General features: G+C 36.0%; 4 protein-coding genes across 16 annotated transcripts; all 4 read left to right on the top strand.

Moving 5' to 3' along the window:
• The first annotated feature begins 14,235 nt into the window (after positions 1–14,235).
• Positions 14,236–18,609, top strand: LOC142520974 (cyclin-T1-4-like). Of its 6 annotated transcripts, none has more exons than XM_075624140.1 (7): positions 14,236–14,539; positions 15,457–15,803; positions 16,475–16,556; positions 16,892–17,026; positions 17,150–17,325; positions 17,478–17,629; positions 17,779–18,609. In XM_075624140.1, the coding sequence occupies exons 2-7, from the start codon at positions 15,574–15,576 to the stop codon at positions 18,456–18,458; spliced, it is 1,455 nt and encodes a 484-aa protein (XP_075480255.1). In that variant the 5' UTR covers positions 14,236–14,539; positions 15,457–15,573; the 3' UTR covers positions 18,459–18,609. The 6 variants fall into 6 exon arrangements, with proteins under 6 accessions (XP_075480255.1, XP_075480254.1, XP_075480257.1 ...); XM_075624139.1 differs by having other exon boundaries at positions 14,236–14,461; XM_075624142.1 differs by lacking the exon at positions 14,236–14,539 and adding an exon at positions 14,595–15,142.
• Positions 18,610–19,197: 588 nt separating this feature from the next.
• LOC142520993 (bifunctional dihydrofolate reductase-thymidylate synthase 1) lies at positions 19,198–24,467 on the top strand. 5 transcript variants are annotated; one of them, XM_075624169.1, is made up of 12 exons: positions 19,212–19,351; positions 19,801–19,939; positions 20,084–20,626; positions 20,721–21,123; positions 21,224–21,268; positions 21,548–21,613; positions 22,680–22,741; positions 22,825–22,899; positions 22,984–23,149; positions 23,386–23,509; positions 23,852–23,958; positions 24,168–24,467. In XM_075624169.1, exons 2-12 carry the CDS (start codon positions 19,860–19,862, stop codon positions 24,276–24,278), a joined length of 1,782 nt encoding a protein of 593 aa, XP_075480284.1. In that variant the 5' UTR covers positions 19,212–19,351; positions 19,801–19,859; the 3' UTR covers positions 24,279–24,467. The 5 variants fall into 5 exon arrangements, with proteins under 5 accessions (XP_075480286.1, XP_075480284.1, XP_075480285.1 ...); XM_075624170.1 differs by having other exon boundaries at positions 20,159–20,626; XM_075624173.1 differs by having other exon boundaries at positions 20,079–20,626; positions 24,168–24,466.
• Positions 24,468–26,962: 2,495 nt separating this feature from the next.
• On the top strand, positions 26,963–29,473 carry LOC142521253 (uncharacterized). Of its 2 annotated transcripts, none has more exons than XM_075624483.1 (4): positions 26,963–28,471; positions 28,556–28,727; positions 28,841–29,016; positions 29,156–29,473. In XM_075624483.1, the coding sequence occupies exons 1-4, from the start codon at positions 27,445–27,447 to the stop codon at positions 29,299–29,301; spliced, it is 1,521 nt and encodes a 506-aa protein (XP_075480598.1). In that variant the 5' UTR covers positions 26,963–27,444; the 3' UTR covers positions 29,302–29,473. The 2 variants fall into 2 exon arrangements, with proteins under 2 accessions (XP_075480598.1, XP_075480597.1); XM_075624482.1 differs by having other exon boundaries at positions 26,967–28,471; positions 28,556–28,760.
• Positions 29,474–35,162: 5,689 nt separating this feature from the next.
• Positions 35,163–39,098, top strand: LOC142521251 (glucose-1-phosphate adenylyltransferase large subunit 2, chloroplastic/amyloplastic-like). 3 transcript variants are annotated; one of them, XM_075624480.1, is made up of 15 exons: positions 35,163–35,794; positions 35,976–36,104; positions 36,313–36,486; positions 36,639–36,731; positions 36,817–36,900; positions 36,988–37,043; positions 37,138–37,231; positions 37,354–37,542; positions 37,656–37,736; positions 37,847–37,933; positions 38,007–38,111; positions 38,280–38,386; positions 38,486–38,546; positions 38,673–38,789; positions 38,893–39,098. In XM_075624480.1, exons 1-14 carry the CDS (start codon positions 35,564–35,566, stop codon positions 38,772–38,774), a joined length of 1,593 nt encoding a protein of 530 aa, XP_075480595.1. In that variant the 5' UTR covers positions 35,163–35,563; the 3' UTR covers positions 38,775–38,789; positions 38,893–39,098. The 3 variants fall into 3 exon arrangements, with proteins under 3 accessions (XP_075480595.1, XP_075480594.1, XP_075480596.1); XM_075624479.1 differs by having other exon boundaries at positions 38,673–39,022; XM_075624481.1 differs by having other exon boundaries at positions 37,357–37,542; positions 38,673–39,022.
• The last annotated feature ends 32,991 nt before the right edge of the window (positions 39,099–72,089 follow it).

Raw genomic sequence — 72,089 nt, forward strand, 5'->3', positions numbered from 1 at the left:
TTAATCTGACTTCGATTCTACGCTGTCTAACATGTCAAGAATAACATATATGACGTGTATTCAATTCCAACAACATCATAAATTCAAAACATGTCAAAACGTAATAAAACTTACGTCCTGTAGTAGCCTGCGTTGATATGAACACAGTACCGAAGTCGGATTTAAAATCTAACGGACGGATTTCTCACGAATCGAATTCTAAAATCAAGAATCGACTTTTTCCCTTAAGTTTCGATTTTTGCTCTGATTCCTCGATTTTCTTTCATATGTATATATATATATATACCGTGCATGTTTTCCCAAAACGTGGCTCATGTCTTTGTGCTGCACGTCTCGGCGCGTGTCTACACGGTGGCTCGCGCATATGCGCGAGGAATTCTTCACAACTCTCGGGTACCCTCGCGCATGTGCGCGAATCCAAGTCGCGCATGTGCGCCAACCTCTCTGGACCTCTCGCGCATGTGCGCCTAGTGTTCTGTTCCGCACCATGGGCTTCTGCCCTACTCGCGCATATGCGCGCCTACTCTTCGCTCATATGCGCGAGACCTTCGGCCCTCGCACCAACAACTTCACATACAAACTTTTAATTCGTGTCTCGATTAGCCCTTTCATAATTATCTCGATTAAAAATCAATAATCGTAATTTAACACGGTATAAAATCTCGGGCATTACAGAAGGAAAGAAATACTAATTTTTTTTATTTAAAAAAAAAACTAACTTTGTCAATCATAATTTAACATATTTTATGTTATATAATAATTTTACATTTACTTTTATTGCATACCAAATTATCGGGACACCAATTAAATATAAAATAAATATGAAAATATAAAAAATCAAACGATTGAAATTTATAAATGGACAGTAAATTATAAAACCTTTTATTAGATGCATAAAAATACTAAACTAAACTGAAACTAATTTGAAAAGGAATGTACTCTTCAAATTGTATTTTCGTACTCTTTGTAAATAATTTGGCATATTGTGATCCAAGGGGAGAGATAAAACAAGTATTTTAAAAAATATAAAAACTCCTATGAGACCGTCTCATATGTCAATTTTGTCCGACCCGATCTTACCAATGAAAATATATTATTTTTTATGTCAAAAATATTACTTTTCACGATAGATATGAATTGGTTCGATCTATCTCACGAAAAAACTACTCAACTTTTTTTTTATAAAAAAAATGGCATAATTAAGAAATATGAAGACTATTTTTGTACTATATATTATTTTTATGGCGATATAGGACACATCTACTACTCTTTGGTATGCACTAGGTAAATTTTCGGGCTAACGCAATAGTCTACAAACTATGCAAGTCAAGTAATCTGCATTGAACAAACCCTATGCGTCATGCCCACCGGAAAAGCTCTTGTTAAGGAGAATTGAACTCGAAACCATTGACCAAGTGTTTCACATATTTCATAAACTCGAAACACCCCTTGGGGATACTATCTATTAGGCAGAGATAGCTTTTGTTGTATTCCCTACGAACAATCAATCCGTTCTTCAATCGCCCAATAAAGTCGATGATTGAAATCAATTCTCCTTGTCTAGATTTCACTAGTAATCAAGACAAAATTATTCGTTGAAATCTTCAGGAATACGGGAGGAATTCCGACAGTACACGACGATCGTCCGGTGGAGGAGCGCTCGACTGGGTATGAAGGTGGAAGAGGAGGCTCGGCCGTAGGGAAGGGAATCCTCAAGGTGGTCGAGATTTCGTATTTGATAGAGAGATAATATAAGACTACATTTTTTTTATTGTATTGTATGTTATCAACTTTCGATTACACAGATTTATTATCCCTCAATAAGTGAATCATGATCCTACCAAACTCTCAAAGACCATGTGTTTCTCCCTGTAAAATTTCATATGTCTAGTTTTCAACATTTGAATATACATGAAATAATTAAATAACTTTTTCTAATTAATTGATTATAAATTCCCTTTCAATATTTCTAGGGTATTTTGACTTGGTGGAAAACCTATCCATATTTGCCAATTTAAAAAGTTAAGATCGTGGATCAATCATAATCTCGACTGACGATCAAATATCGTCGATGTGACGACGGTACAAAACTCATTATTATGATGCACTCTCCTGCACAAAAACTGATTTTGGACAGTTGCAGATTTTGGAACTTTTTCACTGGATTAGGCAGTTGCACTCTCCTGCACAAAACTTGCACTCATGCTAACTCTCGCAAATTTTAAATATAGAATCTACTTGTAAACTCATTTACAAGTCATTTGTTTGATCTCCATCAAACTTAATCATCAAATTCAACTCCTAGAATTTGAATATATCAACGAGAATACAAATTCAATACTTGTCTGACCCTGAATGGTTTATGGATACAGCTAATCATAGGCTCACAACTCATGTGATTAGAAATAGCATTTGTTTCTTAGATGAACTTACTCTTGTTAGCCTCATTATGTGCATCAACCACTTGATCACAAGAACATCCAAACTCAAGTCTGATTACACTCATCGGATCATGGTAAGAGTGTCTAACAATATCGTCTCATGATTCCCTAGATATTACTGGTAGTGTCTGCGAGAACCAATATATTATAGTCAGTGTAAAGTATGGTCCCTTCAACACATGTATCCCGATAGAATCTGCAACAATTTGTATTACAAATGAATTTGATAACGATATGATGCATCTTTGAGTAATCATAGTGTTGTCGTATATAGAACTAGAGAAACACATTTCCATAAAGAACATATCTTACTCTGACAAGAGATTTCTTGTACTATTATGTAGAGCCCAAATTCAGTACACGTAAAACTCATACATTTATATAAATTGTTTATTTAAGTTAAATTGATTTTTAGCGATGCATGATTTATTCAAATGCATTATTTAAAATTAATTATGTTTATGCGATGCACGTTAAGAGGTTTTCTTGAGTTTCATGTTTCAGACGATTATTTGACGCGGAATCGAGGAAAAGAGACTAGCAACGATTTTGGCAATTTTAAAATGTGTTATTTTATTTCAAGTCAAGAAAATATCATTCTAAATGATTTATTAAGTCTTAGCTTTTTTAAAGTCTAATTTAATTATGAGGTGATTTTAAGATTTTTAACTTTTAAAGTTTAGCAATTGTGGAATTTATTTTGGTAATTAGGAGATTTTATAAATGTAGTAGGAATTTTTTTACCTTGTAAATTAGGTTATTTAAATCTTTTAATGTGGGTAAGTAATTAGATTAGTATTATATTTTTTTATTACTAATTATTTACCTACGTATGATTAGCCCCTAATTACCCCTAATAATAACTCACACACTTTAACACACAAAACGTACGCACAAACCCACTTTTACACACACCACACATGGCGCACACACACACTCCATTTCATCCCATTTCATTTCATTTTTTTAGAGTAAAACTTAGGGTTCTAAGAGCAAGAACAGCCGCCCCTCCCTCTCCAATTTTTCAGCAATTCTCGTCCATTTTGTAGCAAGAAAATCGTGCCACGTTCGTCCCGTATCAACCCTCGCATCCTTCCCGCTTCGGTATCGTCGTTTCGGTAAATTTAAAGAGCGAGGCATGTATAATCTTTCGTTTTTGCATCGATCTCGTCATATCATATGTTTTGTTGTTTATTATGCGTGAAAATTTATGTATTTTGTGTAAAAGTTTGAGCAAAAACATTTGAAATAATTTTTGGATCAAAAATTTTTAGATCTAAAAACGTGTTTGATGTCATTTCGATTTCTGCGCAAATTTAGTCGATTTTCTAGGAAAACGTTCAACATATAAAACGTAGATATTTTTGATACCTTCGATTTGAAAGTAAATTCGTAATTTTTAGACAAGAAACGAGTGAGTTATGATTGTTTTCGTGGGACTGCTCAAACTGTAATTTTCTGAAAATGTGTTCTTGACGTGTTCTTGAAGTTTATTTGTTGCAGGCTTCGTTGGGAACCGTTGGGTGATCGCTGCTGCGTTTAAGTATTGTGAGTATGATGTTGGGATGATTTTGGTGCTTCGTTTCATGTCGATAGGCACTTGGTTGCATTAGAAGTCGTATGAAGTATTTTGGTGTCAAAATGTCGTGTTCACGGTTTGAGTTGCGTTGTATGATTTGCATCATTGTTTTTAGGCGTCATGGGAGTTTGAATCATTGCCATAGCATCCTAGGATGGGTCTTGAGGTGTTGGTTCACGGTCCGCATTATCGAGTTAGGAGGATTAAGCCACAAGTGTAGTGGTTTTCGTTGGTTTACCATTTTCGTAGGTACGCGGACCCGAAGCCGGACCCTAACACGGGGTCCGTGCCTTTATTTCTTTCGAATTGTGAATTTTCAGAGTCTATACAGACACAAAGCCGGACCCTGACACGGGGTCCGTGCCCTTGTTAATTCCATAGGTTGAGTTGCCGAGGCTACACGGACCCAGACCCGGATGTGTACACAGGGTCCGTGTCTTCACTTCATATAGGGATTGTTTTGGGGTTCGATGTCATGGTTTAGTACGATGAGTAAACGAGGTCGAGTCTCGAGAGATTTAAAACGTCATAAGGGAAATTGTCAGTTTTGGGTGTGAGCATGACTAATACGTCTAAGTTATGAAAGATAAGTGTTTGAACTCATGTTAGTAGGTGCAGCAGTGGCGTCAAGCGAGACCCAACGAATCCCTCAACGCCATGTAAGTATGTTCGACGTGCAAAATGAGAAAATATTTTATTTTTGAGGTATCCTAAATGTCTTGTGACCAATTATGAACGGGTTTGAAAGTCGGTGAACGTAGCCGAGGACCTCTCCACCCCGGTAAAGCATGACCGAGTTTAGATCAGGATTGGAAACGGGTAAAGCATGACCAGTGACCAATCCACCCGGTAAAGCATGACCGGGGATCTCATGTATGTGGTAGTGGATTTTTCCTGCCAGCCCAGTACTGTGGTTTAGTCTGATCAGGCGTATTTATGTATGGTTCACTTGCTTTGAAACATATCTCTACGCAAAATGATGAAGTTTATGCATGTTCAAGTATGTATGATGCAAGTATGTTTATGAAAAGTTTTACGATGATGGCACGTCTATGATTATGTTATTATGTTCAAGTTTCAAGTATGTACATCCTACTTTAAAGATGCATGTGGTTTTATTACGTATTATTTGTTATCTCCAGTTTATACGTGTTGAGTCTTTAGACTCACTAGACTTGATCGATGCAGGTGAGGACGAGTATGAAGAGACGAGGGGTGAGGACCAATGAGCCAGCTTGGACTGTGCAGGAGGCTAAACCCGAGGACCGCCAATGTTTTAAGATTTTATGCATGACGATTTTTAATACACTGACTTTTACGAGATTTCTTCACGTTGTTTGAACAAGTATTTTTAGCAAAATTTATTTGTGACCTTTTTACTGCAAATATTTTGGATGAACAGTTTATTTTAATCGAAATTTTGAAGGTTTATTTCATATCTAAGAAAATTTTTATTTTTCCGCAAATTTTAAGTATGTTTAAAAGTATGTTACGTTACATATTAACTAATTTGATCACATATGATATCAACACCTGTAGGTGAGCGGTGAATCTCCGACTACAAAATATCGGATCCTACTCGGAACTACACCAAATCTTGCCGCTTGATGACTCTCGTAGAGTCAACAAACAAGTCAAAGTGCAACAGTAGTATGTAGAGCCTCTCGAGTCAAATGACTAGTGGTGTACAACCATAACCGCGAATTAATTCTCTCAATAAGTGATAACCATTTGAAAAGTTCGAAGTAAGGTTTTTCAGTGACTCATCGCATATGCACTCATTTGTATGATTAGAAATCTTCATATATATCAATGGAAGTTGTACAAATAAAGTTCTTGAATATACTATAATACCATGACGTCCAACAGTCACGTTCATATTGAAATTCATTAGTTGTTGGACCTCATGGTACTATAATATATTCCAGAACTATATATATATATATATATTTATATATATATAAAGTGGATGTTATCACATATAAAAGTGTTAGCCTTCAAGAAAAATAAACAAATTGAGTTAAAATAAATATTTATCTTTACTGTCATATAATCCCCAACCTACTAAAGAAACCTCTTTGGCCATTTTCATAAAGTGGGTGGACTTAAATACCTTTCGGTTAATGTCCCGCGGTCCATGTTTCCCCAAATATTGACAATTTTCGATATTATGTCACACTCGAGATTTTGCTCGGTGTCCACTTAAAGGATAACGGTTACAAGTTTCATACCCTTTTTCGTATTTAAAATTAATCATGTTTCGATCACACAAACATAACATATGTGTTTCGGTCGCTAGTTTATATAATTTAAACATCAAACATTATTGCCTGAAATATTTCAAACTAGATATTAGAGTGATATATGGAAAATGAACAAAAAGAGAAGCCGAAAATTAAATTTTTGGAAAGTCAATTTTTCGAGGAGTTGTACAAACCTACCATTACCACAAAATTTGTCAACTTAAAATATTTTATAATTTAATATCCCCATTAATTTATCCAAAATACATTCCATCTTTAGCCATTTCTACAATAAAGAATTTTCGGAATTCATAATTTCTACAATCAACATATTAAATTTTATATTTTCATCATAAATTTCTTTAGACCCATGCTAAAAATACGTATAAGGCTACGACAAGTCGATAATCGTAATCGAACCGATTTTTTATATTAATGCATGAGTAAAATGTGTGATCATAAAACATCATGGTATCTTGGATTTTGTACATGACAAAGTTAGACCTAGCCTAGGTTTCAAAAACAATGATTTTTAGAGTTCAAGAAAAAAATAAAGGTCTTGCACCAACAAGGTTGTGTCCTTGAATTCATATCCCCAAAGGATCTCTTTTATTTTCACGACCAACTCATGAGACCGTCTCACAAGAGAATTACTCATTTTTTATCATTCTAAATAATCAATTACATCAATTTTCATACCGAAAAAATTAATCACGTCAAAAAATATATATTTATTTTCTAAAATAGCCTTGACTGAATTTGTCAAAAAAATTACATAAAAACTCTTGTAAAGATCATTTCACGAATCAATTTTTTGAGACGGATCTCCAACATGACGCAAATAATGAAAATTTGTTTATTTTTTTGTGAAACGTATTACTTTTAACGGTAGATGTGGGCCGGATCGACCCGTGTCATAGATATAGACTAGTGAGACGGTCTCACTAAAAACCTACTCAAAAAATTATTGGATTATATTTTCATGTTTATGGAACTTATTCATAAATTTTTTGAGTATGTCTCTTGTGAGACAGTCTTGTTGATTCATATAAGTGAGATGAGTTGATTCAGTTCATATATACAATGAAAAGTAATACTTTTAAATGGTCGTGTCGAATATCCGTGTCATAAAATTAGCCCATGATGATGTCTCATAGGAGTTTTTGTAAAATTTTATATATTTTCTTGATCGATATTTTTATTAATATTCAAGTTCAATGAAAAATAAATTGGGATGACTTATGTAGACATTAATTAGTACCTGAGACCGTCTCTTTGCCCATATTTATAATAAAAAAATATATGTCTCACAAAATTGACCCGTGAGAACATCTCATGAAATACTTTTTGTGTAATTAGTATTGATACATGTATACTAATTTTATTTTCGAATAAGAGTAATAGACACGTATAACTCATCATCATGTAAAATGTATAAAATTTATATTTAGAAAAGTCTATATTTACGCTAGCTGAAAAGTTTATTAATTTAGACTTCAGATTTAATTAAATAGTTATATTAATCTAATTAGAATTTTCAGAATATTTGACTTAAAAAAATTGTTTCCAACCTCGTTGAAATATATAATTTCAAAGTTTTTTTTTAAGAATTAGAGAAAAGTATTTTAGGGAGAAGTATAATTTTTTATGTATTACTTTTGTATGAATTAATGAAACGTTTCTTTTACTAGAAAAAATAATTTTTTTAGAATTTTTATATTAAAATTTGCGACAAGAATTTGGAAAATTCTTCCTAATTTTAATACTAGTAGTTTAAAATTTTAAAAATGCATTACGCACTGGGAAATTTCTGAAAATAATAGCTGACTTAAGTGGGATATTTATAATGCAAGCACCAAGAAATTTCAATTCTTCTTTTAGAAAATGTTGTATATTAAAAAATTGTGAAAAAACATTCAAAGATATTTGTTGGAACATTTAAGTTTTGGTGATGAGTACTTAAATCATAAGCAAAATAAAAAAACATACAAATTCAGTAGCCACCTCGCTTATTTCATAATCGAACTTAAAGAACTACATATATAACATATGCAACTTTGACTTTTACATAAGATTATTGATCATTTAAACAGTGATAAATCCAGAAAATAATCAGTACGTTGAATATGAAATTTATCCTGATTATGACTGACAAATCTGTATGATCACAGGCATTAAATGTCGTATTCTATTTCAGGACAACATTAATTACGCAATGAAAAGTGATAAGATAATATTTATGACTTGTACAATGACTTTATAGATGTTTAGATTCTACCGTTAGAGATCAACTATAAAAGGCCATAAACATCTTTCAGCAAAATATGAAAACACAGTCACACGATCAATTCTCTTACACTCAAAAGCATTGTTGAAAATATATATAAAAAAACACACTCGGAGTTATATCAGATCTTTTTAGAGATCTATCTGTATTATTCAAACATTCACTTTAATCCGTATATCTCTATCAAGTGTGAGTTATTTTATACTAGTAGAAGTAGTACTTCTAATCAAACTTCTGTGAGAAATCTATCGTTGTACTAAGAGTTTCAGTAGACATTGTTATTTCCTACTGAAGTAGATAGTTACAAAATATTGTAATACCAAAGTATCTTAGGTACCTTCTGGAGACAGAAGAAGGAGAATGATTCAATCTTCGAACTTCGAGAAACAACTCTTTGAGTTTTACTATCTATGCTTCTGAATTGTATTGTTTACAAAATCTCGGCAGACTTTTTCCGCATTGAATAAAAATTGTCTACTGAGCTTTGAGGTTCAAGAATCAGAATTATGTTGTTCTCTTTGTCTCTCCAAGTAAAAGTAAAATGACAAGAATATGAGTTTCCAACAGCTAAAGAATCAACGGTTGGACCAACCTTTGATATTGGAGAGATCCAAGCCGGTGAATAGCCCAAAACTGATAAAACCATGGAAGAGATCAAGATACTCCATATGAGAATCCTCAAACTGATCGAGTAACTTAGGTAATCATGCTGGACAACGAATCCAAATCCTCCTTTAATGAAACTACAGAGGTTGAGATACCCACTATCGTGGAAGAACTCCCTCACAATAATGGAAGTATATGCAGATCAGACGGGCGATCAAAGTTGGACCAATCTGCAAAGACAGTTGAATAGGTCCCAACTCCTATTCCTCAAATAGCTCAATCAGAAGATCTTCCTGAGGTTCCTTTTAGTCTCCGTGGATGAATAGGGGCGTCGCCATCAAAGTTTGACTTTGATCAGTCCAAGATGGACTTTTCTTCTCTAATTATACCAAACCAAATCGTTAGGAAAGAATCCTTTTATGTTGCTGACAATTTCATTTTGTCGGGATCTGGTATAAGTGATCGTTGAAAAGCTTTATCCGGCTGTTGAAGCCTTTCTACTTTATATAGATGCAAATTCAATTTAAAAAAGAAGTCGAAAAACATATAACTCTCGTGCATATTTCAAATCTATATTATCAAAAATCTTTGGGCATGCCTACAAGAAATACTTTAAGTTTTCTCAACCAATACACGCTCGTCAGATTATATCAAATCTTCTGTAAGGACCATGTATCGTATTATCGTAAATCTTATGTGATTATCGATAATTCATGAATTTGATATGTGATTATATATTTGAGGTAAATCTTGACACTGAAAATGAGAAAATAAGTATGGAATATGAATTGACGTTGTAAGATCTCGAGTGGAAAAGCCGGACGCCAATATAATACCAAAACCAATGTTTTGGACAGAAAGTGTGGTGCCCGGGCGGTAGAGAATGACCGCCTGAGCGCCAGGGTATATGAAATTGTTCTTGGACAGAACATGCCGCGCCCGAGCGGTAATTTGTGACCGCCCGAGCGCGGTACAAAAATAACTCGGGGGCAGAATGTCTCGCGCTCGGGCGCGGCTCGGGCGCGAGAATTCTACCGCCCGAGCGCCGAAGCGGTGGTGATAAGAATGAGTTTTCTTCTTCTTTTCTTTCATTCTGACCGTAGGTTCGAGAAAGAGAAACGAGAGAACTCGATTTCTTCCGTCCGAATCAACTTCGAAACGTTGTCCAAACGCGAAACAAATTATAGATTCGGAATCATCGCGTCGAGGGCTTCTGACTGAGGTAAGTTTCTTCTGGTTCCAGCAGCTCTAAATATGAAAGTGCTGGAATAGCATGTATTTGAAGTTGAAATTCCTATATGTAGTAGAATAACCAACAATAAACTCATATTCGAAGTCGGAACTGAATTATGATATGATTTGGATTTGATATGAATTTTTGAAGTTTCAAAGGATATTTGAAACTCGTATTAATGATTTTGGATTATGTTATTTATTGGAATGAGTATGTTATTGATGTAGATAAAGTATTATACCAATATCTTCAGGCTACATCAACTGAAAACGAAGAATTGAGGTATGTTGCGACCGGGTAACATACGACAGGTATCTGTATTATATGATATATGTTGGATTGGTTTGATTGATTGGAATGAGAATACATGTCTATATGCCTTATTTGTGGAGTTTATGTGGCATACATGACATTGTGATTGGAATATCGATGTATAAAATATATGTTTTGTTAACACACATCGTTTGATGCATACATCGATACATGACATGCACGTTGAGTTATGATCCTTGGATACTCTGATATGATTTGATTGGATTCTGGGGTTTTTGAACACAATGCTATGTTTGGTATTATATGACCCTTAAAACATAGACATTTGTGGCTCCGACGATTGATATTAGATTTTGGATTTGATGGCGCTTCGTTGACGCTATCATACGAGTATCCCTTATTGAGGCCGGTGTGCCAGCTCGAGCATTGATTTGATAGCGATTCGTTTGATTCTGACGTGTGCTCAATGGATGAGCATTTGACCTGATACCTCCACGACATACATGCATTGCATACCATATATCATTGTTTAGATACTTGTGATATATATGATGGTTGTTCCATACGGAGCTTTGCTCACCCCCAAGGGGGGCTGTTGTTGTCTTTGTGTGTGGACAATGGCAGGTACTCTTGGATATCAGGAGACCGGAGAAGGTGCTTCTGGAGGGAGTCACAGTTTGAGTTGAGGTTTATATTTTGTTCCCAGTATATATGTATATGTATTTATATACCGGGACATGTCACGAGGATATGAGTTGTTTGTATATGATTGGTTTTGATTACGTGTGGGCATGTTTATGATGTGAGATTAAATACTATTTTTAGTATTTAAATTATAGAAGAAATATTTTGGGCTCATTGTAAAGAAATTTTAAACTCGTTTTCCGCTGTAATTAGTTAACCCTAATCAAAGTGCATTGTAATAACGATTAGGAGCTAAGGGCCCCACATCTTCTAAGGATCATTTTGTGCTATTTCACCGATTCAAATCGTTACAGCTAACAATTGGTTATTGATTTATTTGTCTGGTGAACATAGGGTTCTGAAACAGATAGATTTGTAAATTGATCACTAAGAGTTTAAATTAGGCATTTAATAAGTCCTAGTTGAAGTGAGTTGTTACAAGTTGTTGTAAAACCAAAATCTTTTAGTGGAATATTTCCTAAGTGGAAGAATGAGTGACATAATAGTATTTGTCTCCGAACATTCATAAAATACATGTCATATTTACTTTACGCATTTATATTGCATTCTATCTTTTCAGCTGTCGCTTATTATTTGTTGTCTTGTTTTAATATATACCTTATCACCAGCAAAACCAGATTGTTTCCTCACTTATATATTTTTAGTGGTTAGGTGAAACCAGTCATTCAATGATATTTGTTTTAATAGCGTAAATATTGTTAGAACAACTCTTTTTCAAAGAAAATATTTTAAAAAGTTTATCTACCCTCCTCTAAACTTTGTTCCAATCTCAGCATAATCTTAATTATTTAAAATAATATAGTTAAATTTATCTATATTAGTAAATGGATAAACAAATAAGATGAAAATGTGTAAGATCAAAATTAAAAGAGCAAGTATGATATGATATGGTCACACACACACACACACACGTATGAGATGGGTCGACTCGGTCCTTACATAGAGTGAAAAATAATATTTTAAATATGAACAAGTAATATTTTTTCATGCGTTGTGTTGGGCTGAAGATCCGTCATATAAAATTGCCATGTAAGACGGTTTTACTCGAGTTTTTTTAAAATAAAAATATTATTCATTAAACTAATTATGAACTTTATTTTATTTTAATTTTCTTTCTAATTTTTAAATCAAACAATTATTTATTATTATGATTTATTCATATTCCTCATTGTTCTACATTTTTGGTAAGTCAAAAATTAAATTTTTTATTAATCATAGTATTTTTTAATAGATAAAGTTATATAATTTTTTTAAATTAAATGTTATTTATCAATTTATTGTGATCATATATATATATATATATATATATATATATATATATATATTTTTTTTTTCAAAAATAAAAACAGAAACGGATATAGAATAATTTAGTCTGTAGTCTAACATTATAAAAATCATGAAGTTAAATATGTTACGAATTATGGTCCCAATTTGGTTACCGAAAACGATACAAGACGACGAAAAATAAATACAAAGACACACAAGATTTATAATGATTCACAATCGATGTGAGAGCAACGTCAACTTGTCATCACTACAAATTTCCACTAAATGAAACAAGAAAACAATTTTTTTTTTTTTTTCACTAGAATATATCCCAGCAACTCTTCACTCCTTAGTGAAGAAGTCCAAATAAAATTGCGCATAACTTCACTTTCTCAATTGTCACAGTTTTTGTTAGCATTTATCGATTACACATAATTGTTTCATCCAATGTTTGATCCAAATTCTGCAAATGATAAAGAGTTATTTATCATTTTGGTATCAATATATATTGTTTCAATATCCCTCCATTGTAATTCTACTTGGTGTCATGATCTGTTTTTTTTTTCTTTTCAAAATTTATTATTTCAAAATTATAGTTTAGTCACTCACTGATTATCACAATTATGATACGACTCTCCTTTAAATATGATCAAATCAATTTGCAATATGTGATAATTTCAAATTGAAGTACGGCCCATCAATAATTTTTATAATTATGATATTATCTCTATTTGAATATAAATCAAATTAAATAAAAAAAATTGTACAAACACGTAACGTACGCCAAAATCATTAATGTTAATAAAATTTTAGCTGTCGACACTGCAATGTTTGTTGTCTATTCTACATTAATCTTATGGCAAACCCTATGATATATCCAAATGTATTTTCAGTGTGTGAGATTTGGTTGTACATCTATTTCAACCAAGAGACCTTTTCCAAAATAATTGTACAACACTTCCTGTAAATATATATAAAAAAAAAACGTTACTTATATTAATAGCATTTTCGAACTCGTGTTTTTAAAAATTGTGCTTAAAACCCTACAATACAGGGGTAAATATGACTGAGTTTTTATAATATATGAGTGAACTGCGTTTGATTTTTTAAAATGAAATGTATATTAATTTATTAATTTTTTTTGGAAATTTTATGGTTTGTAAACTTTTCACAGGAAGTTTTTGCGCAATTAGCCCTATCTTTTTCCGACGATATCCACCTTTCGGATAGACGAAATCATCTTAGGATAAACACAAAAACTCTTGTGAAAACATCTAATCGATTAATTTTCTGAGATAAATATCCAATCTGATCTAATTCTTGAAAAATTATTATTTTTTATTAAATGATAATGTTTTATCAAATACAAGTAGGTCTCTTGTGAGACAGTCTCACGAATCTTTATCTGTGAGACGAATCAACCCTACCGATATTCACAATAAAAAATAATACTCTTAGCATAAAAAGTAATATTTTTTCATGGATTACTCAAATAAGATATCCATATCACAAAATACGACCCATAAAATCGTCTCAAATAAAATTTTGTCTAAATTCTTGTATGGTAGTATTTGAGGGTCAAGTCAATGGAACAAAATATCAAACTTTCATAAAACGTACAACCAATGAAATCTAGAGAGAGAGAGATTCACAACTCGACCGTCAACTGAATTTCGGAAACTTCATTGGTAACGGCACAGCCCACCAAATTCACATGCGCAATACCGACTTCTAGGATTCTTCCGAGCAGCGTATTTTCAGCTGCTTTTCCAACGAAACATTGGAAGTGGGCATCGTTATCTTTTTGCGGTTTCTCTCTGCTTGAATGTAAAGATCTCTTCTTTTTTTTTTTTTAGTCAGCATTGTTTATTTCTTGAAGTGATAGATTTCGTGTTCCGTTTCGTGGTAATTGTTCTTAAATGCGAGTTCTTTTGGATAAATTTGATTGTGCTATTGGATTCTTTTCTTCTCGTGGGTTTATTTATTTTATTTTTTTGGTTTCAACGGCATATGGGTCAGATTTATCTTTTTATATTTCTTGAATTTATCTGAGTGATTTTGTGTTTTGGAAGTTGGGGTCGAGTAGCTAATAGGGTTTTGTGATTTTTTTTTTAAAATTTGTAAGTTCTGATGCTAGTGTTTTCGATTTCGAATTTCTTGGTTTACCAGTACACGTGTCAGACTCTTTCGATTTCGTGGATTTGTCCAAGTTATTTGGTCTGTGGGAGGTTGACAAGAAACTTTTATGAATCCTTTAAATATTTCAGTGCGTTACTAAATTTTATTGGGAGAATATATTTATGATGTGGTCTTCTTTTGTTTGTTTCGAATGTTCTTGGTCTGACTTTACATAGGAGTTACAGTAAATTTTTTACGAGGTCCTTGTTTGAAAACCGTGTTGGACTATGTTTCAATCCGTTTTGATTCAAAAATAAAGAAACTTATTGGCTTAAATCAGAGCATGGAAGGCTAACTTGGGTATGAGATGTCACTACTTGCTTGACTAAGGTTCATATACCGACATAGAAATTGTTTTTTTTTGTTTGTGTTATATTTTATTTTGTTATTTCTTGTTTTTGTTATACTTTTACTTGCATATTCTTTTTTGGAGTTGGGATTCGACGAGTTTGAGTTTTGCCCTTTACTTTCTAACATGATTGGAACTGTGGAAGAAGGTGATGTGCACAATCACTTTTTGACCCACACACTATGAATATGCACATGCAATAGTTCATAAAATGCCAGACAAATTGTACCACTATTGTTTCCGTTATTTTTTATATGCAATGGTCTACTTCTCGTTGATAATATTTATGTTGCAGACTTACAAATCGGTGTGTTCGTACTTTTGCTGTTGATGATACATTTGGATTATCCGGAGCTATTCTGCAGTCAAATATATTATTTCTTTTCTCCTGCTGGCAAGAAAGCAACAAAAGATGGCACCCCAGCTGCCAAGGATTTTATTTGATGATAGAAGTTTTCAAGTTGCAGCCGGCATGAACTCACATGAAGAGTCTCATACTTATAAACCCAAATGGCACTTCACGAGGGAAGAAATAGAGGAACATTCTCCATCGAGGAAAGATGGCATTAGTCACGAGCAGGAATCTCATTTGCGGCTGATGTGCTGTTCATATTTACAAGACCTTGGCATTGAGCTTAAAGTGTAAGCTTCTGCAGAATGCGGCTTGTACTATCTATTTGTTGTCTCCTTGGATTGGTACGTATGCCTATAGGGGATCCATGCATCTGTTTTGGTGTCCCTCTTAGTATGTTCCCAAGCAGTCTATTGTCAACTATAGAAAACGAAAAGGTAACTTCTGATGATGAACAAAGAGAGGACAATTGATGCAAAACCACGCTTGATTTCACTGGAAGTTTAAACTGAGATGCTCTATACGTTTTATAATTAGTTGTTTTTTGTCTTAGCAGTTCACACAACTCCATTTTCCAATAGCTATAGCTTTTGGTGAAAATTAATGGACCTCTGCAGATGTCTCTTCCTTGCTAAAATTTTCAGTTGGACTTACGTACTAAAATCCACGTCTTCGCCACGTAGTATCCAATCAAGGACTTGAGTACTGTACTCCTGGCCTTCATTTACTAATATTAACCCACAAAGTCAAAGTTAGTTATTTGATAAAAAACATGATGAAATTGTTACTATATAAAACTAACGTTAACCAAGTTGTGACAGTCAAAGCTTTTGGGAATAGGGTAAGTAAAAATGCAAGGTCCTTAAACCTGATTTTCAGCAGTTCTTGTAGTTAGTTTTTTGAGTAATTCCAGTTGTCCATACGTGCTTTTGATGGTGAACGTTTTTTCCCTTATTTTTAGGCCACAGGTGACAATAGCTACAGCAATGATTCTGTGTCATCGGTTTTATATGCACCAGTCTCATGCGAAAAATCACTGGCAGGTAGAAGTATCAATCCCTCTGAGCTCTGACGTCCATAAAATATTGCTTCCAAAGTGATGAAATTAGGCAACACAAGCATATGCTTTATTATTAGCTCTCAATCGGCATTTATTTTAATCAATGAGATGTAGGTACTCTGGGTACTCTGTTGTAATGACCAGTAGATTACAAAATTCTAGAAGTCCACCTTTGAGATATTTGGATTTGTTGGATATAAATTCAGGAGTTTTCCGGTTTCTTCTTTGTTTCAAGACCAATACACAATAGATGGTCTACATTGAAAATGATTTTTTATGACAATGATGAGATCTCAAATCCAAGGTCTTTTTTTGCAGGCTGTTGCAAATGCTAGTATGTTTCTGGCCTGCAAAGCTGACGATACACCACGTTGGCTGAGAGATCTCATAGTTGCGGCTTACAAGTTGATGTATCGCTGGGATCCTTCAGCTCCACAAAGGATTAGACAGAAGGTTTCACACCTTCTATATATTTGTGTCTTTATTTTTAGGTTTTTGTTTTTCATTGTTTGAGTTGCAGTTGGAGCCTTGGAGGTGCTTATTCGTCTTTTTTTTATTTTATTTTAATATACGCAGGAGGTTTATGATAAGCAAAAGAATTTGATCTTGATGGGAGAGACACTTATTTTAGCTACTGTTGCTTTTGATCTCAACATTCAACTCCCTTACAAGCCACTAGTAGCTGCACTTAATAGCATGGAAATTTCTCGAAAGGAAGTGGCAAAAGTCGCGTGGAATTTTGTGAACGATTGGTAGATATCTATAAATTATCTTGATCATCAACATATTATATCCACATATCAATTTCATGACTTTTGAGGAACTTCTGTAGGCTCAATGGCAACTTTGGCTGTATCGTTTTCATTGTATTTCTGACTAGACTTTTCCGGTAAAAAAATTGTAGGCTTCGCACGACTCTCTGCTTGCAGTACAAACCACATTATATTGCAGCAGGTTCGATTTTCCTTGCTGCAAAACTTCAGAAGATAAAACTGCCTTCGTCAAATGGGAAAGCTTGGTGGATGCAATTTGATGTGTCACCTAAACAGTTAGAAGGTTAGTTTGTTTTCTTTCTTTATTGTCGTCTTTTTTTCCTCTGGGAGTCATGAAAGTTTCATCTTTCCATTGTTTTACTACCTATTTACATTTAAAATGTAGGGTTATACTGATTGTTTGTCTCGGTGTTTTCCCTTAAATATTCGCAGAGGTGATCCAACACATGCTTCAGTTGCTGGGGCAGAGTAGGAAACAAGCACGTCCATTCACGTGTGATACAGAAACTAAAATTGAACCCATCTGTAGAAAAAGAAAATCCGAAAGCAGTGAATCATGCATTTCAAATGAATCGACTGTTCAACGCATGCATCAGTTGCTGAGGCAGAGTAGGAAACAAGCACGTCCATCCACATCTGATACCGAAACTATAATTGAACCCATCTGTAGAAAATCCGAAAGCAGTGAATCATGCATTTCAAATGAATCGACCGTCCAAGATTCAAGAAATTCCAGGAAGGCCACAGTACTGTCCACATCTTCAGTTGTGAAAAGCAGTAGGAAACAGCAAGATGTTGATGCTAATGATACTGTAAACAGAACTGAGGATTGCAGAATGAATGATTCTGGCTGTAGGAACAGCGTTGTTGAAGATGGCGATGGGGAGGTAATAACCGAAGACTTGTATCAGAAATCGGGTTGCAAGATTGTATCAGTTAAAGGAAGTTGTCCAAAGTTTGATGTAGCTGGACTAAGAGAGAGATTGAAGCTGCGGAAATCAAACAAAACGGTGTCTGAGAGATCAAGAAACAACGTCGACGAGGAGATAAATAGCCAAGCTTGGATCGAAAGGGAGCTTGAGAATGGGATAGAGTCAGTATTTACTTTGTGATAGATTGCTTATGCAGTAGCATCAATGAATCCAAATAACGTTAAGTATGACGAAATGACAAGATTTAATACTGGCGATACAAAGTGTAATAATATTTTAATTATTTAGATTCAAAAAAAATAAAGAAAAATAACGATGAATTTAGACCAAATCCATATAATTTTTTTTTCCTTTTTAGTATAATTTTACTTACGAGTAGGTCTTTTGTGAGACGGTCTCACAATTCTTTATATGTGAGATGAGTCAACTGGTAGCTTCGATGCTACATGTGAGGGCACTGCCTCCACATGATTTGGATGGACAAGATTCACACACATATGTGATTTTTAAAAAATTAGTGGACCTCATGTATGTGTGGCTAAATTTGGGCCCTTAATTCTATCATGGGGTAGTGTCCCTACATGTAGGATGAAATCAACCCAATTTTACCGATATTCACAATAAAAATTAATACTCTTAGCATAAAAAGAAATATTTTTTCATGGATGATCCAAATAAGATATTTGTCTCACAAAATACGATCCGTGAGATCGTCTCACACAAGTTTTTGTCTTTTACTTATCCAGATGAAAATATAAACATGAGATATGATACAATAACTTTGGAAATTTTTTTACCTCATTTAATGTTTTGTGAATATTTGAGAAAAATGATTATATTAATTTTCATTTACAAATTTACCAAACTTTGTAAAAGAAAAATTTATATTATTTTTTAAAAATATTTAAAATCAGAGGGTCTTTTTTGCAATAAACTAAAGAAAAACCCCAAAGCCGCTCAGCATTATCTCTCCGTAGAGAAAATTAGGCGCGAAAAATCTCGCCGCTTTGCGGACTCTTCGGAAAAATCTCGATCTGTATGTTGGCGGGCTTATCTCCGTCATCGAACGCGAGGTGGGCTAGTTCTTTCAAGTATTTCATCAAATATGAAGTGAAATGCTGAAAATATAATCAAGCCCACTTGTATTTTCTTCTTTTTTTCTCGGAAATCTTGTTTTGAATTTTTTTTCCAAGGGATATTAGAGCTTAACTGTCATATGCTTTGCGTTTTCATTGCACCAGTAGACATGTACTGCATGCGTGTAATGTGTTTGATAAAGTGCTCTGATTATATTGGATGATGGGTTTTTGATATAATGCGTAAATTTTACTTTAATTTTGACTTTAACGCTGAAATTTTTTGTATTACTTTTGGGAGTGTTTGATTTTGGATCATTTGGTCGGAAATTTGTTCCTTCACCTACGTGTTAATCACGGATTTTGCACTTTTTTTGTAATCAGTCAACTTTTCTTTATGATTTTACAATGCTTTCCTACGTAATGTATGAACTTTGTTGGTACAGGCGAAGTATCCCTCTATATCTGGGCGGTCTTGATATAAATGCAGAATTTTGTCCAGTGAATGCTAGTGTCGTGGTGTTTAATGAACTTTAAAATGTCCGTCAAGCAAATTCTTATTGGCATTTCTAACAGAAAGGAAAGGTCTTGGCTGTCCAATTTTACTTTTTCCGCATCAAGTATTGTTGTCCTGACATATAGCATTTTTGTAGTCAGCATTTGATGCGTGTTCCTAGTTGGTACAACTGCATGAAAAAAATTGTGTTTCTTTTAAAATTTTCAGGTTAGCTTAGGCTCGTTGGGTATTGATTTCTTCACAGTAGCTTCACTTTCAACATTCTCACATTCTTTTGGAATTTCTAGCGCGTTTGCTAGACGAACATTCTGCAGAAGAAATATAGTAATGGGCACCGATTCAGTATCATGCTCTTCTAATGGGAAAGCAGATACTCAACTACCTACCCAGAGGACTTACCAAGTTGTGGTGGCTGCAACTCGTGATATGGGTATTGGGAAAGATGGTAAGTTGCCATGGAGATTGCCTGCAGACCTTAAATTTTTCAAGGAGATCACTATGGAAACGTCAGATCCTGGAAGGAAGAACGCTGTGGTGATGGGAAGGAAAACTTGGGAAAGCATTCCCTCTCAGTTTCGGCCATTGCCTGGTCGACTTAACATTGTACTTACACGTTCCGCAAGTTCTGGAGTTGCCACAAACGAGAGTGTCATTACATGTGACAGTGTGTCATCATCTTTGGAATTATTAGCCAAACCCCCCTATTGTTCTTTGATAGAGAAGGTGTTTCTTATAGGAGGTGGCCAAATATTGAAGTATGCATATAGTTTTTCCCACATGTAGTTCTTTTGTATGTATAACGGTATACTTGATGTGAAGTAAACAATGACATCTGATTGGCGGATGCAGGGATGCGCTTAATGCTCCGGAATGTGAGGCTATCCACATTACTGAAATCCGCACTTCCATTCAATGTGACACCTTTATTCCACCTATCAATATGTCTGTCTACCAGCCATGGTACTCTTCGTCACCTTTTGAGGAGCTTGGTATACAGTACTGTTTTGTGACATATGTCCGTCTGAGGACCTCCGTCTTGGGACCTGGCAATTCAAGCAACGAGACAAGCTGCAATGGAAGCATATCAAATTCCAAACGGGTGAAGGTCTCAGATTTCACTTTCTTGCCAAAGATAGTATTTGAGAAGCATGAGGAGTTTTTATATCTGAGAATGGTTCAAGATATTATTGCTAATGGAAACGGAAAAGATGATAGGACGGGGACTGGTACTTTTTCGAAGTTTGGATGCCAGGTATATTATGGATTCCAGATAAAATATATTTTGTGACCCTCCCTTCAACTTCATTAATCCTTGTGTTGCACATCTGATTATTTTACGGTTCATTTCCCAGATGCGCCTTAATCTGCGTAAATCATTTCCTCTTCTGACGACTAAGGTAATGATCCTTGTCTAAGATTTTTGCATTTTAGTACTGTTCTTACCATGCTGTCAATAATCCATTTCTCTCCCATGGTGCAGGCTAAAATATTTTGAAACACTTTGTTAACTTTTGGTGGTTATATATATATATATATATATGCATCTGTGGAAAAATCACAGTTTCCAAAATCACAGTTTCCACGTCTTTGCTTAAATTTTTTCGTTGAAGTCATCCGAATTGATTGGAATGTTTGTTGTGGGCATTGATAGTTTTTTTTTTAATTTTTTATTACAGAGGGTTTTTTGGCGAGGAGTGGTTGAAGAACTTTTGTGGTTCATCAGTGGTTCTACAAATGCCAAGGTAATTGTTAACTAACCATGTTTCTTTTTCTATTCAATAGTGGACTGCGAAAAATATATGTTTGAGGGCTAAACCACCCTGCTTGTAAATTACCATTGTGGCAATATGGAAGCCTGAAGACGTTAATATTATAGAATTTTAAAGAGTACACATTATATATTGAGTTAATTTCCTTAATTTTAAGTAACTATTTAATATTTCTCCTACATAAAATGACCCCCTGCTGTTTTACTTGCTATTTGATTTAAATTGATTGCTTTTCTTGCTTACCCAATCATACTTGCAAGTCAACTTACAACTCCAAAAAGTACAGCAACTAGAGATGCATAACTTATGATTGTGGATCTTGGATTTGATTGATGAAGTACAAATACAACATTTCCCTTTTCTTGGTACTAAAAATTCATGGAGCGAATTTTTATACAAATATGCTGCCTGGTATGCTTATTTTGCTATATTTTAGTATTTAAAATTTAAAATTTACATGTATACACATCTATATGTACGTGTAGATGCACGCGCGCACACACACACACACTCTCTCTCTCTCTCTCTCTCTCTCTCTTGTATCTTTTGAATTGCCATGAGAATGGTGTCGGATTTTCTGAATATAGCTTTGAACCTTTAAGAAAATGAGAAGAAGTCATCCCATTTTATGACTTTGAGATGGATGACTGCTTGTAAGTTGTAACCTTCTTACCTTACCAAGTGGATGGGGCACCATTCTGTAGATATTTCTCATGAGTATTTTTTTCCAACTTTCAGTTTTGTGACTGCTGAAGTGAACAAATGATAAAGACTAAAAGAGCATTATATCAGAAGATAATTCACTGTCAATTTTTCAATGTTTTTCGTCTTTTAAGCTGTGAGTTGTAATGATTCTCATGTGCGTCATTTTACTTGAAAAATTTTAGCCCTTAAAACTCCTTTAGTTTTGTTTATAAGCCTGGGATTTCTATCAATATTCCATTATTACTTTTTGTGTACTCGGTGTGTGCATGTGTTAGGTTTTGATGCACTTCTGGAAGGAAATAACCACTGATGTTAATCAACTGCCTTGATACAGATTCTGCAAGAAAAAGGAATTCATATATGGGATGGCAATGCATCCAGAGAATATCTAGACAGGCAATGACAAAGATTAGATGTTGGCTATTCTTAATTGTATTCAATGACCAGATCTGATGAGATATAGTGTTTACTTTTTTCAGTATGGGTTTGACAGAGAGGGAAGAAGGGGATTTGGGCCCTGTATATGGGTTTCAGTGGAGACATTTTGGTGCCAGGTTAACGTTCATTCTTCAACTTGGTTATAAAGAAAACGTTTGATCTTTTGCTTCTCAAACATTATAGGTGTTTTATGTCAACAGATACACCACCATGCACGCAGATTACACTGGTCAAGGGTTTGATCAGTTGTTAGATATTATTGATAAGATAAAGAATAAACCAGATGACAGGCGTATTATTCTTTCTGCTTGGAATCCGTCGGACCTTAAGTTGATGGCATTACCTCCTTGCCACATGTTTGCTCAGGTTGGTGGCTTGAACTCTTAATTTTGGATTTATAATGTGTTAAGTATCTGATCAATAAACTATTCTTAGTTTACTTTTCTTTATTTAAATCAATTGGTTATGTTTGAATTAGAATTGAAATTGTTCGATATATGCAACTTTTTTCCCTCAATGTGCCTCACCATGAGCCTTGGTGCCTGGTCTGCCTTACATTCTTAATAAACTATGGATTCATATAACACGATGATTTGGTGCAGTTTTATGTGGCCAATGGCGAGCTATCCTGCCAGATGTATCAACGCTCTGCTGACATGGGTCTTGGGGTGCCATTTAACATCGCTTCATATGCTCTGTTGACATGCATGATCGCCCATGTTTGTGGTATCTATTTATTTCACCAAACTTCGGAGTTCTGAGTTAATATTGCAAAGAGTACATCAGTCATGGAGCCCGATGAGTGCTGGCAGCAGCATCGTCCCACTATTTTAAATTTCATATAAACTTATTGTTCTATGTTAAATATTTCCCAAAATATGATTCTGCCCACCTTAAGTTTTTAAAGTTCTAGTGTCGCGCCCCTCTACGTCAAATTTCTGGCACTGCTACTGGAGTACATGATGCTTTACAAACTATGCCTATCGAATCTAATCTTAGCAGTTGTAATTATTTTATTTACGGGCACTTCACTGATAATTCTGCTTCAAATTTGTCAACCATCAACAGGTCTTGTTCCTGGCGACTTTATCCATGTGATTGGGGATGCTCATGTTTATAAAACTCATATACACCCTCTGCAGGAGCAACTTAAGAAACTTCCAAGGCCATTTCCAGTAAGTACCGGGTACTTTTATTTAAAGGATTTAGTTAGATGAGGTGTTATGAACTTTTGGCGTTCATGGATTTCAAATTCCGTCTTCAATGGCGCCCCTAAGGGGCAATCACAATAGTTGAGCATTTCAAATGAAGCATTACTTGGTTTTCATTTTCCAACTCTTCTCCGGCATTCTTGAATTGATATTTGCTTTGCATCGCCCTACAGATTTTGAAGATAAACACACACAGAACGGACATCGATTCATTCGTTGCATCTGATTTCGAGCTTCTAAATTACGAGCCTCACCAGAAGATAGAGATGAAGATGGCGGTATAAAATAGCATTGGCAACATAGTTGACTTGTGCTAATGAAATGGGGTTTCTTGGGGATGGTAATAGTCAAGGATTCAATTCTTTTCTGAAACCTTTTGTATTGGCGCCATTCGAATTTCAATGGTATTTATATTTTTATTGTTGGATTTTCATTCCATTTAAGTCTAATGCTGTGGGTCAATATTTTTTGATCATTTTAAATTTTTATTTATTTACAGAATTCTTAATTTGTTTTAAATTACAAAATGGCTTCCACATATACTTTAGCATTGCAAATACACACAAACATTTATCCCAATGAAGTCGTCTGTGTAGTAAGAATTGTTGTACAAATTTTTTTTTTTAAAGAATTGTTATGCAAATCTCGTTATATTTTTTATTGTACAATATTTCTCGACAAACTAATTCAAATTGTTATGACAAAGATCAATATGGTTACATTTCATAACAATAAAAGATAAAATTTAAGTAAATCTTGTTACTATTTTCTTTTAATAATTTAGGATCAATATATTAAAAAATTCTCACTAAAATCGGGAAGATCACCTTATTCTATTTATTTTGAAAGTCGTAACCATTTAACTTCTCTGAAAAATATATAAACAGACAAAATAAATGACAACAAATGTTTCCATTAACATAGTCACGACTTTATAGGATATAGACAACTTAAATTATAATATAAAAATAATAATTAATGTACTAAAAAAATATTAAAATTTTCATGGTGTTGATTACTAAGTTTTTATATGTAAATTGATTAGTTATTTATTTTATATAGTTTACTTGTTTTTTTTACCGTGACATGTGAAACTAAAAGTGTAAGATATTTCAAAGCTTAATTAGATTAGCCAATAATTAATTTTAATTTCTTGTGTTATATTTGTTATAAAAAGAGAGTTGGTCTCCGTTAAACGGTCTATTTGTGATACAAATCAATCTTATCTATATTTAGAATAAAAACTAATATTTTTAACATAAAAATAATATGTTTTTTATAGATTGAGTTAGATAACTTATAAAATTAATTAAACCGTGAGGCGATTTGGATATAAACTTTTTTGAGAATCCAAATATAATATAAATTGAGAAAAAATACACGCAACTCCAAAAGAAGATTGGCCGACTAGATTATTAGATTTGCCTCCTCTCTCTTTTTGTCGTTTTTCTTTTCTTAAATAAATTTGTTTAGTGGACTGAAAATTATTTTTGTAATAATCTAACTTTGGATACGGGCATATAAGGATGAGGCTATCCCCCAACTATGTTTAACTCCTATTATGACATCATTTATATTTAGATAATATATAATATTCTTGAATATTATTATCTATGTCTTTTCTGATATTCTTCTTTGTCCGTTGATACGAGCAATGTTCTCCAAACCGGACCGGACCGGCCGGCCGGACCGGTTCAACCGCGAACCGGCCTTTAGACCGATCCGGAGATAAGTAAAAACCCGGAAAACAGGTTTAACCGGAAAAACCCGGTTAAACCGGAAAAACCGGAAACCGGCCGGTCTTTAGGAACCGCACGTGTCTGTGAAATTATAAAAAAAATTGCCCATATATTTTAATAATTTAATTATCCTCATTCTCGTTGACTGGTTAGAATTAAAAATCGACACAAGATTTGGAGAGATCTCCACACCACGCCTGCTTATTACTAGCTTGATTGGAAAGGAGGAATCTCAAAGTAATGAGTAATGTTAGTTTAGAATTTTTTTGGTATATTGTTTATCTTGCAAAATTAATCAATCTCTTCCATTTTGTTGATGATTAGTGATTCTTTTCATAGTGTAAACTGTAAAGCATAGAAATTTTTTTTGGTACAGAAGCTTTTCAATCCTGAGACGTGCTCTTCCATTTCTTTGATCTTTTTTTCCCAATTTTCCATCGAGTGCACTGTGCAATAGCTGTTGGATTCCATTTTTTAAAAATAATTTTGTACTCATGTTTTCGTGTAGTTGAGTTGTGTTCTACATAGCAACACTTTGCAATTCCACAATGATGGATCGTGGCTTCTTTGTTTTCTTGAAACTAGCCAAGTCTTTGTCACATATACCAACTTAGTCATTATAATTTTATTGTTGTTCAAACTTCAAAATTAATTATCTTGTATCTATATTACCCAAACCCAATCACAACTAAAGTTTCTTTTGCAAGAAATCAAGCCTACGAGAGTAGCTATAAATATTTAACATTTCTAAATTCTAACAATTTAAATTTTAAGAAAAAATGATCTGTCAGTAGCAATCATTAACTAATATATCAAATTTATATTCCTTTTGTGATGTATCTCTCAATTATTATATTGAATTACTCATATGTTCATAATTTATTGTTTATTTTTCCTCTTTTACTATACTTCATCAACTGTGCATTAAAGTTCATTATTTTTTAAAATATAGATGGATTCATCAAGTGGCGGGCAAAAATCTAGTTCCACATCTAATTCTGTTTCCTCGTTTAGAAGCAAAACCGATCCAGCATGGGCTCATTTTAAAGAGGATGTGGGTAATGATGGGAAAAGAAGTTGGACTTGTTTGCATTGCAATAATGTGTGGAGGGTGGAGGGATCAATAGGATGAAAAAACATTTAGCAGGTAGAAAAGAAGATATTGCATCATGCAAAAAAGTTCCATATGATGTAAGATATCAAATGGAATAATCTTTAAAGGCATTTGAAGAAAAAAGCATAGCTCCGATATCATTTGAAGATGATAATATTGATGGGTCCTCATATGACAAATCTTGAAGAAGAAATGCATCCACCACATACTCAAACAAGGGGGAAAGATAAATCTTCTTTTGGTGCGGCTTCTCAAAAAGGAAAGAGAAAGAGAGATGAGAAGATGCCTAACTTTTTTGCACCAAGAACTACTATCGGTGCACAACGTTCTATCAAAAGTGTGCTCGTAAGTAAAGAAGCTTTACTTAATGTTGATATGAGCATTGCTAGGTTTTTTTATGATACTTGTATTCCCATCAATGCTGTGAATTCTGTTTATTTTCAACAAATGGTGGATGCTATTGCTGCTGTTGGTCCCGGTTATAAAGCACCGAAATATAATCAGTTGCGAACAAACTTATTAGGAAGCATGAAAAAGGAAGTTCAATTAGTAGTTGATGGTTATTGAAGTGTTTGGGAAGAAAGAGGTTGCACTATAATGGCTGATGGTTGGCAAGATCGGTCAAATAGGCAACTTATAAACTTTCTAGTGTATTGCAAGAGGGGAACATCATTTGTGAGATCTGTTGATACTTCTGATATTGTGAAAAATGCAACCACACTTTGTAATCTATTTGTTGAGTTAGTGGAATGGGTTGGATCAAATAATATCGTTCATTTGGTAACTGATAATGGGGCCAACTATAAAGCAGTCGGTGTTTTGCTTCATGATAAGTATCCCTCTATCAAATGGTCGCCTTGTGCTGCACATTGTCTGAATTTGATTCTTGGTGATATTGGTAAAATAGAGCTTGTTAGTAATCTTACAAAAAAGGCTTCTTTGGTAACAAAATTCGTTTACAATCATGCATTTCTGTTGGCATGGTTGAGAAAGAGAGAAGGATGGACAGAGATTGTACGTCCAGGGCCAACTCGTTTTGCTACTACATTCATTGCATTGAAGAGTATCCTTGAACATCAACATGATTTGCAAGCTTTTTTTACTAGTAAGACATTTAAGGATTCTCGATACTTCAAAGACAAAAAAGCAAGTGTTGTTCTGGCGGTTGTTCTTGATACAAAATTTTGGAGTGATTGCACAGTTGTAGTTGGTGTTGCTGCTCCTCTAATACGTATGTTGCGTATAATGGATACTGATCGAAGGCCTTCAGTTGGTTATGTCTATGACGGAATGTATAGGGCAAAGAAAGCAATAAAAAATATCTTCAAGAATAAAAAGAAATTTTACAAGCCTTTTACAAGTATTGTCAAGACAAGATGGGACAAACAACTTCGACGAGATATTCATGCAGCAGCATATCTCCTGAACCCTGCTTTTGCATATGACAAATTTAATATGTGCACTAAAAAGGAGATAATGGATGGTTTTGTTGAGATGGTCACTACCTTGATTAGTGATAGATCTGTTCAAAGAAAGTGCATTGATGAAGTAGCAATTTATCAAGATAGATTAGGAAGTTTTGCTCGACAACTTGCTATTGATTCATCAAAGAGTATGCAACCAGGTATGCATTATTATTTTAAATATTATTGTTGTGGTAATTCTTATATTTTGTACTCATTGTTTAAAAGTTTAAATTTTCTTGTAGATGAATGGTGGAGAGTTTTTGGATGTAGTGCTCCAAACATACAAAATTTGGCTATTAAGATTTTGAGCCAAACTTCTTCTTCTTCGGGATGTGAAAGAAATTGGAGCGTGTTTGAAAGAATACATACAAAGAAAAGGAATAGATTGGAGCATCAAAGATTAAATGATCTTGTGTATGTCCATTACAACTTGCGTTTAAAAGAAATGTGATGGTTTTTTTACTTACTCTTTCAATTTGAATTCTTGAAATTTAGAATTATTGTTTTGTTTATTGTTGTTGTTGTAGGCTTGATAACCAAATGAATTGTCAAGATCCTATTGATTATGAGAGCATTGATAAAACTGACTTTTGGGTTATGGAAGAAGAAGAAGAAAATTCTTCACCTATTTTAGACATAGATGAGTTGGATGAGATGCTTTATAGTGAGGAAGCTCTTCCAATAAATATTCAAGAAGAAGAAAGTAAATTTTCTTTCCTTTATTTTTGTTAAATAGTTTGAAAAAATAATTATTTCTTGGTTTATGTCTTAATAATAATTTTTTTTAACAAATTTTTGCTTTCTGTTTGCTAAACATGTATTATTTTAATTTTTTAAAAAAGATTTAGATAAAGGTATTGGTGAAATGCAAGGAACACCTTCTTTGGACTTGGAAGAACTTTTGGATGGTGGGGATGAAGATGATAATGACTACGAAAGAACACTTCAAGAATTGGATGCGGTGTGGGCATCAAAGGATGCAACTTGAAAGTTGAAACTGGATTTTGATACTTTTTTGTATAAGAAACTTGATGTTTGCTACTTTTTTGTATAATTAAACTTGATGTTTTCTTGGGCACTTAAACTTGGTCATCACTATTTGGTTACTTGTTAGGTGTAATTTGGATTTTTGAATTTGAAAAGTGATGTTTATTTGGATATTTGTTGTAATTTTCATCTTAAAAATTAAGTAAAAACTATAAAAACATAAATAATCAATATTTTACTATTTTATTTATTATATAAAATAAATAAAATATTAATTTTATTGATCCGGTTCGACCGTTCGGTTGAACCGGTTGAACCAGTTGAACCATTTTTTAAGGCTTGACCGGTTCGATTAACGGTCCGGTTATAAAAACACTGGATACGAGTACTATAGTACAATTTATGGTTTAGATCGTTTTGGATTTAAATAAGAGAAATAAAAAAAAGATTTATTTGTGTGAAAATGAAAATAAAGGGATCCAAATCTTGTCACTATAGTTTTGGAAACTTATATATTTATTGTTAATGAGATATATTTGTTGATGTACCATTTTCTCACACTCAAAATACAACGGATGTAGCTCTTATTGTAAGTCCTTACGAATAGATATCATCTTTTCTTCGATAATCTAATCAAGTCCACGATAAGAGACTGGATTTCTAGTATAGATCGTAGTAGAGACCTAACAAAATTTACGTTGAGATTGGATCGCCAGAATTTTAGAAATCCGACGGCATTACGAGGCGCGGTGGAAGAGTGGTGGCCGAAATTTTTCTCTAAAAGTTATAGGATGGCCGAAAATTTTAGGGAGAATGGGCACACACACATATATGTATGTATTCATGCTTTAAATTAAATAATTTTTAGTTGATTACCCAATTAATTAATTAATCTATTCTAGACTCTTTTAAAATGTTTCAGAGAATTTTGCACTTATTAGTTACTATTACTAATTTATTATTTAATTAGTACATTCTAAATTCACTAAATAAATAATTGTGAAATCAGTATAATCTCGATTGATGATCAGATAACGTCGATGTATTGAGGGTATAAATCTCGTTTATATAATGAAAAATGAAAATTTCGAAAGACAAATTTTTCTACAGATCCATTTTTTGGCAGCTGCCAGCTCTTACGCACTGGTGTAGACCGTATAACCTTTTTATGTAGTTAAACTCTTTCCTCGGAAAAGTAATGATGAAAAAACTATAACCTATATACTAAGAAAGCCGTGGAAACCTTGGCAACTAGAAATTGTGAAAACTTTCGCTAAAACAGGAAGTTCACTCTCTTTATTTAATTAGCAATTAAGATAACTTCCGCGACTTCCATTACATGAAACCAACTTATAAACTCCTTCATATGATATGTTTTTTTATCTCCATCAAAGTACAGTCGTAAAATTCAACTCTTTGAACTTGACTATATCAACGAGAACACATAATCCAATACTTGTATGACCCTCAATGTTTCATGGATATATCTAGCTAATGAGTTCAAACTTCATATGATTCAAAAAAAAATTTGTTTCTCTTCGAGCTTACCCAAATTAGTCTCATTCTTTTTATCAACCCCTTGATCAAGAACGTCATAACTCAAGTCCGAATGCACTCATCGGATCATGGTAAGAGCGTCTAGTAGCATCACCCATGATCTCCTATGTATTATCGATAGTTCATACAAGAAACATAGGTTATGGTTAGCATATAGTACATTCCCTTCAATTCATATATCTATAGCGAATCTACAATCACTGGTAGATCGAGAGTTGAAAATGAATTCGATAATGATGTGGTATACCTTGAGCAATAAAAGTGATATTTTATGAACAACTGAGGAGAAACTTTTCCAAAATGCATGTCTTACTCTGACCATAGATTCCTTACGTTATTAACTCATCAGATCACATAGAATATCCACACTCTTAGGTGAGTGGTGAATTCTCAACTAAAATGCTTTGACTCCTACATATTTCAAAACTACATCAACCTTGTCATCCGATGACGTCAATGGAGTCGGTAAACAAGCCAAAGTCTATGCTAATACGTACATGCTCCATGTTGTCTCGGGTCAAATGACTAATGTTGTACAACTATAACCGCGGACTATTCCATTCGATAAGTGATAACCATTTGGAAAGTCCAAAGGAGAGTTGTTCAGTGCATCATCAAATAATCATTCATCTGTATGAATGGACATCTTCATGCCCTTACCAATGAAACATGGTGTTTACATCACATATGTTAGTCTCAAGTTGAAGCGATATTTATTCTTATTTTAAGTAGCTTAATTGAATAGGAACATGTTTAGTAAAAATAGTATGCTTCCTAATAAGTTTCACGATCTTACGTTGCTAAGTAGACCCCATGGTATCTTTTGTATATTCAAGGACTTTATTTATGCAGCTTGTATGTGTATACAGATAAAGTAAATCCTATAATTGGATAAAAACGTAAAATATTATTAAAATAAATATTTTTTTTAAATAAGAGTCAAATAAGGCCCAAGCTACAAGTTGGCTCACTGGACGCCTACTCTAACAATCTCCTACTTGTCCTATAGAAAACTACCCTTAGATTAAAACTCATTGCTTCACGATGCTTCTCCAACAATAGTCCTGATCTGCAGAGGCGACTCTCTATACTGATATGTCTCATCTTCCCACAATCTCCCAAATTATGTAGAACTTCCTCAATATATGTTTGGATTGCTAACGAGACCTCAGTTTCTTTGCTTGTGCAACAGCACCGGTGTTGTCATGGTAGACCTGGACTTGATCAAATCCTTGATGAATGACACCCAACTCTTGAATGAAATTCCTCATCAAACAACCTCCTTTGCTGCAGCTGATGAAATTTTGTATTCATCCTCAATGGTTGAATCCGCTGTGGTGATTTACTTGGAACTCTTCCAAGAGACAACACCACCATTGAGCTTGCATATAAATCTAGAGTTTGATTTCAAATCATACATATCTTATTGGAAGTTAAAGTCAGTATAGCCTTCCAATTTTAATTCTCCATTCGCGTAAATCTTGGACACATTCTTACTTTTTTCGAGTAATTAAGAATATCCTTGACGGATTTCCAATGTAATGGACTGGGATTCGGTTGATATCTACTTGCAACACTTAGTGTAAATGAAAAAATTAGGTTGAGTAGATTTTATACCATACATTATACTGCCTATAGCAGACGCATATGAGATCTGGCTTATGGTTTCTATCTCATCGCCAGTCTTAATGCACATAGATTTAGATAGAGTCACAACATGACATATTAGGAGATATCTCTCTTGGACTACTTTATAAGAATCTCCTCAATATGATATCGATATAAGTGAATTGGGTGAGCCATAGCATCTTCTTTTATCTATCCCTATAGCTCTATATTCCTAATATGTAGGATGCTTCACCCATATCATTCATGAAAAATTAGTAGCCAACCACACTTTAGTTGACTGAAACACCCCTACATCATTCTCAATGAGTAGTATGTCATCAACATAAAGTACTAGGAATGTACTGCATTCCCACTAACATTCCTATGTACAAATTGTTCGTCTGGGTTTTCAACAAAGTCAAACTCTTTGATAGTGTTGTCAAATACGAGGTTCCAGCTCCTTAATGTCTGCTTGAGTCCATAGACGGATCTTTGAAATTTGCATACTTTATACTCACTTCCTACTAATGTTAACCCTCACTACAAGAAAAATGATTTTTCGCAGCATATCATCAACAGCGTGCATTAAAAGCACGCTGCAATTAGTACTTTTAACGGCGTGCATCAATATGTGCGCTGTTAATATTGTTGCACTTGACAGAAATAACGGCGTGCATTAAAAGCACGCTGCGGAAAGTAATATCCGCAGCGTGTATTTATGTGTGCTGTAAATATTATATACTTTCCGCAGCGTGCTTTTAATGCGCGCCGTTAATAACATATATATTAACTACGCGCATTAAAAGTACGCTGCGGAAAGTAATATTATATATTATTCGCAGCGTGCGATAATGTGCGCTGTTAATACTCTATGCATTCACGACGTGCATTAAAAGCACGCTGCGGAAAATGAGTGCGAATTTTTAAATTAGCGATATACATTAACGGCGCGTATTAAAAGCACGCTGCGGAAAATAATATTATATACTATCCGCAGCGTGCAATAATGTGCGCTGTTAATACCCTATGCATTCACGGCGTGCATTAAAAGCACGCTGCGGAAAATAAGTGCGAATTTTTAAATTAGCAACGGTTTTATCATGTAAAAGTTGCGACAATTTTAAAAACTGTCGCTATTTTTAAAGACGGTATACCATAAACCGTCGCCGATTTCGCTTTTAGCGACGGTTTTTAATAAACTGTCGCTAATAGCCGTAAATCAGCGACTGTTGTATTTAAACCGTCGCTAATAGCGACTGTTTAATGGAAAATCGTCACTAATAGTCGTAAATTGTCTATAAATATCTGATTTCCGTTCTACTTTCCTCCACACCACTTCACAACACTTAAAATTTTTCTTTATTTTACGATTTTAATTTCGATTTAGGTACATTTTTTTGTTTCAATTTTTGGTTATTTTTTTAAGTGTTAGTTAAGATCATAAGTCAATTTATCATAGTTGTATTGTAGTATTTTTTAAAATTTATTAAATTATAAAAGTAATTTTTTCTTTATTTTTACGCAAACTTTAGCGACGGTTTTATAACCGTCGCTAAATTTAAACACCGTCGTTAATGTAGCGACGGATTAAAAAACCGTCGCTAATGTAGCGACGGCGTCGTAGGTTTTTAACCGTCGCCAATTAGCGACGATTTTTCAAAAACCGTCGTTAATATTTAAATGTTTTTTGAATATTAACGGCGTATATTATTTTGCACGCTGCAGATAGTGTATTAACGGCGTACATATGCACGCCGTTGATAATAGTAATAACAGCGTGCACATGTGCGCTGCGGATAATCTTGAACTTTCAACAGCTTACAATTTCACAGCGTGCAATGTGCGCCGCGGAAAGAGAATTTGCGCGCTGCGAAAATCCATTTTTGTTGTAGTGCTTTTAGGTCGAAATATGTAAAACTCTTCCTTCATGTCACCGTTAAGAAATGTCGTCTTCACATCCATCTGTTATATTTCATAATCATACTATGCTGACATGACTTGCAATATACTAATGGACTTGAACATGACGACTGGAGAAAATGCTTCCTCATAGTCAATAACTTACCTATGAGTATATCGTTTTGCTATCAATCTTGTTTTGAAGGTCATCACCCTCCCATTAACCCAAATTTTCTTTTGTAAATTTATTTATTTTATATGTGAACAATTCTCTCAGGTGTATCTATTAAGGACCAGGAGATCATCAATGACAAATATAAAATATTTTATATTTATCAAACTGGCTCGAAAAGTTCTTGAAAGAACTAGATTCGTTTACAGATCTAATCTAGATCATAAGTCATAGTCCAACTCGTGCACCAATTCATAATGTATATTCTCGTTTGTATATATGATCGAGATATCAAAGTGTTGGGAAAAATAATTACCCGCATTGGTTGAACGATTTAAATATATAATATTTTGTTAACCAATTAAATTTTATATGGGATTTTAGAGTAAAATCAAAATAATATAGGGTTCTTTTTATTTCTCATTTACCCAAAATAATATAGAGAGGCTAAAACTTGGATGTTTGCATCAAAGATTTTAGTCATCGATTCTCGGAGAGTTCACAATTACCGCAAACAAACATATTAATTTCTTATTGCAAAATAAAACCAAAGTATATTTTGAACTTTCTCATAAGCTGCGGTTGTTCAAGAACATGCACTCATTAATTCCATGCACTATTTAAAATTCACCAATTTCGAGGATTCTTGTTAGATTCACAAGCCACTAATACCGAACTAACCCGAAATATTTCAATGAGTCGTTTGATATCCTTGAAACCGAAACCTTCTCCTCTCACTACTAATCTTCACATAAATTATACGCAAGATCTTTTTTATTATCATTTTATTTTTTGTCCAAATCTTGATTCTTGATTTAATACCTTAAAAGGGAACCATTTTTGTGATCATCCTAAGAAAAGTGTTTTTTTTTTTAAATCTAAGGTTTTTGAGTTTCCTCATATTTTGAAGTTAATTTCACTCTGCATATAGCTGATGTTAACTTGGTTTCGGAAGTAATTTTCTCAAAGATTGAAGACTTTCTTGGGGGAGTGGTTTTAAAGTTATTATTTAGCTTTTTGTATAGAAATGGATTCTTGCTTTGCCACCATGAAAACTGATATTGTGCTACCAATGCAAATCAACAATGGTTTAAGACGTCAGAATAATCGGGTTTTGGGGGAGAAAAGAAGAGGGAGCATGGAGAACCAAGCGTTTGGAGCACGGATTTGGAAGAAGTTGAGCGAAAAGAGGAGAAGAAACTTAAAGCCCGGAGTTGCATTTTCGGTTCTAACTCGTGATTTTCACAAGAAGTTGGAGGTAAGGTTACACAAATAACACGAGATTCGTGTTCGTCTAAGATGTTATTAGTTCGAGAAATGGTAGTTATAGATAACTCATGAATCGACTTTTCTGATCCCACTTTTGCTATCATTTTTATGATACATGTTGCATATGTGTGCACAAATTAATTGGATCATCCCATGAATATTGATCTCAGGCATTTGAGTCATCATTGTTTTTCGAAGAGCCGCCGAAAGCAGATCCCAAAACGGTAGCTTCGATCATTCTAGGTGGAGGTGCCGGAACTCGCCTGTTTCCTCTCACAAGCCAAAGAGCTAAACCAGCAGTAAGATATTTTTTTAGCTTCACTTTCTTGTTTAAATGTGTATAACTATTCAAATTATGATTGTATTAGAGGAAAATGAGAAAATAGTACTAAAAAAATGAAATGTTCCACAAAAAAAAGGCCTAATATTTTTATGAGACGTGTGGATTTAAGATTTGTAGTTTATTTGTTCTGGTTTCACATCAGATTTATGTTATGATTTGTGCAGGTTCCCATTGGAGGATGCTATAGGCTAATAGATGTACCTATGAGTAACTGCATCAACAGTGGTATAAGAAAGATTTTCATACTAACTCAGTTCAATTCTTTCTCATTGAATCGACACCTTGCTCGGACGTATAATTTTGGGAATGGAGTGAATTTTGGTGATGGTTTTGTGGAGGTGAGATGCATGATTTTCTGTCGTATGCGAAATGTTTGGACTCGAGCTTGTAGTTGGTTTGATCTCAGATGCGAACCTAGAAATTTAGATGCCGCGGAATATTTTCATCTATTTTTTACCAACAGTTATCCGTAAGTGTGCTGTTGAAACAGGTACTGGCTGCAACTCAGACACCAGGGGAAGCTGGAAAAAGATGGTTTCAAGGAACGGCAGACGCTGTTCGACAGTTTACGTGGGTATTTGAGGTGTGCTCTTCTGTTTTCTTGAGTATCATTAGCTTAGACATGTCAAAGTTTTCGTTTGTTTCATGGGAAACTGCTACATTTGTAGGATGCTAAAAACAAAAATATTGAGCATATACTAATCTTATCTGGGGATCATCTTTATCGAATGGATTACATGGACTTGGTTCAGGTGCTCTTGACGAGTTTCATTTTTTGTTTAACGAAAATCGTTTCGCATTAAATGTGTGCATCTCTTTGATGTAAAATGTTGTTGCAGAAACATATAGATACCAATGCAGACATTACAGTTTCTTGTGTACCTATGGACCATAGGTATGTTTATGACCAATGCATGGAAAATCATGTTTCAGAAAGTATTTTCATGATTTTTTTGAGAGTGTTTTTAGTTCTGTTTCCTGAATTGCAGCCGAGCATCGGATTATGGGCTGATGAAAATCGATAAAACAGGGTGCATCGTTCAGTTTACTGAGAAACCGAAGGGCTCAGCTCTGAAAGCAATGGTAATCAGTTCACTGAAGTAAAATCCAACTTATGCTTTTTTCTGGTTACCTTCAAGTTGCCAACTTACTTTCGGTTTTCACTTGTGTCGTTTTCATTCTTTGCACAATACAACAATGGTAAGAAGCAAGTTGATACATCTCTGCTGGGGCTTTCTCATCAAGAGGCTATACGATCTCCTTACATTGCATCGATGGGTGTTTACGTGTTCAGAACAGACGTCTTGCTAAAGCTTTTAAAATGGAAGTATCCTTCTTGCAATGACTTCGGGTCGGAGATCATTCCATCAGCCGTGAAGGATCACAATGTTCAGGTGTGATACAGCATTCCATCACTGCTTAATTAAACCGTCTGGCTATTTAATTTTTTGGTCTCGTTTCAAGATTCATGGCTGCTACCAAATTTCTTGATTCATCATTGTATTAGGCATTCCTATTTAATGACTATTGGGAGGACATTGGAACCATGAAGTCTTTCTTCAATGCCAACATGGCCCTCACCGAGCAGGTAAATATTACCGACCTTTCCGCGTCTTTGCTTATCAGAGCTTGTTGTTTTTGAAGCACACTAATTGCAGCAAGATGGATAGTGCCCTCTTTTTTTTGTCTCTTATGCAGCCTTCAAAGTTCGATTTTAACGATCCTAAGACACCTTTCTATACATCTCCGAGGTTCTTACCACCTACTAAAGTTGAAAAATGCAGGGTATGGTAAGCTTTGGTAGCTGTGTTTCTATCTTTATGTTTCACCATATCTGATAAACATGTTCTCTATTCAGATAGTTGATTCAATAGTTTCACATGGTTGCTTCTTAAGGGAATGTAGCATCGAGCACTCTATAGTAGGCTTGAGGTCACGTTTAGACTACGGGGTCGAGCTCAAGGTAAATTTTTTTTTATTGGGGTCTGTCCTATGTCAGATATATCATAGATACACTGCAACATGTCTTAGTTGATGTTCTTGCTTATCCTCGAAAAGTTTCGAATTAGACGAGAATTTCAAACCAACAAACAAACATGAGTATTGAAAGCAGAATGGATCTTTGTTCCAGGATACAATGATGATGGGTGCAGACTATTATCAAACCGAATACGAAATCGCATCTCTTCTAGCACAGGGAAAGGCTCCTATTGGAGTTGGGAGAAATACAAAAATCAGGTATTTTATAACAATATGGTATTAAAAATCATCATTTTCTTGGAGTCTTGTCGCCTTTGTGAGTACATGACTCGATCTTGTTTATGCTTTTTCTTCCAGTAACTGTATAATCGACAAGAATGCAAAGATAGGAAAGGATGTGATTATTGCAAATACAGATGTAAGTTCCTTCGTACGCTTATCTATGATTCGCAGTAAACGTCTGCAAATGCATTTCAAGTACTAAGAATGTATTTTAGGCCATGACAAGAACTTAGATACTGATACAACGTTCGGAACGCTGCAGGGCGTCGAAGAAGCAGATAGGCCAGCTGAAGGATTTTACATAAGATCCGGGATCACGATCATATCTAAGAACTCGACTATAAAGGATGGAATGGTCATATAAACATTAAGAACCACGGTATAGCTATGAAGCTCCTACACTGTTGTTCTGCTTATTTCTATTCCTATGAAATTCATAAATGAAGTATTTAATGGTGGAGTTAGCTTCATTCTTTTTGCAGTGATGAATCTTGTATGTGTTCTTAAGAGAAGGAATTTGTCTACATTTTGAGGCCACAAAGAGGCGTGACCTCTTGAATGAAAATGGAAAAGATGAGTAATTCCAATTATTTAGGAATCGTTGGACAATCTTATTTCCGACACGGGGGCCATTGACAATTGAATCCGATTTTGACTATTATTTTGATAAATGATCCTGATCCATTCCAAATCTTATTTCGACAAAGTTATCAAACCACCATAACTAAATAAATAAATTTCCTGCTCGATAGTCTTTTTTGAACAACTGCATGGGCAGGCCATACCATCCTTCCCATTTTTCCTGAAAACTCTAGCTTTAAACTTGTTTCATCCTTCTCCACCTGTAGTTATTATTCCCACAAAACAATAATTAAGATATGTAAGTTCTGATAAAAAAAAAAATTAACAAATCACTTTTATCCAACGGCATGTATAGAACTTGCATACTACCTAACTTGCATTGTTTAAATCCAGAATGATGAAAAAGGTTATCAGAGTCTGAGATAATATTATTTTGGGTTAATGAAGTAACATACACTTATTGTTGAAATAACTCGTGTTTTTAGAGATATGTGTACTCGATATTTGAAAACACGGAGACTTCATAGTTTTTTTTCATGGGAGGCTTTTAACGTGATTTCACGTGGATAGTGAATGTGATTAACTTTATTATTTAAATGATCATTTATACAACATATACTTTTTTTAGTCGACTTAGTTTTTATGTTTATGAACAAGATAACGAATGTTGGGAAAGAGTAGAACGTGACGTGACATAGATTTTTTTCACCAATGTTGCATATTTTCAGATGTTTGTATAATCTCTATCGCCATAACTCCTTATGGATGATATAAGTGTTAGAATAGGTGTCCAGCGAGCCGACTTTTAGCTTAGACTTTATTGACTCGTGTGTAAAAACAATATTTAAAAATATTTTACAGTTTTATCTAATTATGACATTTATTTTATATGTATACCTATGCGAGCTGTATAGATAAAATCCTTGAATATACTATAGATACCATGAGGTCTGTCTTGCAACGTAAAATCATGAAACACATTAAGAATTGTACCATATATTCTAAACAGGTTCCTAATCGAATCAGCTGCTTAAAAGAAAGATAAAGACCGCTTGATCTTGAGACTAGCATATGTGATGTAACGTCATGTTTTATCGGTAAAGGCATGGAGATGTCCATCCATACAGATGGATGATCATATGGTGATGCACTGGACAACCCATCCTTGAACTTTTCAAGTGGTTATTACTTATCGAGTAGAAAAATTTGCGGTTATGGTTGTATACTATTAGTTTTTTGACCCAAGACAACATCGAGGCTTTGCTTCCTAGCACTGCACTTTGAATCGTTTATCGAATCCATTGAAGATCATCAGCTGGTGAGGTTGGGTGTAATTTCGAAATACGTAAGAGTCAATGCATTGCAGTAAGGGATTCATCGTTTCCCTACGGGTGAAGATATCCTATGCGATATGATGAGTTAATAGTGCAAGGAGTCTATGGCCAGAGAGCAAGACATGCGCTTAAGGAAAAAGGTGTTTTCCTAGTTGCACATATCATGTCATTGTTATTACTCAAAGATACATCATAGCGGTATCGAATTCATTTTTAACTCTCGATATACCAATGACTGGATATTTGATTGGGATATATGAGTTGAAGGGACCGTACTATACAATAATCATAATTTAAGGTTCTTGTAGGCACTATCAGCGATACCTATGAGACCATGGGGCAATGCTACTAGATGCTCTTATCATGATCCGATTGGTGCAATCAGACTTGAGTTGTGACATTCTTGATCAAGGAGTTGATGAAAAGAACGAGTCAATTAGGATAAGCCTGAATAAAAAAATAAATGTTATTTTGAATCACATGAAGTTGTGAACCCACGATCTATTCTTGAACCATTGAGGTTCATACAAGTATGGATTATGTGTTCTCGTTGGGATATTCAAATTTAACGAGTTGAATTTGGCGCATGTAGCGTGATGGAGATGAAATAGATTTCTTATAAATGAGTTTATAAGTCGATTCTATGTATTGGAAGTTAGTCTGAGTGTAAATTTTGATCTTCGAAATTCTTAATTTTTATTAAATGAACGAGATTTATACCTCAATATATGGGCGCAATCTGATCATCGATAAAGGTTATATTGAGTTCACAGTTATTTATTTAGCAAAATTAAAATCTACTAATTAAATAATAGTGTGAGTAGTGGTGACTACAAATATGTACAAGATTCTCATTGAATATTCTAGAGGTGTTTAGAATAAATTAATTAATTGAATAGTAAATTAACAATTAATTAATAAATTAAATAATATTTATTTAATTATATATATATGTCTATACATATATATAAGTGCATATGTATGTAAATGTATTAATAAATATTAATAAAAATTAAAAATTTCGACTGTATATATGCATAAGTGCATATAATGTTGGAACATTTTATGTTCGCAATCTTGATTTTGATTTTAACAAAACTTGTTATTTTGTTTCTAATGATTTACCTAAGTGCGCACAGGAAGCTGGAACTGATCAGGCGTTGAACTGATTAGTTATCGAGCCAAAACTGAAGCTATCGAGACGCAAATTGAAAACACCAACTGATCGACCAAACTGAATCAGTTCAACTGATATATCAAAGACCACTTCAATTGATCGTCCAGCTGATAGGCAGTTCAGCAGAAAGTTTTCAGAATCCCGGCCAGCTGATGAAGAGTTCAACTGATGACCAGTTCAAGAACATCAGTTAAGAATCAATCAGTTTGCAGAACACGACAAGATTATTCAATGGAATCCAGTTGTAGGCACTGAGGAAAAGTTATTGTACGATCAAATGTACAATAATTGACGTTGCAACAAAGCTTGAAGACAAAATGTTCCAGCGTAGATGTCGGAAAGTCGAGACACGAATATCAAGGAACAAATTCAAGCTGCAACAAATACAATTATTGAGTCTCGCTGTACGATCAGTTTCCCGCCTATACATAGAAGATCAGTGAAGACCAATATAGTATGGTAGAATAATAAGAGTGTGTGAAGATACAAAGAAAGGGCACGCATATTGCTTATCAGCGTACAAGAAGCAATCAGTCCAGAGGGAACACTTCATCGTGTTATCAGCTTAGATTAGAAGCACGATTCCCTCACTGTATGAGAACACTTTCATGTTGAACTCAGAGATCAATTCTCTCTCACACACACACCACCACTGAAAAATAGTCTTTCACAAAGACAATAAACTTGTGTGTGTAGTCTTTGACACACAGACGTTAAACAAGTGTTGACTGGAAGATGCTCCCTTCAGTCTAGACTAGGCGTTCAGTTAGGCAGTTGGATAAGTCCTAAGCTGGGTGGGTTATTAAACTTGTTGTAATTAATCAAAGTCTTCTAGTGATACCTACCCGAGGTGGTACAAAGGGTGACGTAGGAGCAATTCAGTCTCCGAACATCAATAAACATATCTTGTGTATTTAATTGTTTAATTACTATTTTCAAACTAGTTTTATCAGTTAGAGCATCCGTAAGTTCAGTTTTCACCATAACTGAACTAATATATGTCACAACTGATTTTCTATATTTTCAGTTATTCAGTTACACAAGATATAAAATATATCACTGTTGCTTAACGAAGGATTAATTCGAGTGTTTTCCGCTTGATTTTATATCAAACTCGATTTAATTTATCGGCGTAAACATTCTTAGAACACGAGCTATTGCAGCTCCTGGAGAATATTGTGTTTGAAGCACCTCAAGGTGCCCAGCACACGATCCTTCATATATATATTATATATATATATATATTATATACATATATATATATATATATATTATATATATATATATATATAATGCATTATCAAAAGTTGACTTTACATGATATATACAACTTGAAAATCTTAATTAATTAGAAAATAAAGGAATCCCAATGTGATTAAAATTATGAAAACTAATTAGAGTAGGATTCTATATAATCACGAATCAAAGTCTATAAATATTTCATTAAGGGACCCATATGAAATAAGATAATTTTGCACACAATTTTGTACACTGAAATTTTTCTTCCCACTCTCCTCCTCACAAACTCGACCACTACATAATTTTCGAGGAATATTTCGGCGACTTCCCTCCATCGTGCCGTCGTCGTACCACTGTCGGATTTTTGAAATTTCGATCATCCAATCTCGATGCAAATTTCTTTTAGATCTCTAGTGCGATCTATACGAGGAATCTGGTCTCTGGTCGTGGACCTCATTTGACAATTGAAGAAGGAGAAAGATCTGTTTGGAGGGATTTACAAGAAGGATCAACTCCGCTAATATCGGGCTTGTTTGGTATCAATCCTTAATACACAAAGGTAAAAAAATCTAAACATCTTATGAATGTTTTATGTCATACGAAACCCAAAGAAAGTTTTGAACGTCAAAACTAAAAATTTTAAACTTTCATTGTGCCTTGATGCGAGAAAACTGTATTCCTATGGTGGTATAAGAGTCATGTTATTCTCAATCGTATGATTTTTATTGTTTAAAGCGTGTTAAGTAATTTATTTCTAACCATGTTTGAAATTTCAGTAAATTGAAGCCCTTGAAAAATCATTTTTCGAAATTGGGAAGCCCTACTCCATGGGGACGAGTAGCGCTGCCCAGGGCATGGTGGTACGCTTCCTGCCCAATTATTAATTAAAAAAATTGGGAAGGATGTCCATAGCCCTTCACACGAAGTGTACTGCCCAAAATGTTCCGGTAGTATAGAAGAGGCACGGGCAGCCCTACTCCATGGGGACTCTAATTTTGGAGCCTCGAGACGATTTTCATATTTTTCAAATTTTTTGGTTAAAATTGATATTTTATGAAAATTAATCAAATTAAGCCTTGAAAAAAAATTTGATTAAATTGTGGAATTTTCTCACGAAATAAATAATTAGAATTTGATTTTATTTATTTATTGTATAAGGTATTTTACAAAATGTTTAATTATGGATGAATTAATTATAGATAAATAACAGTTTTATTTAAGTTATGAATTTTTTCTAATTATGGCGGTTAATGATAATATGTGATATTATGGATTAATATAATATTTGATATTATATGGTAAAAATATTATCGAGAGTCATGACACATTTGGGAATTATATATTAGGATATTTTATATGTTTTATTTTTAATTATTTGATAATTATTTAAAATGAGCCTAGTTTAGGCCCTTTCTCACCCCTAAATACGTATCCTAATGTTCCATAAAAATTTAATGTAAATATTAGATTTAATGGGAGATCAAGATTTGAAGATAGTGGGACCAAATTCTTAAAAGTTTTAAAGATCGAAAACATGTAAAATATTGGAAGCTTGTGTAATATTGCATTTGTATACCTGCATTTACCTAGATTTTGGATATGGATCCATATATGTCTCAGATGGAACAATTAATCTTTCATCACTTATTATTTATAATACATGTGCTATGTTATAAATAATCAATATGTGTATTATTATTAATATATTAACAAGAGTTGGATGAATCCAACAAATGTACAAACAAACACGGCACAATATTTTAAAATTAATAACGAGACAAATTTTTAAAATTAAAATCCGTAATTTTGGTAAGATTCAAAATTTAAATCAAGCTCATTAAAAGAAAAATTGAAAGAAAGTTTAATATTTCTTTGCCTTCCATTAACTTTGATTTCATGATAAACGTTACTTGTCATCAGTGTCTGTTCACATTATTGAGGAGGCCTGAACGCCTGAAAACATCCATATAGATTTGGCAAATAAGTATATCACCTTTCGACCTTCGAATAAAGAGATTTTTGTCAACCTCACCTCGTTTGGATCCGATTTTCAGTATGTACTCAGTTAACTTACCATACCATACACGTGGAGTTTGCTTCAAACTATAGAGTGCTTTCTTGAACTTGTAGATATGATCCAAGTGTTGTGGATCTTCAAAGCCTTTTGATTGTCTCACATAGACTTCCTAACTTAAGATACCATTTAGAAACATACTTTTAACATCCATTTGATAGAGTCTAATTCTCATATAGCATGAAATGACAAGCAACAGTGGATTGACTCAATGCAGGCTAGATGAACAAATGTATCATCGAAATCAACCTCCTATATCTTTGTATACCCTTGAACAACCAATCGTGCCTTTTATCTAAGAATGTTTCCTGACTCATCGGTTTTGTTTTTAAAAATCCATTTGTTTCCAATGATGTTACCGTGTTCAAAAGGTGAAACTAAATGCCACACATTAATTCGGGCAAGTTGTTCAAGCTCATCATGAATTGTGTTTATCCAAAACTCATCTTTTAAAGCTTCACTAACATTTTTCGGCTCAAGATTTGAAATGAAACGAGAGTGTATTACCTGAGAGCATATGGAACTCGTGATTACTAGTCCAATCACCTTTTGATAGTCAACATTTTTCTTCATTAGATTTTGCATGTCCACATGTACATCTCTAATGATCCGCGACAATAGATGATTCTTCTATATTTTGATATGAATATATTTTCCACTTTGTTCATAACATCATCAATTTGTTGATCCTCCTTGGTTTCTGTCGATCTTAGAGGTCGTGTTGTACTGGGTGTTACAACATCTGGCACAAACACCTGCAATATCTAGTGGTATGGAAACTTCCAGCAAATCTTCTGTATCATCTTCAATTGTTGTTCCTTTGAGATCATCAAAATCGTCAAACACAACATTAATGGATTCATAATCATCGTAGTTCATAAATTCAACATTCGATAGACGCGACTACTTGTAGAGTATCCAAGAAACAAGCACGTATCACTCTTGGAATCAAAATGGCTAGTTGGTCTATATCATTTAATACATAGCATATACATCTAAAAATATGAAAATATTTAAGATTTTGTCTTTTTCCAATGATCGTCTCATAAGATGTCATATTAGAGCCACTTCTCAAATGTACACGATTTGAAACAGCATGCGGTGTTTAGGCCCTCAGCCCAAAACAATTTTGAGATATTCTTTGAAATCAGCATCACCCTAGCCATCTCTTGCAAGGTAATATTTTTCTGTTCGACGATACCATTTTGTTTTGAGAGTTTTTGGGGCAGAGAACTCATGATCTATACAATTCTTATCACACAATGATGAAAACAAATAGTTCTCAAACTCTTTATCATGGTCGGTTCTGATTTTGCTTACCTTCAAGTTACGCAGGTTAGTAATCTTTGCAAGTAAAATTTTAAAAGCAATGAAAGTGTCTGGTTTTTCTCTAAGAAAGCTTACCCATGTGAACCTTGAAAAATCATCGACACGAACAAAAGAATACATTATACATCCATAGCTTTCCACTTCCATTGAACCCATGAGATCCATATGTAGTAGCTTAAGACAGCATGTTGTAACGAAGTGTTGCAACACGAGGTCCGACACCCGAGTTTGCTTCCTTTTTTGACAAGCTCTGAAACATATAGTACTCCTGAGGATAAATTAGGTATACTTCGTACAACATCATACTTACTAAGGTTCTTCAAATGTCTTGAAGTTTGCATGTCCCAACTTTTGATGCCGTAGAACTATTTCATTTGCTTGTGTATGTTTAAAGGTTAGTTCTTCACCTAATTGATAGCATTTATCGGTAGATCTTGTACCTGTCATGAAACAAGTGTTAGCCTTATCAAAAACTTCACAAGTATTTTTATCAAACTTAACATACAAGTCATCATCATACAATTGACTAATGCTTATTAGTTTTGAATTAAGTCCCTCGATATGAAGCATATTGTGAAGCTTGAGAAGTCCTTCAACATTCAATATTCTTTTTCCAACTATCCTTCTTTTGCACCACCTCCTTCTTTTGCACCACCTACATAGGCCACTCTTCCAATATATTGTTCAACATAGTCTGTGAGATATTCTTTTCAACATGTTATCTGAGGTGAGCTTCCACTATCAAAGACAAGATACCTGCAATGTTAGTTCTCAAAGAAGTATAAATAACATGGCAATTCATTTCAGCCTTAGGTACCCACATTTTCTTCACTGGAGTTCGGTTATTGGAGGTGTTGCAGTAGGTGTTGTGGGAAACTTTGGGCAACATCCGATTGGCTTCCTAGTACATGTAGTCTTGTCTAAGCTTAAAATAGTACGGTTTGATATGACTAGGTTTGAGACAATAATGACAAGCAAAATGGTGTCTCTTTTTGCTTCGGCTTCTGAGTGGAAACTCACTTCTCTGATGAGAAGATTTTGGCCATATGAGTTACTGTAGGTGTATTTGAGTGGTATTGCTTTCTCACATAAATACAGTTGGTTTTGATGATTCTCCAACTTCAAACACACTGTTTTTGAAACCTAGACCAGGTTTACTATCTTTTTCCATCATCACTATAGATCCAATCTTGGTTATGCTTGTGTTAAACTTAGCAAGAGTTTGGATTGTTGTTTCAAGTTCTTACTTGATCTTACACAATTCTAAATCCTTCTTGCTTAGGATTATATCAAGTTTGGCCACAACACAATGTTAATGAGATAGTCTTCATAGAGGTTTGAGTCATTGACTTTTTGTGACAATTGAACAAGATTTTATGAATGATTAAAAATTTGGACAGAAATAGTCTTAACTTTGTCCTTATTTTGTAAATATATATTCATTTCGAAAGTATGAAGGGAACTAATAAAGTCATCTAGTGCGAGATGAGTTGTATCTCGTACTTCATCAATTGCACAGATCTTGATATTGAAGCGCTTCGGAAGTGATACTTTTCTGACCAATCTTTCATTTGAAATTGGATCGTCAAGGTTGAACGCTTCATTGGCTATCTCTCTCAAGCGACATAATTGTGAGACCCCGAGAATAAAATAGTTTTGATGACATTTTTGTAAATAAGTTGAAAAATATTCAATTTATTTTGATGGCATTCTTGTAAATAAGTTGAAAAATAATGAATTAATTTTAATGGCAAAATGGTAATTATGTTATGCTTTTTAGCATAATTGTCTGAGTATTAATCCAAATGAAATGAATCCAAATGAAATGAGACCAAATTCATTGGAAAGCTAATACATAGTGCTAAAACTTTTATATTTTGAGTTTTGAAAAATTTGATCGTTTGACTCGTCCAAAATGATATACTATGTTAAATAGTATATATTATATTATTTTATTAAAATAATATAATATAATATTTAAAAATAAATAAAAAAAGGATAAAGTTGAAACTCACTTGAAACGTGAGTTTCATTCTTTCAAAGAAGACAACAGAGAGAGAAGAGAGATTTGAGATAACATACTTTTCAATTTTTCTTTTCGATCGTGCGACTTATCGGTTATCCAATCGACGAACCGACTTCAGTTCTGAGATCGTTGACACGAGGTCTTCGATTTGATGTATAAATTTTATATTTTTGGTGATGTTTGAAATTCGTCGATTAATGGAATAAATTCGATAAATTGGTAAATCATACATAAATTGAAAATTGTTGAATAGTGTATTATTTTAACGAAGAAGAGATGATAATAGTGATGTTATTTTGAATAATTCTCAATTTATTATAATTAGAGAATTTTAATCGTTGGATTAAGATTGAAGAATTATTTGTCAGTTATTATTAATTCTGATAAATCTATGCGGTAGAATAACCGACAAGAAACTAAGTTTTGAAGTCGGAATTGAATTATGTTATGATTTCGATTTGATATGAATTTTTAAAGTTTCAAAAGATATTTGAAACTTATATTGTTGATTTTGAATGATGTTATTAATTGAATGAATATGTTATTGATGTAGATAAATTTTTATACTAATATCTTCAAGCTACATCGACTGGAAACGAAGAATTGAGGTATGTTGCGACCGGATAACATACGATAGGTATCTGTATCATATGATATATGTTTGATTGATTTGATTGAGAATATGTGTCTATATGCCTTATGTGATGACTTGATGTGGCATACATGACATTGTGATTGAAATATCGATGTATAAAATAAATATTTTGTTAACACACATCGTTTGATGCATACATCGATACATGACATGCACGTTGAGCTATGATCCTTGGATACCCTGATATGATTTGATTTGATTCTGGGGTTTGTGAACACAATGCAATGTTCGGTATTATATGACCCTTAAAGCATAGTCATTTGTGGCCCCGATGATTGATTGAGATTTGGGATTTGATGGCGCTTTGTCGACGCTATCATACGAGTATCCCTGATTGAGGCCGGTATGCCAGCTCGAGCATTGATTTGATAGCGATTCGATTGATTCTGACATGTGCTCAGTGGATGGGCATTTGACCTGATACCTCCACGACATACATGCATTGCATATCATATATTATTGTGTAGATACTTGTTGTATATATGATGGTTGTTCCATACGGAGCTTTGCTCACCCCAAAAGGGGGCTGTTGTTGTCTTTGTTTGTGGACAATGGCAGGTACTCCAGGATATCAGGAGGCCGGAGAGGGTACTTCTGAAGGGAGTCACAGTATGCGATGAGGTTTTCTTTTTTTCCAGTATATATATATTTATCTATCTAACGCGGCATGTCCCGAGGATATGAGTTGTTTGTATATGGTTGGTTTTGATTATGTGTGGGCATATTTTATGATGCGAGATGAAATACTATTTTTAGTATTCAAATAATATGTTTTGGGCTCATTGTAAAGAAAATTTTTAAACTCGTTTTCCGCTGTAATTTATTAACCCTAATCAAATTGAATTGTAATAACGATTAGAAGTTAAGGGCCCCACACAGAGTGATATCAGAGCATAGCTCGGAATGCTCGATTGAGTCTTGTGTACACGTAATATGCACAAATGAATTGTGCATTTGTGTTTGATTTATTTGTATTACTTGCTCCTACTTGATTTAGTTTGAGTAAGTTATTGATGAGATTGATGATATGAGATGATGATGATGTGAAATTGATATTGATTTGAGATATTCATCCTTTGATTTGTAGATGTATCCCACGAATGAAACTGCGAGTAGCAGTACTGAGAGGATAGTTCGACAATTTGAAGGATTGTCCATGGATTTAGTGATGGCTCGATTCCAGGACTTAAAACCACCGAGCTTCTTTGGCACTGACAGTACAGAAAGAGCAGAGGCCTGGTTGATGGATATCGAGCATTTGTTTAATATTGTTGAATATTCTAAGGCTCGGCGAATGAAGTTTGCCCTTTATCAATTGAAAGACCGAGCAAAATCTTGGTGGGGAGCCGCTGAGATTGAACTGAAAGAGGCCGGGATTGAAGTCACATGGGATGTCTTCAAGGCCCAATTTCTTGAGCAGTATTCTCCTCATTCTTATTACACTGCTCAGGAGAATGAATTTAATAGTCTGCAGCAGGGAACGATGACTGTTGCAGAGTATGCTTCGAAATTCTCTACGCTGTTGAAATATGCACCTCACGTAGCTGCGAATGCAAAAGCAAAATATAACAGGTTTGTAAATGGTTTACATCCTGCTATATATACTTTTGTCATCTCTAGTTTACCTACGAGCTACGCGGAGGCAGTCGAACGAGCTAAGGCCGCCGAAGCTGGACTGAGGCGAGGAGGTCCACAGTATATACTCCTACACCTCCAGTGTCAGCTCAGCCGCCTACCTTGCGTCCGAGAGGTAGGAAGTTTAAGAAGACCGGTTCTACTGTTTCTTCATCTTCTTCGAGTTCCAGTGGATCCCGACGAGGGGGTCCCGTGATTGCTCCTTATTGTAGCCATTGTGGAGACAAACATACTATCGAGCAGTGTTGAGGTATGTTTGGTACTTGTTATCAGTGTGGGCAAGAAGGCCATTTCTCTCGAGTATGTCCGAATAGGGGTACGACTTTGTCCCAACCCCAGTCAGGATTTAGAGGTGGCCCCAGTATGATGAGACCTACTGTTCTTGTTCCCTCTTTCCAGCAGACGAATGTTCCACGATATCGAGGACCGGGTGGTCAGACTACCCAAGTCCCTCCTCAAGTGAGAATGTATGCTATGATGGAGGATCAGGCGAAAGAAGCTCCTGGCAGTATGATTGCATGTATCTGCATGCTTTGCGATTATCCTGCACATGTTTTATTTGATACAGGAGCATCTCACTCATTCATATCTCATGCATTTGTTGCATCGCATGATATTATGTGTACTCCGTTGTATGATACATTGTCGATAGCCACGCCAGCAGGAAAGATTATTCTGTCTGAGAAAGTTGTGCATAAATGTATATTGATCTACGAGGATAATGTGATATTCCTGAATTCGATTGTCCTCCCAATGCACGACTTTGATTGTATTGTTGGTATGGATGTCCTGACAACAAATCGAGCCACTGTTGATTGTTTTCATGGAGTGGTTCGATTTCGACCTATTAATGGACCCAAGTGAAATTTTTATGGCAAAGGTTCCCAAGCCAAAATTCCATTGGTATCCTCTTTGGAAATGTCCCGAATTTTGTTTAGCCGGGATGAGGGTTATCTTATCTATGCTATTGATGTCTTTAAGAAGGAGCCTTCATTATCTAAGATTCTTGTTGCGAAAGAGTTCCCGGATGTATTTTTTGATGAGAATTCTGATTTTCCTCCTCATCGAGAAGTTGAGTTTAGTATTTATCTTGTACCGGGGACTGCGCCTATTTCTAAAGCTCCTTATCGCATGGCACCATTATAATTGAAAGAATGGAAAGAACAATTACATGATCTTCTTGATAAGGGATATATTCGACCGAGTATATCACCTTGGGGAGCTCCAGTTTTATTTGTTCGAAAGAAAGATGGTACTATGCGAATGTGTATCGACTATAGGCAATTAAATCGGGCTACTGTGAAAAACAAGTATCCACTTCCTCGTATTGATGACTTATTTAATCAGCTTCAGGGTACTTCTGTCTACTCTAAGATTGATCTTCGTTCTGGTTATCATCAAGTACGAGTTAGAGAAGAAGATGTAACTAAGACAGCTTTTCGTACCAGGTATGGCCACTATGAGTTCTTGGTTATGCCTTTCGGTCTCACGAATGCTCCTGATGTTTTTATGGATCTAATGAATCGTGTCTTTCGAGATTATCTTGACCGATTCATTATTGTATTTATTGATGATATTCTTGTATATTCAAAACCGGAAAAGGAGCATGCTGAACACCGGAGACTGGTACTTCAAACTCTTCGCAATAGCCATTTATATGCTACATTGTCCAAATGCGAATTCTGGATGGACAAAGTGATATTTTTGGGCCATGTTATTTCGAGACATGGCATATCTGTTGATCCTGCGAAGGTTGAAGCTGTATTGAATTGGCCAAGACTTACGAATGTTCCTGAGATCCGTAGCTTCATGGGTTTAGGTGGATATTATCGTCGCTTTATTCAAGGATTTTCGAAGATAGCTAAACATATTACTCAACTGACACAGAAGAATCAGAGATTCATTTGGTCAGATGAATGTGAAGCTAGTTTTCTTGAATTGAAGACGAGATTGACCACATCAGCTGTGCTAACTATTCCCTCAGGTACCGGAGGATTTGTAGTGTGTACACATGCGTCTGGTAAAGGTTTGGGCTGTGTTCTGATGCAACATGGCAAAGTGGTTGCTTATGCATCTCGTCAATTGAAATCTCATGAAACCCGTTACCCTGTTCATGATCTTGAATTGGCTGCCATTGTGTTTGCATTGAAGATTTGGCGCCATTACTTGTATGGAGAGAAATTTGTTATCTATTCGGACCACAAAAGTCTGAAATATCCCTTTTCTCAATCTGATTTGAATATGAAGTAACGCAGGTGGATGGATCTCCTGAAGGACTTTGATTGTGAGATTCAGTATCACCCTGGATCGGTGAATGTTACTGCGGATGCCCTTAGTCGTAAGGTGCATGATTCTGTTTTAGCTTCTGTTTGTGTCGCCAAGGTACATGAGGATATATGTACTTCTGGTTGGACTTTTCACTCGAATTGGAATTCTGTCACTGTCTCAGCATTGCAAATTGAGCTGAATTTGATATCGAAAATACGAAAGGCCGAACGAAGCGATGCTCAGATCCAGAAGTCTAAAGAACTTGTATCTGCAGGACATCTGTCAGGATTTCAGACTTCTTCTAATGATTCTTTACGACTTAATGGTCGGCTAGTAGTTCCTGATAATTTTGATTTGAAATCAACCCTTCTTCTTGAAGCACATTGTAGCAAATATAGTATTCACCCTGGAGGTCGAAAGATGTATTTGACATTGAGAGCTCAATTCTGGTGGAGACGTATGAAGAAGGACATTGCTGAATTTATTTCGAAATGTCTTGTCTGCCAGCAAGTGAAAGCCGAGAGAATGAAACCTGGAGGATTACTTCATAGTCTTGAAATCCCAAAATGGAATTGGGAACATATTGCTATGGACTTTGTGATTCATTTACCTCGTTCGCCCAAGGGCTGTGATGCTATTTGGGTAATTATTGATCGGCTTTCGAAATTTGCACATTTCATTTCGTATGAACGGACTTATCCTTATGAGAGAATGACCCGTTTATACATCGAGAATATTGTGAGACTGCACGGTGTGCCAATCTCAATTGTATCTGATCGTGATCCCAGGTTTGCTTCTAAATTATGGGGTAGTTTCCAAGAAGTTATGGGTACTCGTTTGGCTATGAGTACTGCTTATCATCCTCAAACTGATGGCCAGACTGAGCGTACAATTCAAACGTTAGAAGATATGTTACGTGCTATAGTGATGGATTTCAGAATGGGATGGCAAGATACCTTACCATTGGTAGAATTTTCTTATAATAATAGCTTTCAAACGAGTATTGGTATGGCACCGTTTGAAGCCTTATACGGGAGACGATGTAGGTGACCGTTATTCTGGGATGAAATTGGTGAAAGACAAATGTCTGGACCTGAAACGATACAAGAAATAAATGATAAGGTTCAGTTGATTCGACAGCGGATGAAAGCTGCTCAGGATCGTCAAACGAGTTATGAGAATAAACGAAGACAACCCTTAGAATTCCAGAAAGGTGATAAAGTGTTTTTGAAAATATCTCCCTTCAGAGGCACTGTTTGATTTGGAATTCGAGGGAAGTTATCACCTCGATATGTTGGTCCATATGAGATCTTTGATCGAGTTGGGGATCTTGCTTATCGACTGGCATTGCCACCAGCTTTATCTACCATTCATGATGTATTTCATGTTTCTATGTTGAGAAAGTATGAATCAGATCCATCATATGTATTTGCACCTGATGAGGTTGAACTTGATCCTTCTCTTTCTTATGTTGAACAACCTGTTTGCATTATGGATCGGAAGGAGAAAGTATTGCGTAATAAATCGATTCCGCTATTTCGAGTGCAATGGACACAACATGGTGTGGAAGAGTCAACGTGGGAATTGGAAAGCAAGATGCGAGAATCATATCCGCACTTGTTTGATTCTATTCCACATGTTCCATTGTATTCAATGTATAGTGATCTATTTACTGATTTTAGTTTTTATATGTACTATAACTTGTGACATATTATATGTTTGTCAATGTTATGTATATATTGATATTTGAGATTTCGAGGACGAAATCTTTTAAGTTGGGGAGAAATATGAGACCCCGAGAATAAAATAGTTTTGATGACATTTTTGTAAATAAGTTGATAAATATTCAATTTATTTTGATGGCATTCTTGTTAATAAGTTGAAAAATAATGAATTAATTTTATGGGTAAAATGGTAATTATGTTATGCTTTTTAGTATAATTGTCTGAGTATTAATCCAAATAAAATGAGACCAAGTCCATTGGAAAGCTAATACATAGTGCTAAAACTTTTATGGTTTGAGTTTTGTAAAATTTGATCGTTTGACTCGTCCAAAAAGATATACCATGTTAAATAGTATATATTATATTATTTTAATAATATAATATAATATAATATAATATTTAAAAATAAATAAAAAAAAGAAGGATAAAGTTGAAACTCCAAGAAGACAACAGATGGGAGATAACATGGTTTTCAATTTTTCTTTTCGATCGTGCGACTTATCGGTTTATCCAATCGACGAGCCGACTTCATTTCTGAGATCGTTGACACGAGATCTTCGATTTGAGGTATAAATTTTATATTTTTTGTGATGTTTGAAATTCGTCGATTTCTGGAATAAATTCGATAAATTGGTAAATTATATATAAATTGAAAATTGTTGAATAGTGTAGTATTTTAACGAAGAAGAGATGATAATAATGATGTTATTTTGAATAATTCTCAATTTATTATAATTAGAGAATTTTAATCGTTGGATTGAGATTGAAAAATTATTTGTCAGTTATTATTAATTCTGATAAATATATGCAGTAGAATAACCAACAAGAAACTAAGTTTTGAAGTCGGAATTGAATTATGTTATGATTTCGATTTGATATGAATTTTTAAAGTTTCAAAAGATATTTGAAACTTATATTGTTGATTTTGAATGATGTTATTGATTGAAATGAATATGTTATTGATGTAGATAAATTTTTATACTGATATCTTCAAGTTACATCGACTGAAAACGAAGAATTGAGGTATGTTGCGATCGGGTAACATACGACAGGTATCTGTATCATATGATATATGTTTGATTGAGAATATGTGTCTATATATCTTATGTGATGACTTGATGTGGCATACATGAAATTGTGATTAGAATATCGATGTATAAAATAAATATTTTGTTAACACACATCGTTTGATGCATACATCGATACATGACATGCCCGTTGAGCTATGATCCTTGGATACCCTGATATGATTTGATTTGATTATGGGGTTTGTGAACACAATGATATGTTCGGTATTATATGACCCTTAAAGCATAGTCATTTGTGGCCCCGATGATTGATTAAGATTTGGGATTTGATGGCGCTTTGTCGACGCTATCATACGAGTATCCCTGATTGAGGTCGGTGTGCGAGCTCGAGCATTGATTTGATAGCGATTCGATTGATTCTGACATGTGCTCAGTGGATGGGCATTTGACCTGATACCTCCACGACATACATGCATTGCATATCATATATCATTATGTAGATGCTTGTGGTATAAATGATGATTGTTCTATACGGAGCTTTGCTCACCCCCAAGGGGGCTGTTGTTGTCTTTGTGTGTGGACAATGGCAAGTACTCCAGGATATCAGGAGGCCGGAGATGGTACTTCTGAAGGGAGTCACAGTATGCGATGAGGTTTTCTGTTTTCCCGGTATATATATATATATATATATATATATATATATATATTTATTTATTTATCTATATATCGGGGCATGTCACGAGGATATGAGTTATTTGTATGTGGTTGGTTTTGATTATGTGTGGGAATATTTTATGATGTAAGATGAAATACTATTTTTAGTATTCAAATAATATGTTTTGGGCTCATTGTAAAGAAAATTTTTAAACTCGTTTTTCGCTGTAATTAATTAACTCTAATCAAATTGAATTATAATGACGATTAGGAGTTAAGGGTCCCACAATAATACTCAGTGATTATCTCAGTTTCATGCACCCTCAAACTTTTCAATTTAGAGATTATCATTCTTAACTTCATTATTTGAATACTTTCACATCCTTTACAATTTTTTTGAAGGATTTCTCATGTATCCTTAGCAAAAACGCAGTTGGTAATGATATTGAACATGTTTATATCAACAAATGTGAAGATGGCATGTCTTTGAATTGTAATTCAAAATTTGGACTTCATCAGTTCTACATTCACTTTCTAGTTTGATCAGACTGTCCCATTTTCATCAACTCTTTTTTGTGGTGTCCAACCGTTGACAACTTGTTTCCATGCTCTTTCATATGTGGATTTTATATATTGGATCCATCCAAGACAGGAGGTCGTAGTGCAGCTTTCTCAAGTGACACTTCCATTGAATTTTACCTGCTAGACAAAAAATAACCTGAATCTTACTTAGTAAAGTCAAGAGTTGACTCTGATACCAAGTGAAATAATTTTTTTAACATAATAGTAGGGATTGTGTATATCAGATATAAATGTTGTCTCAGATGTTGTAACATGTAACAGAATAATATAACACACAAATAAATAATTTAATTAAAAATAACACAAGATATTTATGCACTAATTTCTTAATCCGTTTCGGATTAAAAAACGCACTATTCAATCTAGACTCGGCTTGATCGTACCTTTTTTTTAAATTAAGTGCTCTTCTTTCTTTTTTGTTTATACATAGTTAATTTATATACTCAATTTGGGAGTAATATTAGGGCTAGTGACGTTGATTTCTTTGTTTTGTTTAAAGGATCAGATAGGGTCTCTCTCGTGGGATGTGATAGGCTCATAATAGTTTACATTTTTGTTGTCAGATCTCTCAGTGTTACTGATGATGCCCCGAAACGTCCCGGGTCAGGGATGAGCCCCGGGACTTCCCGGGCCATGGAGCATATCCATGGTTAGTGTCCGGGCCAGGATGGGATGCTCTCAGGCCAATAGCATGATAAAATGGATTTATATCTGAAGCCATTGAACCACCAGGGACATGACTCCCCCAAGATATTGAAGACCCGAGCTCTTCTGTAGTTAACCTGAGAGGCATTCTGCTCGGTCACCTCGATATGAGTGAAGTATTTAATGCCGCCGATAAACAGTGTGTATAGCCGACCTATCTCTGACACCAATGCAAGTGGTCGATAAATCAAGTAGTCTGGATGTGACAAGTGTGCGATTTGACATGTCAGAACAATAGGGTATAATCAGCCACCCTATTATAATTAATGCTCACACACAGAAAACGAGGTCATCATTGTATCCTCTACTATAAATACCAGGTTCTTTACTTGCATTTACTCCCCATTCAGATATTAATTCACACATTTAATACTCTCATTTAATATACACCAATCACACAGCCATCACTTGGCTACATTGGTTTTATTGCTTGAGTACCCCACTGACTTAAGCATCGGAGTGGTCACGCCGGACACCCCTCCGGCGCCCATTCACGTGGTTACTATTCTGTTCACAGATCTCATAAATCGGATCAATAAGTTGCGAGATTCAAGCCAGGCGTCTAGCTCATATTTCCTTCAATATTTTGATAGTAAACTCGGCAGAGTTCCCGACCCGAATCGTCCATTTCGCCCGGGTTGCATCATTGGCGCCGTCTGTGGGAAATTGAGTTCTAAGGCGTTGATATGGCCCCTACTAAAAGAGCAAACCAAGACACTTCTCGAGTCCAGGAGGAGAACAATACTCGTCTTTCGGGTGCGGGTGGCCCTCCCCCTAATGGTCCTCAGCCCACCATTCATTTAACTCCCGAGGAGTTAAACAAGATTATAACTGATGCTGTTAAGATGGCCACGGCAGAGAAGGCCATCACTCACCATGCCAGTCATCTCGAGCAGCAACGTGAGCAACTGCAAGAGGGAGAGAGAAGGGAAGAGGAAAGGGAATCAAGCGCAGGTTCTAAGTCCCCCACTGTTGCGGAAGAATTGGAGGAGTTGAGGAAGAAAGTAAAAGTGTTAGAAGGGCAGGTTGGTTCTAAGGGCCATGCTCCAGTTGTAAAGGGTTGCCCATTTTCTGACATCATTGTTCGGGAACCATTACCCGGGCATTTCAAGTCAGCCAAAATCAAGGACTACGATGAGAGTTTTGATCCCGAAGAGCACCTCGCTCGTTTCGAAAACATGGCCATGTTGCATTGTGTGAGACCCCGAGAATAAAATAGTATTGATGACATTTTGTAAATAAGTTGAAAAATAATGAATTAATTTTAAGAATAAAATATGACATATCTTGGTCATATGAAGTCCAAATGATTTGAGATTTGGATATAACGCAGAAAACTCAAAGACGTAGAAGTTTCATGTTTTGAGTTTTGGATAATTTGATCGTTTGACTGATCCAAATGGATATACCGATATTAAAATATTAAATAGTTTATATTATATTATATTAATATAATATTAAAAAAAATAAAAAAAAAGATAAGATTGAACTTACGTGAATGAAAGAATTCATTCACAGTAAGCTTCATCAGAAACGTGAGAAGGGAGAAAAGAGGGTTTTCGATATTTTTTTCGATCGTGCGATTTATCGGTTTATCCAATCGACGAACCGACTTCAGATCTAGGATCGTTGACACGAGTTCTTCGATTTGAGGTATAAATTTCATAGTTTTGGTGATGTTTGAAATTCGTCGATTTTTGGAATAAATCCGATAAATTTTTAAATCATACTGGAGTTGGAGATTGTTGAATATTGTATGATTTTAACGAATAAGAGATGATTATAGTGATGTTATTTTGAATTATTCGTTATTTTGAATTATTTCTAATTTATTATAATTAGGAAATTTAATCGTATGGTTGAGATTGAATAATTATTTGTCAGTTATTATTAATTCTGATAAATATATGCGGTAGAATAACTGACAAGAAACTAAGTTTTGAAGTCGAAATTGAATTATGTTATGATTTTGATTTGATATGAATTTTCAAAGTTTCAAAAGATATTTGGAACTTATATTATTGATTTTGGATCATGTTATTGATTGAAATGAATATGTCATTGATGTAGATAAAGTATTATACCGATATCTTCAGGCTACATCAACTGGAACAAAGAATTGAGGTATGTTTCGACCGGGTAACATACGACAGGTATCTGTATTATATGATATATGTCGGATTGATTTGATTGATTGGAATGAGAATACATGTCTATATGCCTTATTTGTTGATTGATGTGGCATACATGACATTGAGATTGATATATCGATGTATAAAATAAATGTTTTGTTAACACACATCGTTTGATGCATACATCGATACATGACATGCACGTTGAGCTATGATCCTTGGATACCCTGATATGATTTGATTGGATTCTGTGGTTTGTGAACACAATTGCTATGTTGGTATTATATGACCCGTAAAGCATAGACAATTGTGGCCCCGATGATTGGATATGAGATTTGGGATTTGATGGCGCTTTGTCGACGCTATCATACTAGTATCTCTTATTGAGGCCGGTGTGCCAGCTCGAGCATTGATTTGATAGCGATTCGTTTGATTCTGACATGTGCTCAGTAGATGGGCATTTGACCTGATACCTTCACGACATACATGCATTGCATACCATATATCATTGTTTAGATACTTGTGGTATATATGATGGTTGTTCCATACGGAGCTTTGCTCACCCCCAAGGGGGGCTGTTGTTGTCTTTGTGTGTGGACAATGGCAGGTACTCCAGGATATCAGGAGGCCGGAGAGGGTACTTCTGGAGGGAGTCACAGTTTGGGCTGAGGTTTTATGTTTTGTTCCCAGTATATATATATGTATCTATATACCGGGGCATGTCCCGAGGATTTGAGGTGTTTGTATATGATTGGTTTTGATTATGTGTGGGCGAGTTTTGTGATATGAGATAAAATACTATTTTTAGTATTCAAATTATAGAAGAAATATTTTGGGCTCATTGTAAAGAAAATTTAAACTCGTTTTCCGCTGTAATTAATTAACCCTAATCAGATTGTGTTGTAATAACGATTAGGAGTTAAGAGCCCCACACAGTATGGTATCAGAGCATAGCTGGGAATGCTCGATTGAGTCTTGTGTACACTTGAATAGGCACAAATGAATTGTGTGTATGTGTTTGATTTATTTGTATTACTTGCTCCTACTTGATTTGATTCGAGTAAGTATCTGATGAGATTGATGATATAAGATGATGAGATTATGAAATTGTTATTGATTTGTGATATTCATCCTTTGATTGTAGATGGATCCCACAAATGAAACTGCGAGTAGCAATACTGAGAGGATTGTTGGACAATTTGAAGGATTGTCCATGGATGTAGTGATGGCTCGATTCCAGGATCTAAAACCACCAAGGTTCTTTGGCACTGAGAGTGCTGAAGCCTGGTTGAAGGATATTGAGCATCTGTTTAATATTGTTGAGTATTCCAAGGCTCGGAGACTGAAACTTGCTCTTTATCAGTTGAAGGACCGAGCTAAATCTTGGTGGGAAGCCGCTGAGATTGGACTGAAAGAGGCCGGGATTGAAGTCACATGGGATGTCTTCAAGGCCCAGTTTTTGGAGCAGTATTCTCCTCCTTCTTATTATACTGCTCAGGAGAATGAATTTAATAATCTGCAGCAGGGAACGATGTATGTTGCGGAGTATGCTTCAAAATTTTCTACGTTGTTGAAGTACGCACCTCACGTAGCTGGGAATGCGAAGGCAAAATATAACAGGTTTGTGAATGGATTGCATCCTGATATATATACTTATGTTGTTTCTGGATTGCCTACCAGCTACGCGGAGGCAGTTGAACGAGCCAAGGCAGCCGAGGCTGGACTTAGGCGGGGAGGTCCACAGTATACTCCTCCACCTCCAGTGTCAGCTCAGCAGCCTACTTTGCGACCGAGAGGTAAGAAGTTCAAGAAGACTGGTACTGTTTCTTCGTCTTCTTCGAGTTCGAGTGGATCACAGCGAGGGAGTCCTGTGATTGCTCCCTAATGTAGTCATTGTGGAGGTAAACATACTATCGAGCAGTGTCGAGGTATGTTTGGTACTTGTGATCAGTGTGGGCAGGAAGGCCATTTCTCTCGAGTATGTCCGAACAGGGGTACAACTTCTGCTCAACCCCAGCCAGGATTTAGAGGTGGCCCTAGTACTATGATGAGACCTGCTGTTACTGTTCCATCTTTTCAGCAGTCGAGTGTCCCACGATATCGAGGATCGGGTGGTCAGAGTGCCCAAGTTCCTCCTCAAGTGAGAGTGTATGCCATGACTGAGGATCAGGCGAGAGAAGCTCTTGGAGCCGTGATTGCAGGTATTTGCACGCTTTGCGATTATCCTGCACGTGTTTTATTTGATACAGGAGCATCTCATTTATTCATATCTCATGCATTTGTTGCATCTCAAGATATTGAGAGTACCCCGTTGTATGATATTTTGTCGATAGCCACGCCAGCAGGAAAGATTATTTTGTCTGAACAAGTTGTGCATAATTGTGTATTGATATACGAGGATAATGTGGTATTTCTGAATTTGATTGCCCTCCCAATGCACGACTTTGATTGTATTGTTGGCATGGATATCTTGATGACGAATCAAGCTACTGTTGATTGTTGTCATGGAGTGGTTCGATTTCGACCGATTGATGAACCCAAGTGGAATTTTTATGGCAAGGGTTCCCAAGCCAAAATTCCATTGGTATCTTCCTTGGAAATGTCCCGATTGTTGACTAGCGGAGATGAGGGTTATCTGATCTACGCTATTGATATTTCGAAGAAGGAGTCTTCTTTATCTGAGATTCCTGTTGCGAAAGAATTCCCAGATGTATTTCCCGATGAGATTCCTGATTTTACTCCTCATCGAGAAGTTGAGTTTAGTATTGATCTTGTGCCGGGGACGGCTCCCATATCTAAAGCTCCCTATCGCATGGCACCTCTGGAATTGAAAGAAAAATTACAGGATCTCTCGATAAGGGATATATTCGACCGAGTGTATCACCTTGGGGAGCTCCAGTTTTATTTGTTCGAAAGAAAGATGGTACTATGCGAATGTGTATCGACTATAGGCAACTGAATCGGGCTACTGTGAAAAACAAGTACCCACTTCCCCGTATTGATGACTTATTTGATCAGCTTCAGGGTACTTCTGTATACTCGAAGATTGATATTCGTTCTGGGTATCATCAAGTACGAGTTCGAGACGAAAATGTGCCCAAAACTGCTTTTCGTACGAGGTATGGCCACTATGAATTCTTGGTTATGCCTTTTGGTCTCACGAATGCTAATCGTGTCTTTTGAGATTATCTTGACCGATTCGTTATCATCTTTATTGATGATATTCTGGTATATTCGAAATCGAAAAAGGAGCATGCTGAACATTTGAGATTGGTACTTCAAACTCTTCGTACTAGTCATTTGTATGCTAAATTGTCAAAATGTGAATTCTGGATGGACAAGGTAGTATTTTTGGGCCACGTCATTTTGAGACATGGCATATCTGTTGATCCTACGAAGGTCGAAGCTGTATTGAATTGGCCGAGACCTACGAATGTTCCTGAGATCCGTAGCTTCATGGGTTTAGCGGGATATTATCGACATTTTATCGAGGAATTTTTGAAAATAGCTAAACCTATTACTCAACTGACACAGAAGAATCAGCGATTCATTTGGGTCATTATTGATCGGCTTTCAAAATCTGCACATTTCATTCTGTATGAACGGACTTATCCTTATAAGAGAATGGCCCGTTTATACATTGAGAATGTTGTGAGATTGCATGGTGTGCCAGTCTCGATTGTATCTGATCGTGATCCCAGATTTGCTTCTAAATTCTGGGGTAGTTTTCAGGAAGCGATGGGTACGCGTTTGGCTATGAGTACTGCTTATCATCCTCAAACTGATGGCCAGACCGAGCGTACGATTCAAATGTTAGAGGATATGTTGCGTGCTGTTGTGATGGACTTCAGAATGGGATGGCAAGATGCCTTACCATTGGTCGAATTTTCTTATAATAAAAGCTTTTAGACGAGTATCGGTATGGCACCGTTTGAAGCTCTATATGGGAGACGATGTAGATCACCGTTATTCTGGGATGAGATTGGTGAGAGACAATTGACTGGACCTGAAATGATACAGGAAATGAATGATAATGTTCAGTTAATTCGGCAGCGGATGAAAGCTGCTCAGGATCGTCAAACGAGTTATGCGAATAAACGAAGACGATCCTTTGAATTCCAGAAAGGTGACAGAGTATTTTTGAAAATATCTCCCTTTAGAGGCACTGTTCGATTTGGCATGCGAAGGAAATTATCTCCTTGTTATGTTGGTCCATACGAGATTCTGGATCGAGTTGGTGATCTTGCGTATCGATTGGCATTGCCACCAGATCTATCTGCTATTCATGATGTGTTTCATATTTCTATGCTGAGGAAATATGAATCAGATCCATCACATGTACTTGCACCTGATGAGGTTGAACTTGATCCTTCTCTTTCCTATGTTGAACAACCTGTTCGCATTATGGATCGAAAGGAGAAGATATTGCGAAATAAATCGATTCTTTTAGTTCGAGTACAATGGACACGGCATGGTGTGGAAGAGTCGACGTGGGAATTGGAAAGCGAAATGCGAGATTCGTATCCGCATTTATTTGATGCTAGTCCATCTGTTCCATTGTATTCGATGTATTCTGATCCTTTTACTGATTTTAGTTTTGATATGTACTATAACTGGTGACATATTATATGTTTGCTAATGTTATGTATATAGAGATATTTGAGATTTCGATGACGAAATCTTTTAAGTTGGGGAGAAATGTGAGACCCCGAGAATAAAATAGTATTGATGACATTTTTGTAAATAAGTTGAAAAATAATGAATTAATTTTAAGAATAAAATATGACATATCTTGGTCATATGAAGTCCAAATGATTTGATATTTGGATATAACGTAGAAAACTCAAAGATGTAGAAGCTTCATGTTTTGAGTTTTGGAAAATTTGATCGTTTGACTGGTCCAAATGGATATAACGATATTAAAATATGAAATAGTTTATATTATATTATATTAATATAATATTAAAAAAAATAAAAAAAATAATAAAAAAAAGATAAGATTGAACTTACGTGAATGAAAGAATTCATTCACAGTAAGCTTCATCAGAAACGTGAGAAGGGAGAAAAGAGGGATTTCGATTTTCTTTTCGATCGTGCGACTTATCGGTTTATCCAATCGATGAACCGACTTCATATCTAGGATCGTTGACACGAGGTCTTCGATTTGAGGTATAAATTTCATAGTTTTGGTGATGTTTGAAATTCGTCGATTTTTGGAATAAATCCGATAAATTTTTAAATCATACTGGAATTGAAGATTGTTGAATAGTGTATGATTTTAACGAATAAGAGATGATTATAGTGATGTTATTTTGAATTATTCCTAATTTATTATAATTAGGAAATTTTAATCGTACGGTTGAGGTTGAATAATTATTTGTCAGTTATTGTTAATTCTGATAAATATATGCGGTATAATAACCGACAAGAAACTAAGTTTTGAAGTCGAAATTGAATTATGTTATGATTTTGATTTGATATGAATTTTCAAAGTTTCAAAAGATATTTGGAACTTATATTATTTATTTTGGATCATGGTATTGATTGAAATGAATATGTTATTGATGTGGATAAAGTATTATAACGATATCTTCTGGCTACATCAACTGGAACGAAGAATTGAGGTATATTGCGACCGGGTAACATACGACAGGTATCTGTATTATATGATATATGTCGGATTGATTTGATTGATTGGAATGAGAATACATGTCTATATGTCTTATTTGTTGATTGATGTGGCATACATGACATTGAGATTGATATATCGATGTATAAAATAAATGTTTTGTTAACACACATCGTTTGATGCATACATCGATACATGACATGCACGTTGAGCTATGATCCTTGGATACCCTGATATGATTTGATTGTATTCTGGGGTTTGTGAACACAATTGCTATGTTGGTATTATATGACCCGTAAAGCATAGACAATTGTGGCCCCGATGATTGGATATGAGATTTGGGATTTGATGGCGCTTTGTTGACGCTATCATACGAGTATCTCTTATTGAGGCCGGTGTGCCAGCTCGAGCATTGATTTGATAGAGATTCGTTTGATTCTGACGTGTGCTCAGTGGATGGGCATTTGACCTGATACCTCCACGACATATATGCATTGCATACCATATATCATTGTTTAGATACTTGTGGTATATATGATGGTTGTTCTATATGGAGCTTTGCTCACCCCCAAGGGGGGCTGTTGTTGTCTTTGTGTGTGGACAATGGCAGGTACTCCAGGATATCAGGAGGCCGGAGAGGGTACTTCTGGAGGGAGTCACAGTTTGGGCTGAGGTTTTATGTTTTGTTCCCAGTATATATATACGTATCTATATACCGGGGCATGTCCCGAGGATTTGAGGTGTTTGTATATGATTGGTTTTGATTATGTGTGGGCGAGTTTTATGATATGAGATAAAATACTATTTTTAGTATTCAAATTATAGAAGAAATATTTTGAGCTCATTGTAAAGAAAATTTAAACTCGTTTTCCGCTGTAATTAATTAACCCTAATCAGATTGTGTTTTAATAACGATTAGGAGTTAAGGGCCCCACACATTGTTATGTGGATCAAATTAAATGCAAAGTGTTTCTAACCACCCTGGTCGACTCGGCTCAGAGATGGTTTGAGGGTTTAGCTCCTCAGAGTATTCGTTCCTTCGAAGATTTTCAGAAAGTGTTCTTACATCAGTTTAGCAGTAGCAAGAAATATAAAAAACTGCCTTCAGTCTATTCGAGGTAAAGCAGCGCCCGGACGAAACTCTCAGAGCTTATATCAAAAGATTCAACCGAGTGGCCTTAGACGTGCCTGCTTGCACGCTCGAGACAAAAACTACTGCTTTTACGCAAGGATTGCTAGAAGGGAATTTCTTCCGCTACCTCACCAAAAAAATGCCCGGGGATTTCGAAGATCTTTTGTCCCGGGCAGAGAAGTACATCAATATGGAAGAGGCCCAGCATTAGAAGAGAGAAGCATTAGAGAGAGCAAGGGGAGACCGGGTTGTCAGGCCTGAGGAAAGAAGTAACAAGAGGAATGGTTCCGGGCACCTTTCTCACGTTCCCCTGAGAAATGCCCGGGGTAGGGAGGTTCAAGAATGCAGCTCGGACGTGGCCCCACTTCCTAATCTCACAGTCCGGCCGGTCCGATCAGAGAAGACCGGATATTGTACTCTCCATAAAGAATGCTCTCACAATACGAACGAATGCCGAACCCTAAGGAAAGGGTTTAAAAAGCATCCTGAGCCGGAGTCCCGCCCTTCCCGGAATGAGCCTAGGTCACCGCCTTGGATATCACAACGACCTGGATCGAACACTCCCAAAAGATCGATCGACATCCCAAGGGGAAGCAGGAGAGCAGAAGGAAGTTCTCGGGAAGAAATGGGCAGACAAATAGAAAGGAAGGACCTTCCCCCCAGCCGGGGAGTAATCAAAATGATTTCGAGAGGATCTACTGATGGTGATTCTAACCGGGCCAGAAAAGCAAAGGGTAGAAGAGTGTGTTTAGAAGTTGATGGGAAGAAGCAGAATGAGCCGATTATTAGTTTTGGCCCAGAAGACCTCAGAGGAGTCAGCCTACCTCACAATGATGCTCTGGTCATTTAGGCCCGGGTCGCTAATTATGATGTTTTGAGAGTTTTTGTGGACAACGGGAGTTCTATCAATGTCATTTTCAAAGAAGCTCTGGTCCAAATGGATTTACATGAATACCAGCTGGAGGCAGTTGAGACTGCCCTGTTGCAGGCCACGCTGTATATCTTGAAGGAGAGATCACTCTACCTCTGACCCTGGGCACTGGAGACCTGAGGAAGACAGTAATGGCTGTTTTTTACAGTGGTGGACGCCCCATCCTCGTATAATATCATATTGGGAAGGCCGGCCATGAATGAGATGACAGCCGTGGCCTCCACTTATCACCAGAAAATCAAATTCCCTGTACGAGGACATGTTGGTGAGGTTAAGGGAGATCAACCCTCCTCCCGGAAATGCTAAGGGGAAACAGTTCGAGTAGACCAGAAGAAGGCGAGAAGGGAGGACAAAGGGAAGAAGATGGTTCCGGTAGCAAGAGAGGTAGAGGAGAAGGAAGTACATTTTGTTGCGGAAGATGAGCAGGAGGTTGTTGAAGTAGAACCGGGGAAAAGCATCCGGGTGGCCCGAGAGCTTGAAGCCTCCACTCGGGTAAAACTCCTAATCTGTTTAAAAGCTAATATCTCTGTTTTTGCATGGTCTCAACAGGAACTTATCGGAATATCACCCAAAGTAGCCGAGCATAAGTTAAACATCATTCCTGGATCTCGACCTTTGAAACAGAAGAAAAGGCATTTTGGGCCCGAAAAAGATAAAATCATTGAAGAGCAGGTGAAGGAAATGCTGAAGGCCGGCCACATCAGGGAGGTCCAATTTCCCACATGGCTCTCTAATGTGGTCCTTGTTCTCAAAGCCACAGGGAAGTGGAGGATGTGTGTGGACTTCCGGGATTTGAACAAAGCTTGCCCGAAAGATTGTTACCCACTTCCTCGGATTGATCAATTGGTGGATTCGACTTCTGGCTTCGAGTTGTTAAGTTTCATGGACGCATATCAGGGATATCACCAAATCCCTATGGCCCGAGGAGATCAAGATAAGGCCAGCTTCATCACTTCTGGAGGCACCTTTTGCTATGTGGTCATGCCGTTTGGATTAAAAAACGCTGGAGCCACATACCAGCGCTTAATGAATCAAGTCTTCCAGAAGCAGATAGGGAGGAATATTGAAGTATATGTCGACGATATCTTGATCAAAACTAGAGAAATGTCTTGTTTTATCGATGACTTGGCAGAAACCTTTGCCACATTGAAGAAATATGAAATAAAGCTCAACCCGGCCAAGTGTGTGTTCGGGGTCAAGAGTGGAAAATTTTTGGGTTCCATGGTCACTGACCGAGGAATTGAAGTCAACCCAGAAAAAATAAAAGCTGTGATCGATATGCCTTCTCCTCAATCTGCTCGAGAAGTACAGAAATTGACCGGGTGGATCGCTGCTTTATCCCGATTCATTTCTCGGTCTGCTCACCGGAGTTATCCTTTCTTTCAAGTCCTTAGGAAGGCACAGAAATTTGGTTGGAGTGAAGGGTGTGAACAGGCTTTTCAAGACTTGAAGAAGCATTTAGCCGAGTTGCCTGTTTTGGTAAAACCGGAGCCGGGGGAAAAGCTATGGGTTTATCTGTCTGCCACTGAACATGCTGTTAGCTCTGTTCTCATCAAGAAAGAAGGGATAGATCAGAAGCTCGTGCACTATGTTAGTCATGCTATCCAAGGGGCAGAATTAAAGTATACTGAAGTGGAAAAAATAGCTCTAGCCCTGGTAATGACTGCTGGGAAATTAAGGCCATACTTTTTGTCTCATCCAATAGTGGTCCTCACCAATTCTCCGCTTGGAAGAATAATGACACGTGCAGAAGTCTCAGGAAGAATGGTCAAATAGACAATAGAGCTGGGAGAGTACGACATCGAATATCAGCCCCGGGCTGCTATCAAAGCCCAGGCTTTAACAGATTTCTTAATAGAGATGATCCCGCCGGCAGAAGAAGAAGTATGGAGAGTTTTTGTTGATGGTGCTTCAAATCTATCCGGATGCGGAGATGGAGTGGTCATAATTACACCATCCAGGGAAAAAATCAAATTGGCCCTGAAAATTGATTCCCGAGTCACAAATAATGAAGCTGAGTATGAAGCTTTTTTGTCAGGATTGCAGGCCGCCCAGGAGGTTGGGGCCTCCCGAGTGATTATTTATTCTGATTCTTAGTTGGTAGCACAACAAATTAAAGGTGGTTACGAGACCAAAGATGAAAAAATGCCCAAGTACCTGAAACTTATCACAGTCCGGGCTGCAACTTTTACCGACTGGAGCATTGAACAAATTCCCCGGGAAGAGAATGGGGAAGCCGATAATCTCGCCAAGATGGCCGCCTCCGTATCCGAAGTAAGCACCCGTGAAATCATGTATTTCACCCGGATGGTGCTCTCTATTAATGAGGAAATACCCACGGTCCAGAAAAGTTCATGGATGACTCCGATCGTGGAATACATAATACATGAGAAGCTCCCAGAAGATCGAGTTCGGGCCACGAAAATCAAAAAACAAGTGCCCAGGTTCGTCTTCCTGAATAATGTTTTGTACAGGTGATCTTATCAGGGCCCATTACTCAAGTGCTTGTCAGAAGACGAGGTAGAGTACGTCCTCCGGGAAATACACGAGGGATGCTGTGGGGAACACCTCGGAGGAACAGCTCTGTCTCGGAAAACTATTTTGGCCTGATTCTGGTGGCCCCGAATGAATCAAGATGCTGCCCGGCTTGTACAAAGATGTCAGGGTTGCCAGCACCACTCTAATTTTCACCATTGCCCAGCTACAAGTATGCAACCAATCTCTGCATCATGCCCTTTTGACCAGTGAGGTTTGGATATTGTGGGTCCTTTCCCCATAGCCCGAGCACAGAAAAAGTTCCTTCTGGTGGCTGTGGATTATTTCTCCAAGTGGGTAGAGGCTGAGCCATTAGCCAAGATTACCGAGGATGAAGTCATGAAATTTCTTTGGAAGAATATTGTTTGCAGATATGGCATCCCGAGGAGATTAATTTCTGATAATGGAAGACAGTTTCAGGGAAAGAAGATCACCTCCTGGTGTCAAGAAATGAAGATTATTCAATCTTTCACCTCAGTAGCTTACCCTCAAGCTAATGGCCAGACTGAAGTGACTAACAGGATCATTGTGCAAGCATTGAAAGCCCGGCTCCATGGGAAGGGTAAAAATTGGGTGGAAGAACTACCGAGTGTCTTATGGGCATATCGAACTACGCCTCGATCATCTACTCGGGAGACACCCTACAGCCTTGTCTATGGTTCAGAAGCAGTCCTGCCGGTAGAGATTGGGCAATCTTCTACTCGGGTAGAATCTTACTCGAGCAACAATGATCAATCCTGGGCCATTGAGCTTGACCTGGTTGAAGAAAAGAGAGACAGAGCCGCCATCCGAATGGAAGCTTATCGTAGTCGGGTAATGAAATCTTACAATATACATGTTCGGGCACGAGACTTTCAGATAGAGGACTTGGTCATGAAAAAGGTCAAACCAGTGGGTGATGTAGGGAAATTAGAAGCCTGGTGGGAAGGACTCTTCAAAATAATTCGAAGAGTCAGCTCAGGTGCAGCTTACTATCTTGAAGATTCTCACGGTCATACTCTCAAGAGGCCGTGGAATGCTTTTCATTTAAAGAAATATTATGCTTAAAAGCACGTGTATTTATTGTTTCTTCTTCAAATAAAGAAAGGATTCGGGAAAATGTCTAAAAAGTCCAGGGACCCGTACCCTGGCCCGGTGGACTGTACCCCGGTTATTTCTTAAGTCCAGGGATCCGTACCCTAGCCCGGTGGACCCGTACCCCGGTTATATCGTAAGTCCAGGGACCCGTACCCTGGCCCGGTGGACCCGTACCCCGGTTACATGTTAAGTCTAGGGACCCGTACCCTGGCCCAGGGACCCGCACCCTGGTTATCTACAAAGTCCAGGGACCCGTACCCTTGCCCAGGGACCCGCACCCTGGTTATCTACAAATTCCAGGGACCCGCACCCTGGTTATCTACAAAGTCCAGGGACCCGTACCCTGGCTCAGGGACCCGCACCCTGGTTATCTACAAAGTCCAAGGACCCATACCCTGGCCCAGGGATCCGCACCCTGGTTATCTACAATACCCAGGGACCCGCATCCTGGTTATCCATCAAGTCCGGAGACCCATGACCCGATCATCCACCCATCCCAAGAACCATTATGGCTTGCACCCTTATTACTTGTCAAGACTAATTCCCTATTACACATACGGATCTATGATTTGTAAAGGAAGATTGAGTAACCATCGATAAAATTCGCAAAGTTATTACCAGATGCAATTCAATATTTTGAAGTAATTCTCAAATACGAGAAAAAGAACATTTCATTGAAAGGAAAAATATTTACAAGGCGCCCGGAAGATCGGGAAATAAAGAGAAAACACACGTCCTAATTTACTTAGGATCTCGGCCTTGGTCTTCCTCTTTCTCTTCGGGAAGAGATGCAGCAGCCTTCTCCAGATCTGGAAAGTCATCCCGGTCGGTTGGTACTAAGCCTGCCTCCTCGAATTGCTCCAGACACTTGTTGAAGCCCTGTTCGAAGTAGGGGAAGGCTTTATCAGCCAACATCTTCTTGAACTATGGGGACTTCAAAAAACAGGCTACTTGATCCTCCTGAGCGGTCTTGATGAGAGTCACAGTAGCCTGGAGGTCTTCGGCCTGGACACGGGAAGATTCTGCCTCTGTTCTTGCTGCTTTCGCCTCTGCCCGAGCCTCAGCGAGCTCCACCCGGATCAGATCCATTTGCTGCTCCCAGACGGCCTTTTCCCGAGCCAAAACATGCTCATGAAGCTCATTCAAGCGACCCACCTCTTCCTGGAGTTTAGCATGCATCTCCCGAGCCGAGGTAGCCTGAGCATTTGCCCCCTTGGCCACTTGAGCCACT

The sequence above is a fragment of the Primulina tabacum genome, chromosome 12 (genome assembly GCF_025594145.1).
Source record: "Primulina tabacum isolate GXHZ01 chromosome 12, ASM2559414v2, whole genome shotgun sequence".
NCBI lineage: Eukaryota > Viridiplantae > Streptophyta > Magnoliopsida > Lamiales > Gesneriaceae > Primulina > Primulina tabacum.

What these genes read in the sequence shown, in the direction of transcription:
- LOC142520974 (XM_075624140.1), top strand. Translation starts at nt 15,574, where the DNA reads ATGGCACCCCAGCTGCCAAGGATTTTATTTGATGATAGAAGTTTTCAA. An exon ending in ATGCGAAAAATCACTGGCAG is followed by an intron (nt 16,557 to 16,891) that starts GTAGAAGTATCA and finishes CTTTTTTTGCAG; the next exon opens with GCTGTTGCAAATGCTAGTAT. An exon ending in CACAAAGGATTAGACAGAAG is followed by an intron (nt 17,027 to 17,149) that starts GTTTCACACCTT and finishes TAATATACGCAG; the next exon opens with GAGGTTTATGATAAGCAAAA.
- LOC142520993 (XM_075624169.1), top strand. Translation starts at nt 19,860, where the DNA reads ATGCTAGTGTCGTGGTGTTTAATGAACTTTAAAATGTCCGTCAAGCAA. An exon ending in GGAGGTGGCCAAATATTGAA is followed by an intron (nt 20,627 to 20,720) that starts GTATGCATATAG and finishes TGGCGGATGCAG; the next exon opens with GGATGCGCTTAATGCTCCGG. An exon ending in CATGATCGCCCATGTTTGTG is followed by an intron (nt 23,510 to 23,851) that starts GTATCTATTTAT and finishes AACCATCAACAG; the next exon opens with GTCTTGTTCCTGGCGACTTT.
- LOC142521253 (XM_075624482.1), top strand. Translation starts at nt 27,445, where the DNA reads ATGGCTGATGGTTGGCAAGATCGGTCAAATAGGCAACTTATAAACTTT. An exon ending in AACTTGCGTTTAAAAGAAAT is followed by an intron (nt 28,761 to 28,840) that starts GTGATGGTTTTT and finishes TTGTTGTTGTAG; the next exon opens with GCTTGATAACCAAATGAATT. An exon ending in AAATATTCAAGAAGAAGAAA is followed by an intron (nt 29,017 to 29,155) that starts GTAAATTTTCTT and finishes TTTTTAAAAAAG; the next exon opens with ATTTAGATAAAGGTATTGGT.
- LOC142521251 (XM_075624480.1), top strand. Translation starts at nt 35,564, where the DNA reads ATGGATTCTTGCTTTGCCACCATGAAAACTGATATTGTGCTACCAATG. An exon ending in GCTCAGCTCTGAAAGCAATG is followed by an intron (nt 37,232 to 37,353) that starts GTAATCAGTTCA and finishes AACAATGGTAAG; the next exon opens with AAGCAAGTTGATACATCTCT. An exon ending in TGAAGGATCACAATGTTCAG is followed by an intron (nt 37,543 to 37,655) that starts GTGTGATACAGC and finishes TCATTGTATTAG; the next exon opens with GCATTCCTATTTAATGACTA.